General features: G+C 45.9%; 2 protein-coding genes across 8 annotated transcripts; both read right to left on the bottom strand.

Annotated features, from left to right (window-relative positions):
* Positions 1-7,119: 7,119 nt before the first annotated feature.
* Positions 7,120-36,752, bottom strand: GMEB2 (glucocorticoid modulatory element binding protein 2). Of its 7 annotated transcripts, XM_066626072.1 has the most exons (11): positions 36,102-36,315; positions 28,608-28,721; positions 26,524-26,717; positions 22,815-22,912; positions 20,524-20,651; positions 19,045-19,148; positions 18,645-18,802; positions 18,284-18,355; positions 13,546-13,683; positions 10,815-10,937; positions 7,120-9,024 (listed from the first exon to the last, which is right to left on the bottom strand). In XM_066626072.1, the coding sequence occupies exons 3-11, from the start codon at positions 26,652-26,654 to the stop codon at positions 8,381-8,383; spliced, it is 1,596 nt and encodes a 531-aa protein (XP_066482169.1). In that variant the 5' UTR covers positions 26,655-26,717; positions 28,608-28,721; positions 36,102-36,315; the 3' UTR covers positions 7,120-8,380. The 7 variants fall into 7 exon arrangements, with proteins under 7 accessions (XP_066482169.1, XP_066482172.1, XP_066482167.1 ...); XM_066626075.1 differs by lacking the exons at positions 28,608-28,721; positions 36,102-36,315 and adding an exon at positions 36,513-36,752 and having other exon boundaries at positions 22,815-22,909; XM_066626070.1 differs by lacking the exons at positions 28,608-28,721; positions 36,102-36,315 and adding an exon at positions 36,513-36,751.
* A 14,167-nt stretch (positions 36,753-50,919) lies between these two features.
* Positions 50,920-57,465, bottom strand: STMN3 (stathmin 3). The gene is made up of 4 exons (XM_066624330.1): positions 57,372-57,465; positions 56,102-56,277; positions 54,690-54,881; positions 50,920-50,979 (listed from the first exon to the last, which is right to left on the bottom strand). Exons 1-4 carry the CDS (start codon positions 57,451-57,453, stop codon positions 50,920-50,922), a joined length of 510 nt encoding a protein of 169 aa, XP_066480427.1. The 5' UTR covers positions 57,454-57,465.
* Between the last annotated feature and the right edge of the window lie 1,143 nt (positions 57,466-58,608).

Raw genomic sequence — 58,608 nt, 5'->3', positions numbered from 1 at the left:
CCGGCTCCAGCATATGGTGTTATGCTTCTAGAATCCCTCCCAGAACCACCATTACATGCTTCTGTTGTAGCTTCGTATTCTGCTAAAGATCGTATTCTTTCCCGTGTTCTTAACTGGGTTTGGAGGGGGTGGCCAGGAGGCCATATAGATGCAGAGTTTAAAGTATATGTTACTCGCCAGACTGAGCTTTCAGCCCATAAGGGTTGTCTTCTTTGGGGGAGTCGAGTGGTTATCCCCCCAAAATTAAGAAATCGAGTTCTGGAGGCTTTACATGAAAATCACCCGGATATTGTGTGAATGAAGGCATTGGCAAGGAGTTATGTTTGGTGGCCGGGAATAGATGCTGCCATAGAAGAATGGGTAAATCGTTGTAGAATATGCCAGGAGTCCCGGCCAGAAGCCCCGAGAGCACCAGTGCAGCAGTGGGAGACCACTCGCACTCCTTGGTCCCGGGTACATATAGATTTTGCAGGGCTATTTCAAGGCCATAATTTCTTTTTATTAGTTGATTCATATACTAAGTGGCTGGAAGTTATACCAGTCACAGTTATGACTTCTCGGGCAGTTGTTAGGGCCCTTCGTAGGATTTTTGCTACCCATGGACTACCAGACACAATTGTATAAGATAATGCTACACAGTTCATGTCTGCAGAGTTTAAAGAGTTTATAGGCAGGTATTTGATTCGCCATGTGACATCAGCCCCTTTCCATCCATCCACGAATGGCCAGGTAGAGAGGATGGTGAGGAATCTCTGTCTCATATTATCCAGGGTGATTGGGATCATTGGCTGGCAGCATTTCTTTTTAGCCAGCGAGTGACCCCTTGTACTACTACAGGTCGTAGTCCAGCTGAACTTTTAATGGGATGGCGTTTGACAACCCGTTTGGACAGATTGCATCCTGATAGAATGACTGATAAGCTGCCAACTGCGGAGACACAAGAGCCAGTACACAGCTTTAGTCCTGATGATTCAGTTTATATCAGGAATTTTGCAAATGGCCCGGCATGGATTCCAGCGACTGTTTCTCATGCTACGGGTCCAGTTTCATATGAGGTGGCCATCCCAGAGGGGAGGATTTATCGTCGTCATCTGGATCAGATGCGTCGTCGAGTGTCTGATTCAGTGCCAGTGACATTGTCCCCTGTCCCCAGGGATCAACAACAAGATGTGCCCAGTGCAGGTGCCAGTCAGGACGTTACATCTCAGGAATTGGAGCCTTCTCCAGTTCCACCTGGACCCACTGATGTTAGGGCACCTTCTGAGAGTCCTCCTACAGTGATGTTATCGGCTCCAGAGAATACTCAAGAGCAGACAAGGGAGACTGAGGCTTCAGTCCCAGTGTTGCGTCGCTCTGGACGAGAGCATACATGACCTAGATATTTGGAGGACTACGTGTGTTGATTCTAAACAACCCTTGGGGGGGATGGGTGTTATGTATGTGAGTATTATCACCTGTGGGAAAAGCAACAGGTTATATGTGATTGGCTGTCCAATCAAGAGGGATGTAGGCTTGTTGGAATTGTATATATATCTGGGGTATTTGTGTATGTGTGTGTGTGATTTTAACTCATGTGGAGTAGGAATAAACTATGATGGAACTTTTATTCAAGTCTACTGATGTGTGAGACCCACTATATAACATTATTATATTATTATATAATGCCTCGCCACGGTCCGTTAACCTCATTGGGTGCATGGGGTTTAGGGTGAAAACCGACAAGCGGATCGACAACTCTGCACCATGCAACAGAAAACAGAAAACTACTGCCCTAAAGCTGGGCACCTGGAACGTTAGGACAATGACACCTGGCTTCTCTGATGACCTGCAAGAAATAGACGATGCACGCAAAACAGCTGTCATCGACATGGAGCTGAGCAGACTGCAGATGGACATTGTCGCCCTTCAAGAGACTAGGCTGCCAGATTCCGGATCTGTCAAGGAGAGAAATTTCTCATTTTTCTGGCAGGGAAAACCACCAAACGAAACCAGGGAACATGGCGTTGGCTTTGCGGTCAGAAATACCCTGCTGAAATCTATCATCCCACCTGCTGTGGGAAGTGAAAGGTTGCCAATACAAATACAATATATTATTATTATTATTATTATTATTATTATTAAACACTGATGGATTGTCAGCCAGCTGCCCTCTCTCCCATTAAAGAGACTGTTGTTAAATGACTGTTTTCCTTTAAGTTAAAGGGTCCCTTTAAAAATCTGTGGATAATTAGGTTATACCTGTACATCAAATCTGGCCAACAGGCTTCACTTTGGCCTGGCCTTGTCCAGAGTTTCAAACTCACATGGAGAGTCACTCTACCACTATGGGTGTCGGGTGCTAGTTGGCAACACCAGAGCACCAGTGAGACAATTCATACCTTGGGGCTTTAAACGCAGGAATGGGGGTGGTGGAAGTTGAGCACATGGCTGAAGTTGACACAGTTGATATAATATACATCTTGCCACCAGTCAATTCCCTCTGTGCTCTGGGTCCTCTTAATTTAATTATTCATGAAGTTCCCCAGTTTTTTTAATAAAGGTTCACAACTCAGTGTGGAAAATGACCATTTCAAATTTGAACAGCCATCCCTAGAAATTGAGCAATTGAGTGATGGGAGCAGAATTCCTGGTCCCTGCCTACACACATTGGTCCAGCTCTCATCACAATCTCTCTGTGTCTGAGCTTCACATTTTGGGGGGAGGGATGGTCACAGAAGCCAGAGGGTCACCATCATAGCGAACAAGGCTGGAGAAAAGTTTTGGCCTTTCCTCCACCCTGGGGTGCTATTTTCCTCTAGGCTGGGAGTTCTAGCATTCAAACACTTGCTGAGTAAGAGGGAGAGTTCATGATTTATGGTTTATGATTTGAAGCAGAACCTACAACCTTAAGTTAGGAAAATACCTAGCTTAACAGAAGCTATTAATTTTAGAGGTGCAGTTAGCTTTGCAAAGTTCATTATTTAGATTACTGAGAGAAGCTAAAAGTATAGATAAAGGATAGGGAATAGAAGGACAATACTAGATAAAACTAGGTGCTTCCCAATTAGACTCAAAAGCAAACAAGGTATAGAAGGACAGTAAAAGTTCAAGCCTTAGTAGGCATGCTTCATTAGTAAATGAATCACACACACACACACACACACACACACCCTGCATAGCTAATTAGGTCTTTTGCATGAACATGGGATGTATGTGTAGGGTGGAGGAAGATATCAAGGAGCTATATGTTGTAGTTGGTTGGAAAGGATAGTAACTCAGCCAAGAGGAGCATTCCTTTTCCAGCAGGAAAATTAGGGAGAAGCTGCTGCCTGAGTTTTACTTTCCTCTTATCTAAATAATCCAGCAGGCCCAGGACCTCCCAGCAGCCTGCTTACCTGGGGATGCACCAGCCTCTGCTCCTCCTACTCCCTGGATTGGAAGAGGGGGCAGAGCAGAAAAGGACATGTGGACCAGAAGTGTAGCCAAAGGGCATCAACACTGTCACTTCCTATGGCGAGTGGTGTGTTGCAGAGTCTGCAGTACTTAACACACCTCCCCTTCTGGCTGCACTACTGGTGTGGAGGGGAGGACTTTTGCTCTGTTCCCCTCCAGTCCAGGGAGCAGTAGGCACAGTGGTAGAGAGTGGGCTGATAGAAGTGGGGGCTGCCCTAGGCATCTGCTCCCTGAAGCAACCACCTCAGCTGGCCTCATTTGTGAGCAGGCCTTTCACTTCAGGCCTGCAGCACTTTCAATGTTTCCAGCCCCTTCCTTTCTGTGGTATAATTCTTTTTCCAACACTTGAGGCAGCCAGAGAGGGGACCATTTGAAGTCTGTAGCCAGTCATGCTGTGAGTTTCCATCACTAAAACAAATCCACAACCCCCACCGAGCCCTCAGGTTCACACATCACTAGAGCCAGTAACAAACTGCAGAGAATTTAAATCCAGTTGCTGTTCAGGAACAGGATATGATTTAGCACCTGTACAATGTGGAATAACAACAGAGAAGAGCTCCACCTCCATCCCCCCTCTCACACCCCACTGGGGAATCATATGCACTCCCCCCTTCACAAAATCTGGGATTAAGCAGGCTGGTGATTAGCCATTTGACTGGGGCAAGCCATACTTTCCTCCAGAACAGGTGTGTCCAAACATTTTGGCAGGAGGGCCACATCATCTGTCTGACACTGTGTCGGGGGCCAGGGAAAAAAAGAATTAATTTACATTTCAAATTTGAATAAATTTACATAAATGAATATATTAGAGATGGAACTTATATGAAAGAATGAAGGTCTTGCAGTAGCTCAAAGCCTATAAAAGGCCTTGCAGAAAGCAAGGCTGGCCTTTCCTTCACTGCCACTGCTGCATCAGACATGAAACAGCAAGCAGTGGAGGGAGCCCTTGTCCCATAGCTCAGGTGAGAGGTTGAACAGTCGTCCTCACACTGAGAGCAGTTGCGTTGGGCCATCATGGGCTCCAGCAAGTCTCTGGAGGGCCAGAGGCTCATTGGAGACTGGGGGCTACCCGCGGGCCGGATTGGGAGCCCCCGAGGGCTGCAAGTGGCCCCTGGGACGGGGTTTGAGCACCCCTGCTCCAGAAGATCAAGTGAATCAGGGCCATTGCAGAAACAGAGCTGTTTCCAAAGTTGCTGGTTTTCTCAACAGCTGCCCTGTAAAATCTTCCCACAGAAGGCTGAAAGGCTGCTGGTCCGCATGGTCAGTGGTCTCAAGCCACTGCTGGACTGCTCCAGACAGCCAGTGAGGGAAGGGCATACTGTACTAGAATACTTTCCCATATGAAGATAACTTCCTTGCATTTTTAAAAAAATTCCTGGCATGTCAGAGAGACAGCCAGATTGCAGCCCTTCTCTAAGATTTGCTATGTTCTTACAGAGGGAACTTCTGATCCGGGGTAACATCATTTGAACATGGGAAATCCTCCAACTGTCTGAACTGGTTCAGCCAAAGAATGTCTGTATTCGTTCTCTCTCTTACTTCTGCTCTTCAAAGGTTTTCAGAGCAGTGGTGCGACGACACATTTTGAGGCACAGGAGTTTCTCAGGACACCTCCCACAGCCGTACACCCATTGCCCCATCCGATAAGACTATGTATACAACAACAAAAATCAATGTACATTTCTTCATTAAGGTAGTTTTTTCTCCTGTCACTTATTTCTACTTTGAAATTACTTATCCTTCATTTTAAAATACAGCCAATTTCAGCCCAATTCTTGGAGTGGGTTGCAAAATTGACTGATTACAAGCTAGGTAAATAAATATTTTCTTTTGTCCATTCCTGCCAGGCAATTTTAGCAGCTATCCCCTGGTTCTGGTGTTGTAGGAAAGGGAAAAAAAACTCCCTATACACCCTGTACTTTTCTAGTTTCCAGGATCAAGTGACCAGAAAGTGCTAAAGGCTTCTTTCTAGTGCCCCCCAGTGGCTGCAAGAGGGAAGGAAGTTCTTTTATCTCTTGCCTGCTTTTACCAATGACCAGGCGGACATTACCAACAGTCATTTTATGACACCCATTTGCAACTCCACACAGCAGAACCTGCACTACCAAGCTTTGAAGATTTGGGCACATTGTGGTGGAAAGTCTTGTGCTGCTCACACTCATTCAGTGGGGATTGAGCAGGAGGGCATCTGGCAGGATTTTGCCCTTGGCTTCCAGATTCAAGCACTGTGGTCCTGTCAATGTATATGCCTATTATCCAGCCACTTGAGTCTCACAAGGTCATTCAGATAAATAAGGTTTAGCTGAATTTCAAACACTGGTAAACTGCCAGACTGAAACAAGGAGAAACTTTGGTTTTTAAACACTTGTTTCAAGTCACTTACTTGGAGGGACCGTGTGCTGACTTTACTGCTGAAGAAAAAAAAAAACAAATGCACTTTGATGAGCAATCATTCTTCTCAATGGGAATGTGAGGAAATTTATTTGTATTTAATACCTTACAATTTATTTTCCCACATGGAGGGGGGACTGGTAGAAAGAGGAATTCATCAAACCATTCTGTCCCACCCAGGTAAGGTTACCAGATACAAACAGGGACAGAGTGCCTATACCTTTAACAACTGTAAAGAACAGTGGCCTCCAAACTGGAGTCCTGTGCAACAGGACTGTCATGTACCATTCCAGAGAGCCATCCTTTCCTGCCACTGATCTCTCCCAAACTGGCTTCAGCCTGCTGCACCTGCCCAGTAATCCAGGCACAGTGGCTGCTGGGGCAACAGAACCTGGAAGCAGTGGGCCGAAGCTCAGTTTGTGGGAGATCAGTGGTGGGGAAGGACTGCTCCCCACAGAACATTAACCACCATTCACAGGGGAAGGGAAAAGGCAGGCTGCCGGATCTGACCAATGGGACAGGGTCTGGAGAGCCCTGGTATAGAAGAGCAAATTTTGACAGGTGCAGCTCACTATGGAAGGGTTTAAAAAGCTGCACCTGCCAAAATTCCTTCTATACAGTGGTTAAAGGTAGAGGCATTCGCTCCCTGTTTCTATCTGGTAATCCTACACTCACTCAGTGAATGTGAGGCCTTTTACCAAAATCTTGGAGAATAAGCAGACAGTAATCAGATTTGAAAAAGAAAATGGGAGCATGTGAAACTCAATCAGGAAATAAGTGCTGTCACCGTGGAGCCGCTTTTTCTTAAAATGAGAAGTTTCCTATGGAAGCACTGACCAAAGGAGAGGCAGAGTCAAAGAAAAAAGGGGGAAACATTTACAAAGAATCCACAGAAAGCCCAGGTGGGGACCGGCACCACTTTCTGAAAACTTGATTGCCAGTTCATAGGAATTCCTCTGAAATTTTGAGCTGCAAGAATGATGCAAACCAGATCTCTGCAGGTGCAGGTAATCACACAGATGGCAGATTTCACGTAACACAGATTCTGACGGAATGTATGATTGTGGACATTCTAACAAGGCTTTGGGCAGGACATCCATGCTAAATACAGATGAACTCTCTGCTTGAAACAATGATGAAATTTGTAAGAACCTAATTTATAAATAAAATTACTGACTTCATTTTCTAAAACAAAAACAAAAGTACTGACAGCCTGATCTCAAACCCATTTACTTGGGCTCCAGTGAAACCAACTGGAAATGCCTGAAGTAAAAGTCAATAAAGCCACAGACCATGTTTCCAGAGTGTATTTAATGGATTATTCAAGACATTTTCTTCTTCTTTTTATTGACAAACTTGCACTGCAAGAATCCAACACCCTGCAACTCATGAGAGTGTAAGATGTAACCCTCTCACAATCACCTCTTTTGTTTCTTAACTCATTGGTATTAAGTGCATTAAGCCAAGCTGGAACAATTCAAAGAAAGCTCTGGAGGACCTTTGTATTCATTCTTCCTTCGTACATTCAAACTTTTTCCAAACATGATACAGCAGCCTGAAGTGCTGGTGCACAGGGGGTGAGGCCCACTGGCTATGGCAGGTGCCAGTGCAGACCAAGGCAAAAAGCAGCCCACTACTGGCACAGAAGCTGCTTCAGGCATCCAGCAGAATTAGAGCCTCTGTGACACCAGCCTCACAAAAGGAAAGAAGGGATAGATGTGAACATGTGTTTTCTAGAAGGCACAGAAAGAGGCCCTTAATCCTCAAGGGTTATGGGCTCTTCTATGCCAATAGGTTTCTATGGTCCTGCAAGCAAACCACCCTTCTGAATGCTTCAGGATCCTGAGGCACAAGTTATAAGTTCATCTCATCAAGGAGATGCCAATGTTAGCAGCATCAATAGATCACCTCTTCCCACCACAGCTTTTAGAAACAAGTGACAAAGTCCCTCTTACAAGCACTACCTACAGGAGGCTGTTTCTTGCCTCCCATGTTGCTTTGCCACTCATGAGTGCTCTGCAAAACTAATTCTTTCCAAAACCTGCATGGGCACTCAGCACAAGCCTCAGTATATCTGCCCTTTGACACAGCAAGAAGGCAGCCAATCCCAAACATGGCAGAGCTCATACACACAGTAACCTGAATCATGCCTGACCCAGGAAACTCCCTTCTGATCACCTGTGCTGTAATTTCTAGAACACCTCACTGTTGTCCACCTCACTGTTTGGTTTCCTTGTTCTTTCTGTTACTTCCTTCTCAGGAGCCTGTCTGGACTGCCCTAACCCTTCTACATACCCTTTGATCCAGCTCAACATGCCAGGGATGGTACAGTGTTAACAAGTTGAGGATGGAAAGACTGTAGCTTTTAATGGTTCCTATAGAATAGTGATTTTTTTCCCCTCCTGTGGTGTTAACCCTTCTTTTTCTCTCTCTGTAATTCCAATTTCACTATTAACCCATTAGCCAATCTGTCTCCCTTTCCTCCCACTTCTCCTCAGTGCAGAGGGATGGCTGTGCAAGCCCACTGGCCCACTGGCTGTGGGTCCCAGTCTGTGTTTCATTTCTGCTCAGGCTCCTCTGCCACTGTAGCCACCTCAATGGTGGTATGTTCTTCTTCTGCTGTAGTACCCTCCACCACACTGGATGGCACAGTCACAATTGTGCTCCCACCGGGAGCCATCTGTGTCACATTCTGGATGGTCGTTCCCAGTCCTGGGAGGGTGAGCAGCTGGAAAGGGCTGACGACTTTCACCACAGTGCTGCCATCCTGTATGGCTGCCGTGCTCAGGACGGTGAGGTTGGAGGCATCTGGGTGGATCTCAACAGCGTTGGGAAAAGTGGAACCTGCAGACGCCAGGACAGTGTAGCCACCCAGAAGGGGAGAGGCTGGAGAGCTGGCAGAAGTAGCCTGTGTTGTGCTCTTGCCCAGAGCAGATGCCGGGAGAGCAGATATGACCTTGCTGATGGGCAGGTTGGCAAGCTGAGTGACGGGCACTCCTGGAGCCAGGGTGATCTGTGCCGACTGAGTCAGGAGTTGTGAGGTGATGGCAGGAGGCCCCGATGTGGCTCGAGTCAGCCTCGGGCGTTTCAGAGATGGAATGGAGACCGGTGTCAAGGTCATGAGCACATTGTTGAGATGCTGGGATTTGTGCTTCAGCTCTTTTGCTCTCTTCCTGTGTTCATCACACTGCTGTTCCAGAGCTGGGGGGGGGGGGGTGAAAGAGAAACAGCAGTGGATAATCAGAGAAACAACTGAATACAATCAGCCAGGAATGGAGGTTGGCCTCCTCCACTTAAATTGCACTGCAGCTGACTACGAACAAATTCAGTTTGTGCCGCTATTCTTGAGCTATTAACTGATCAGCTGGAAAGGATCCAGCCCAATAAAACGATCAAACAGTCTATCTCAACCTGTGGGTTGGGACCCCAATAGGGTCACAGTCTCATTTGGGGGGTTGCAGCAACCTTTCAAAGCCTGTGCAAGAAAGGACTTGGATGTAATCCAAGAATGGTCCTGCCTTATCAAAAGGGAGTTCTTGGTATAATCCTCTACAGCCTCTTCTTGCTCTCTTGCCCCACAACTCCTAAGGCAGCCCTGCTCAGGCTGCTACCTTGTTGGGTTGTTATGAAGGGTTGTTGTGAAGATGCAAGAGGTAGGGAAAACGGGGCGGGCAAGGTGTGCGTGACAGATGGGAAAATGGGTGGGCTTGGGTCGCAGGAGGGGGAGGTATCAGCAGTGGGTCTCAGCAGTGGGTCAAATAAATACTGTATCAGCAGTGGGTCAAATAAATACTGTATTTATTTATTGGGGTCATGGCACGAAAAAGGTTGAAGACCACTGGCTATCTGAAGGGGACTGACATTCAGGGATCCACCTCCTTGGCTGTGGATAAAAAAGTCCCCTCCCTTGCGCTCAGATAAATGAGCTTGCCCTGATCCAAGCAGACAGGGCACTGAAAATGTCCCCTGCAAGTTCCAAGACATAGGCACTATAGTGGGGGCACCAGAACAAACCAGGCATGGGATAGAGATGCCACAGGGGAAGATACAGGAAGAGAACAAGCAGCCATTGGACAAGATCGATTCATCTCTGCCCAGGACCTTTGCACCCCCAGCTTCACCACTTGGAGCTGTCCAAAGGACTTGTCCACAGACAACTCTGCCCCATCTCTCTTGTTGCCCCTTATTCCCAGAAGTGCCTGTCAGAATGACACCACGATGCCCTCTTTCTTGCTTCCTTCAAATTCCACCCCCAAACCAACTTTTCTAGGCATTCTGGCACTATCCTGCTGCTTCCACGTGTTAACTGCAACCAAGATCACGCATGTGCAACTGAAATGCACATTCTTTCCTCCATTTCTGTTTCCTGCATCAAATTTTAGACTGTACCATGAACACTGATGGCGCAATGAACATGGGGCTCATGTTTGTGAAGGAGAACAGCTTCTGTCATAAGAAAGTATGAATATACAACTAAGGCCCAAATCCTAACCAACTTTCCAGCACTGGCATAGCTGTGCCAATGGGAGGTATGCTGCATCCTGCAGTTGGGTGGCACTCACGGAGGCCTCCTCCAAATAAGGGAATGTTTGTTCCCTTCCCTCGGAGCTGCATTGCCCTTATGTCAGAGCTGGAAAGTGGGTTAGGATTGCGCCCTAATGGTATTGAGGGAAATGCCCATAGAGGGTCTTTTTCTCTTTCAGTTCATCCCCAATTCCTCCAAGCGTCCTGGTGCATGAGCATAACTCAAGGGAATACACTGCACCCTCACCTCCTCCCATGCAGTGGGAACAGGCACAAAATCATGGTTTATGCACAGGTTAACTATCTGCAGTGTGTCATGATGCTGGTATACATGCAAGCTTCATAATGGATCACACTGTTGCCACGCACATCCCATGGTTCTGGGAAAGGAACACTCAGTGCGGAAAGACTCTCCTGTGGAGATAGTGAACAAATGATCAGCCGCATAAGAGACTGAGGGGCAGCACCTGCTAAATCTCGTGTATACTGCTCTCTGGAACGATCCATCTGGCACTTATGGCTTGCCAAGACTTTCTTCACCAGGTCCAGCATGCCAAAGTTCTGAACAGTGTTGTTGAGAAAAACAGCATCTAGAAAAAAAAGAAAAAGCCAAAATTCTAATTTCAGGTATTGGAGAGAAACAAACCATTATTTTGTAAACAACAAACAAAAAACTTCCATTCAGCTCACTGCTGATATAGGGGAAAGGAAAGGAAAGGTAAACCATAATGTTGGAATGCTAAGTTTATTGTGGTTTCACTCCTAATTAACCCCTACTCATCTCCTTGCATCTCCCAATGACGGAAAGATTAACAGCTCAGTCCTACTGAGGACTGGGCTGTTGTGCAGAGTCTTTTGTGAAAACAGAAGCAAATTCTGCTGTCACAAAAAAGCAGCTGACAGAGTACACAGTACTCCGTCAGTGGCCATTTTGGTACCGCTGGCTGCCTGAGGTGGCAGGTTCACACCGCCGCCAACTAAGTAAAAAAAAGGGGGGGTTTGGATGTACCCATCTATGATGGTAGCTGGAGATGCTGCAAAACCTGCATTCTCACCACCGCTGAATACAGGTAGGTCCAAAACCCGTTTTTTACTTAGGCAGTGGCATGAACCCAGGAGTGACGTCACCACCCCACTTTACGGACACAGTGAGAACCTAGGTGTTCCCTTACCTTTAAGTAAAGATCAGGAACCACTGATCTAAAGGAGAGAGAGAGAGGGAGGGAGAGAGAGAGAGAACACACTGAAGAACCTATGAGAAGACAGCAAAGTTGGCAGGGAAGGAACGAAACAGGGCGGGGAGGGAGGTATAATGGGGGCAGGAAGGCTGCAGGATGGGGTTGATCTGGCGGCAATGGCAGGTGCTGGATCCTACTCCTCTTTTCTACAGCTTCCCTGCCTCCTTTCTCTCCTTGAACTTGTGCCAGTGGTTTTGCGGGCGCAGGCCCGAAGAGACACATTTCAGAGTGGGAGGGTCACAGAGGTGTAAGGGGATTTAAATCCTCTTTCACTTCTGAAGCCTCCTGGTCTGTCATCTGCTGCTGCTGGATACAGCATGCTGGGCAGGAGGTCTGGTCTAGAGGGTAGAGCCTCCGTCTGCCTGAAGATAACATCCACAAAGGTCGCCAGTTCGAGGCCACTGGCACCGTGCGACCTTGGAGCAGCTGACAAGCTGAAGCCGAGCAATTCCATCTGCTCTGAGCGGGGGAGGATGGAGGCCAGAATGTGAAACCAGATCAGAATGAAACACCTTGAATGTAGTCGTTCTTGAAAGAAAGAACCTTCTTTGAAATTGTAAAAATCCCTATTTAATAGGGATTTAATAAAGCCTGCCTATGTAAACCACCTTGAATAAAGTCTTGAATAAAGACCAAGAAAGGCGGTATATAAATACCTATTATTATTATTATTATTATTATTTTGGGCATGGCTGCACCTGGGAGGGGGTGTCTGCTCATGTCCTCCCCAGGTTACCTCTTCCACTCCTCTCTCCTTTCCCTCTGCAGCTGTCCTCACATGTCAACATTTAGACAGTAAGCTCTTTGAGGGGGAAACAAAACTTTTTAAATTTTGTAAATTGCTGTGTGCACCAATGGAGCTGCATAAAGAACAGACATTTCTAGTGATGCTTTTGCCACAGTTTCTGTTTCTACCACAGTCAGCAGTGTGCTTGTAACAGAGAGGAGTTGCAGAGGCGTACCTAGAGGGGGGACAAGTGGGGTAAATGCACTGCTGCGACGCGCCCCCTGGCAATGCACCCCCCATACGCCAAGAACCACACCAAAAGTGGCTGCCAGCGTTCTCAGCACAGTTCTGTGTTGCTCTGAGGGCCGCCCCTCCTCTTGTGAAAGGGGAAGAGAGAGAGACCCTCAGACATGGCTGGGAACCGCGCACTGCCCTGAGGTCCACCCCTCCCGTTGCATTAAAGGGGAGGAGAGCAGAGGCTGTGCTCAGCTGTGGAACCTGGCCGCAGCTGAGCGCCGCCCCCGCTCTTCTCCCCTTTAACACAAGGGGAGGTGGCACACTTCAGGGTGGCAAGAAGTGACATACACCTCCTCCAATTTCAGAGGAGACGTGCGCCATTTCTCAGGCTCCAAAGAGTCTTCTGCACTCCTTCTGAGGGGCACAAAAGGCTGCCTGATTGGGGTGCTTTGGGGTTGCTCAGAAGCGGTGCCTAGAAGGCAAGTGCTGCCTGCTTCCTGGAAGAGGCACCCAGGACAGCCCCAAAGCACTCCAATCAGGTAGCCTTTCATGCCCTTCAGAGGGGGCGCAGAAGTCTCCTCAGAGCCTGGGCTGCCTCCTCCCTTTTTTCAAAAGGGGAACAGAGGAAGCAGCCCATAGAAGTAATTGCAGTGATGACGATGTCACCGCAATTACTTCTGGATCAGGGGCGGGGGGGGGCAGAAAAGGGGATGCGGGGGGAAGGGGGTTGCCTCACATTCTGAACTCTGTGTTCATATTATTCACAGACACTGTAAACAGAATACTCATTTGTCAGATTCCTAACATATGATTAAAAGTCAGAAAGTGCACACTAAACTCACTTTTATCTGGTTTCCCAATACCACTAACACTGACTTTGCTACCCTCTTAGAAGAAGCATTAGCAATGCAAGCAAAATCTAACAAGTGCTTGGTTTCTTAAAAAGGTATTCATCTACTTGCTGAAAGGAGAGTCGCTGCACCAGCCAATATTTACCGCTGAGCTGTAAAGGAGGATCCTGAACCCTCTGCTGTAGGCCCCTCATGGTCTCCATGAGTTCCAGCTGAAATTCCTGAATTACTTCTTCCAACAGGCCTGCTTCCTTTAGACCTCGCCAGAACAGAAATGTATCATCTACAGGAAAATGAGAAAGAACCCTGAAGAACCTATGAGAACACAGGGGAAACAAATTTGGTTGTCTGCCAGCTAAATCCCATGTACCCATTTCAAGCACAGAGGTATATATTTGCCAAAGGGCAGCCTTACAATTATACTATATTACAGAGTAGGCAAAAGGGAGACTGGGATTGACTGATATGCCTGTGGGAGATCTGCAGATCAACAAGGCTTTCCCATTCCCAGCTACTTACAGCAGCAGCACTTTGTATAATTAGATAGTTAAAAGACAACACTTGCAGAAAAACCAGGAATGGAATTTTAGGTGAGAGCCCTATGAATTCAGTTCTGACTCTGCAAACAAATCTGTGGCTCATAATTCTAGGTCTCCCTTTCTAAGCTACCATTATGCACCTGGCTCCAGGTAGTCAACCTTGGAGTTCTAGCAAAATCCAAAGCAGATGCTGGAAGCCTGATGTCTGCACATTCCCACAGAAATCAGGTTACTCTCACTTCAGACGGAATGTGGGGGTGGGGGGAGGAGGAATCATAGCCCTGAATGCTCTCGCATAAAAAAATACTTAATGTGTAGAAAATTAGCAGGTCAGACAGATGGTTCAGTAAGAATTCTTTATACTTGGGCCTAGCCCAAGCTCTTTAGGCTCCTGGGGTAGCACCTTAACACAACATGCTCCCCCAGGCACCCATGCTCACCTTGATTTCTCTCTCTCCTTCTCCCAACTATGGTGGTGGGGATGGGAAGTCTGCTCCCTCCCCACACCACCTTTTTGGTGCTGGCAACACTGGCTCCACCACCACTGCCAGCAACTGTGCACTCTTCTCTAGGCTGGCCACTCTTCTCCTGCTTTGTCATTCAAAATGACCAGAGCAAATGAGGACTGGAAAAAAGGAAGCAGGAGAAGGAATAGGGGTGGGCACACTAGCCAGAGCAGCCACTCCACCACTGGTAGCTTGTACCCCCTGACTTGGGTGTGCTGAAACGTGACCGGTCAAGCGTCAGTGCTAGAAGTGCATGGAATACAAGCCAGACTTATTTCCTTTTTGTCTACAACTGATGGCAGAAATATATTAAGCCAAGCCAAATTCAAAAAGGGCCATTTTCTTCCTGTGTTTCATTTCTCCTGCTCTCTCCCCTTGTTTGGAGAAGACTCTAGACACCACTTCGTACAGTACCTTGCTTAGCAGTCTAAACTGTAGTGTGTGGCACAAATGTCAGAACATCCTGCTGCTACAGACAAACAAGGCCATTAAGGTCAGCGAAGAAACAATAGGCCCAAATCTCCAGGGTCTTCCAGCATCTCAGCAGATTAAGAAAAGCAACCTTGGCCACAGACCTCTGTATTCCTGTTACTTACAGAGGACTCACTGGCAGTGCAACTGGCTGCTCCTCCAGAGTCTATATTCTAAGTCTCACCAGTTAGGGTGGGAGCTTGAGGATTTGCCCCCAGACTCCCTTGACTACTGTTCCTCTTAACTGATCCATCCAGGTCTCTGGAGACCTTTTAATTTTATTTTGGATTTGATCCTCCTTCAGAGGACGCAGAATATAAGTTAAGTATACAGTGTGGTAGGAAGCAAGTTCTTCTGTTGAGAACAGTGAATTGATTACAGACTGGTTAGCAAGCTCATACCAGTGTCTGAATCTGCCTTCTTTGTTTCCGAGGACCAAAACACAATTGCACCTCCACACTTTGGCTTGAGCTCCTGCTTTCTCTGTACCTGGTCACAGAATTCCTCTATTTCTCATTCTAAAGTCATTATTGTCCTAAAAACTTGTTTGTCCCCTAAGTAAACACTCATCTTTACAGGAAGTTAAATGCCTCTCTGTGTGTGTCTCCACTCTCCCCCTCCTACTCTTAAGGAGCTAAACAACATTTAAAAAATTTACATCTATTCATATTACTTCTCCAGGAACTGGCACTGGTTAGCTCTACCACCATTTTGACAGATAATTTTATCATTAATGTAACTACAGTGGACCCTCAGTATCCAAGGGGGATCCATTCCAGGACCCCCGCAGATACTAATTCCCACTGATAATGAAATCTGCAGAAAGGCCTCACAGGACCTCCAGGATGAGACTGACACATCCAGGAGGTGTTCTGAGGCACAGGGAGGCCATGTGTCACCTCCCCAGGACTCAGAAGGCCTCCTGGAGGTGTCCAAAAGGCACTTCCAGTTTGGCCAAAAGCACCTCCTGGACGCAAGCTCCTAATCTACAGGTGCTGAACCCATGGATAAGGAGAACTGACCGTACTTGAATTACTGCTCACCTAATTATTCTTGTTCTTGATTCCTTCTTCCTCCAACTGTAAGCTGATCCCTCCCCTCCAGCAAACCGTTCAATGTTTGCATCTATATCTGACGCTTTCATCTTTCCCAAATGCCAATCTCCTTAGGAGGGGTGCCAGAACTCAACAGTCAATGGTCCTAGGACATGCATGTTTTGGTATCTGTGTAAGGGAACTTACATGTACTACCAAGCACATGTGGTGACACCAATCCTCCCCCACTTCTTTTTTCTTGGCTGGCTGGCGTGACAGCACACCACTGGGCAACAGCAGCAATTTTGGCTAGCAGGGGGAGCTCAGCTATTGCTTCAGCGGGGGCATGTTCACTCTGACATGTTTGTTTTCCTGACACTAGAAGTGCTTTTCAATGGGTTGTATTCCAAGAAAATTGTTGTGACTAAGTGTTACTGAAATCAATGAAACAAGCTGGTAGTGACTAACTTAAGCCATTTCTGCCCAACATTGTATATATGCAACAGGGATCACATGTGTACACACCTGTGGGCTGGGCAGAAATGCGTTAAACCCCATTAGTTGCAATGGGATGTTGGAATCCTAACTTAGGACACAGCCTAACATGAGAAGCTATGCAATCACACTGTTGCTCACCCAGTGCCTAAAGTTTAAGCTTCCTCCTTCAGAAAGAAATGCTGGACTTACTGCGATAGGGTTTTTCTCTCACAGTGGAAGATGGCATCCTTGAACCGGCTGCTCCTCCCACTCACCCCAAAGAGACAGACAATATAAATGAAGAACTCTTGGCCTTTAGAGTTTACCCGAGAGGGACTCAGCCAGGTGATGACCTTAAGGATGTGGCCAATCTCATGCCAGAGGCCTGCAAAAAAATTGACCAGTGGACAACATCTATGTAGGCAGCCTATACAGACAATGGTGAGAAGTTGTGGCTGCACTGACTGAAATAAGAACTGGCCCACAGGCACAACCTATATGACAGTCATGAGGCTGCACTAACTAGATCAAATCCAACTTGATGGACTTGCAAGATTCTTGAAGAGAACCAAATAAAACTAGGAAAACCCTTAGCCACTGAGAAAAAAAATCCAGAGTGAAAAAGTCCTGAATCTGTAAGACCTGGTCCCATAGAAATCTTGATGCACTTGCAGAACTCCTGGGAGTATGGGGAATGTGGCCATGAATCCAAAGACGCTAAATAATTTCTTTGCTGGAGCCTCTGATACTGACCAGAGGGCTTCCTTCCATTCATTTGAGAAGACCTGTTCATACATTTCTTTTAGAAGCAAAGATGTGAAGTACATATCTGAACACTAATACACGGCCAGGCTTTCACCAGTGCTGCTTCTGTCGAGAAGTCACGTCGCAAAGCAGCTCCTAGCTGCTGAGATACAAAATTATGCCTCAACAGAAGCAGCGCTGTTGAAAGTGTGACCCATGTGATAACTGGTCCATATCTTGAAAATATGATCAAGATTAACATATTTTTATTCTATTGTTTGTAGCTAATGAGTTCTTGGGGGGGGGAAGTGCTGATTTCTAGTCATTACCTACTTAATGATGTTACTTCCTGCTTAATGACATCACTTCTGGTCCTCAGCAGGCAACATGAATGCTATTTGGTCTACTGTACAAGTTTGACATCTATGATCTAAACATTCTCCCAGGAAATTGCTTCAAAGCAGAGAAATCCTCACTGAAATCCTCATGGTTAAACAATCAGGTTCTGAGGTATTGTGAAGGTGACAGACACCGTCAAAATTACAGACAAAGCAGCCCTGTTCCCTTGAGGAAGACAAGAATGGAACTGGGGGCTTGGCTTGCTCCCACAGGCGGGGAAGAATTGAGAATGAAGCATTCTTCATTTACACAACCACATCAGTGTGGGATGAGTGGGAGAAGCAACCTGTTCACAGATGCCATCGTCCACTGATAAAGTTTGACATGATTAGCTCGAAAACAGTCACCAAGCCAATGTGCTCCAAAAGGTGTAGAAAAGGGAAAGAGGGCGACTTTTTTTTTTTAAACAAGCCAAAGTTGGTTTATACAAGTTTTCAACCTCTAACATCTAAAAATTTGGACCAATACACACGTGGTTTTTGCTATTCGTCATCTAGAACACCAAAGGCAAGAGCAGTAGTTGTCAATAGCACTTTATGCAGATTATCTGAATCACAGGTAAAACACTGTGCAAGGAATTGTCAGTGCCAAGCAGCTACTAACATACAGACATCTTCCTCATAAGCCTTTCAGGCTTAAGAAGCCAATATGGAACAGAACACAAGACACAGACTATGCTGTGGGGCCAAGGCCAAAACCTCCATGAACTTTACCTCCAATACTGGTAGTCCAATCAGTGGAGTCATCGCACGTTTCTATGGTTATCGTGGCAGGGGAGCCATTTACTGTGATTAAAACAAAAACACACATACATGCTCATAAACCAAACAAAAAATGCTATGTATTTTTTGCTGGCCTCATCACAAAACCAGGTCAAGATATGGTCTTACAAAATATTCAGTTATATTACTGCTTCTACATATCTGTCATTATCAACTCCTCACATAAGCTAGAGGAACGTCCTCCTCCCAATACAGTATTTATAAACTAGCACTGTTCATAATACTTTGCAGTGATAATTGCTAAAGAACTTAGACTTTGACTCCTGAAAATTGCACAAAACAAACCACATACCATCTGCAGATGCAGGAGTGAGAGGGAGGTATTCTGTTGATGTCTGGCTGGTTAGAGATACTCTGGCTCCAGTCAGGTCAATTTTTGTACTTCGGCAGGTATTGGAACAGACTTTCGTGTGCTCGTAGAAATCCAGTTCACCTGAATCCATGATCTTCCTGAAATATATGATACAAATACGAATGCAGTAATAATATGAATGTTAAACCCTGAATTTCCTGACATCGATGTGCTCATATTTTGTTCATACCACATGAATGGCAATCCTGATGGGTACCTCATTTAAAATAAGTGGTAGGCTGCGTCTCAGTAAATCCTGCCTCAAGGCAGGGGGCGCAACACACAAGCCTCAAGACCCATTCTAACTGAATTTCGTTCAGATACTGCCCCCCAAGCTAACCTTAGCATGATTCCATTCATTCGGATTGCCCTCTTCCAGTCCTTCAAGGTGGACTTGCCAGCCAAATGGACAAATTCCTTGGGACTTATCAAGTGGTTGTCATACTGCAGAGAAAAGAGATAGGATGTGGCATGAAAAGGCAAAATGACTGCACTATCAGCCAGCAGCAGAACGGAACTCCCAGTCTAACTCAGGTATAAAAAAAAAAGACTGTCCACTACCTGTCTCTTGGCCTCTGCTACTTCTCATAGAATACAACAGGCCTTGGGAAAGAATCTCGTGCTTAGTCCACATCTCACCGTTATCAGGTGGGGGGTGGACAGGTAAAGAGGTCCAGAAATGCATTCCTGCTCACACTGTAAAAACAGAGCTTGCGTGGTGTGATGGAGCAGGGAAGAGAGCACTCCCTCCAATCTTTCCTCCACCTGAAACCCTATATGCAACTCCTCACTATAGCATCTTAGCTGATATGAAGCAAAATGGGCTGGAGGCACAAAACCCCTCCATTCTATCCCTGGTTTTGTGATATCTCTGGCACTGTCATGACTGAAGAGAAAGCTTGCAGGTTCTGGAGATCATTAGTTCAATGACCCCCACCCTCAGCTCACAGTCCTGACAGTAAAATATAGGGGACAGGGTCAAAATTGAAGTTCGAAACAATGCACCTCCTGACACACTTCCTCCCATCTCAACAGCTAGGAAACTGACAGCCCTAGCACTTCAGTGGACTGAGTGCTGGACTGGATCAATGTGTTGCCAAATCCAGATTGGGGTTTAGTCTTAGTTGCTCATCTGTTTATGGGGAAAAACAGTGATTAACTTCACAAGTATGTTGAATTATTGAAGACTGAACAATGTATAAAAAAATTACAGTCAAATGTGAGAAAAACTCATATTTTTTCCTCTTGGGATTCTTTCTGTGTTTTACTGTGATCCTCTTGAATTGTTTTTAGATTAATTTGTACTGAATTTTTTGAAACATAAGAGTTCTATTGCTTTTAGCATCACCAGCCACGTGTGTATAAAATTTTCCTTTCCCCTCTAAAATCCCTTCCTTTTTGTCTCATGTTTGAGATAGAATGTAAGGAGGGTATTTGGTGGGCAACTGAGTTTATAGCGAAGGTAAACAATAGCTGTTTGGAACTGATATGTCCTGTCTGCTGATGATCCAGCAAGACAGCTGAAACTGTGTTTTTTGTTGCAATAAATGCTGAAAATCTTAGGAATGCATAAGGTACCAGATCCTGTACAAGATGCATGAAAATGCAACAGTGCAGTGGCTGAAGATAAACAACCTTTTTGTAGGACGTTTTATTTTCTTACAGAGCTCCTATAGTGGAACTGTGATTGTTGTTGCTGTTTTCATTATTTAAAATTATATTTATTAAAAATGTATCCAGCACTCACTTCTTTAGAAGAAAGCAAAGCAACCAGAAACCTCAAGTAATATAACAAACAATAATTCTGCAGTCATCTCACCTGGACGCATTTCACATTGATGCCAGGACAAACAAACTTCCTCCATATTAGGTTGGCTTTGCTGTCTCCGCAGGTGATGGGATAAACAATCTCAGCTTCCACACAGTCTTCTCCTTCAGCCATCTTCACTTCAGGGAGAGGGATCAGAAGGGAAAACATTTTTTTAAAGTTAGAACCATGGATGTTTTATTTTCAAAGTGACGACAGTTTGGAATACAGTTTTAAAAGCTTTTAAAGGAAAAGAAAAATCTGGAAATAGTATTACCAGCCAGTCTTTAATTATGAGTACCCAGCTAACTCAATCAGAAATTCATTACACTCACACTGTAAATTTCACTAAGTGATGGAGTCAACAAAGGGAAGGCAATCCAATGACAACAGAAGAAACTGACTTTCAAACAGAAGGAATCGTTTTCTAAGAAACCCTACCACATAAAAAGCCTGAATTAAAGGCATACATGTTTGCTCAAAGGTATCTCACTTTTCTACATTGAAAAGCGATTTCAAGTAAAAAAGGAAGCAACCTTTTCCTTATCTATTTTATGGCTCGGCATGCAGAGGAATCAATATTATGTCTAGATGCTGAAAGCCATCAGCCCTGCTGGTGAACCCATCATCACACTTGGTTTGCTTCTCTCCCTCTGTCTGCTTCCTCCTCCCATATTGCTACCCACTCTACAACCAGCATGTCCTCTCCAATCTCTAGTAGCACACATTAGCCCAACTACATCTTTTGAAATGTCTTGTTGCAGCTATACCCAGAAGATAGCCCATGTGCCTTTGCAACAGATGGTAACATAAGAAAATAGCTGGCAAAGAAAGGAAAAGCTTTGTATTTTGCTCCAAGAGAAATATTTTGGTAAACACAGGAATTATGTGTTCTTAATCCTGTTCTAAAATGTTTCTGTTAACTCCCAACAAAAGGAGCATACACACAAACCTGCCTGTCAACTAAGATCTTCTTCAGAGGCCTTTTTCCTCCAAGTACCCCTGCCCTGAGAGCAAGGCTTTTCAAACTCGGGTGTCGCGACACCCCAGCCTGAAGAGCCCTGGCCTCTGCCCCTTAAGGCGCAGCGAGGAGGCAGTGGCACAATCCCCAGGATTGCATTGCTAAGTGGGCTACAAGGCCTTGGCTGGACTTACCAGAGCCTCCTGCAGCCTCCCGAGGGTGTGGGGAGCCCTGCGTGACCCTCCGCAGGGCTCCCCAGGTCTTCAAAAGTGGAAGCGCAGTGATTGCACTCCACTTTCGGTTTTGCGGAGGCAGGGCGCAATCACTCTGCTTTCACTTTTGAAGACCTAGGGAGCCCCGCAGACACTTGCGCAAGGCTTCCGCATCCCCGGGACGCTGCAGGTGGCTCTGGTAAGTCCAGCCAAGCCCCTGCAGCCCCCTTAGCCTCCCTTCCACCCCTGCAAGGACTTACTGCAGGGCTCAAACTCCCTTGGAGTTTGAAAACCTCTGTCCTAGAGGCTTCTGAACCATTTATGGATGGAATTCATATTTTTCTTTCATCTCAGAGCAGTAAATGTGTGGCCAATGGAAAACCTGATTTTGTGCATCAGGTCAAGAACAGTCTATACCAGAGGTTCCCAAACAGGGCAGCACCACAACCCACCTTATCCTCTGTAGTGGGCCACAATGTCCCTGGTGCTGCTGAAGGCCTCTCTTGGTCTGGTGACCCACTCTACAGGAAGACTCCGCAAGCCACTTCCTGATTTTGGAAGCAAACCAGAAGTGGCTTCCAATAACCAGAAGTAACTTACGGAGGTTTCTGAGGAAGGAGGGCCCAGACTGTGGTCGGGCTCATGACCCATGCTGTGGGACATGCTGGTCTATTCTGAGAGAGCAACAACACAGTGAGCATGATCTTCCTGGAACATCTACTGAGCAGACCACAACAGTTAAAACCCTCCATTCATTTCAGCATGGCATGCTCAGAACACACTTCCCAGGGACCATGTTATTGGCTACATACTACCACTACTACTACTGTCTGCAGAATTTCAAGCTACCTCCTCATCCACCCACCCCCCCCCACCACATTTTTGTCCTTTTATATCTTGGGTTACTGAAGCCTTTCCTCTCTCAGCAAATGAATATTCTACCTTTGGTGCAAGGTAGAACCAAACCATAAAGGAACCAAACCATAAAGCAAGACCACTTCAGGAGTTGGTAGCAGGGTTTTCAGCTTTTCAGTGCAGTGATATCTGTTCCTAAACTCTGGCGGTGTTACTTGCTGATACAACCAACTACAATACAAAAGAGAAAAGTTTCTGTCATGCAGGACACCTACCTAAAAGGGCTTCCTTCAAATGTGTAGAGGCAGTAAAAGCAGCAGCAGCTGCAGCAGCAGCATTTTCTGTCTCCAGGGTGTCTTCATTTAGGTCGCTGCTAGTAAAAAAGATGGACATGAAAAGTAAAAATAATAAAAAGCAAGGAAACTGTTCATTTTATAAATCCGGCTCTAGACAGAGAATCAGTTTGCAGCCCTTTCAACTACAATACAGAGAAAAACAAGGGTTTCCCCCTCTAAGCAGGAAGACATCCCCCAATACCAAAAGCCAAGATGTACTTAGTTTAGAATGCAAACCACTCAGTACCACTTATGGCTATGGTCCAAACAAGGGTCAGAGAGGTGGCTGTCTTCAAATTTGTATCACTGCTGCTGAATTCAGAAATTAATTTACAGTTAACTGACAGTTTGATCAGTTAACAAACAGATCAAACGGCAAGCTACCAACCCTTGTGGCTTTGTATACGTGAAGTGTTTTTGCTAAACTTTTAGACTTCAGAGGGATCTGGGATCTGAAGGGCAAGTGGAGCTTCTTCAATTAGCACACTCCAGATTCTCTCTGCATGACACCCAATCATTACCTTATCCCCAATGTTGCCCAAACCACCTGAGTGGGGAAAATATCCATTATGCAACTAAAAATGTCATGAGAATAAAACCAAGGGAATTAATTGGGCTCAATCCCTTGACTATACAGTAAAACTTCCCAGGGAGTTTATAAGAAGCAAAGCAGTTTCCTTGATTAACTGTCTTCACACAGAATGAGAAACTCCAAAGCAAAACTAAAATAAATATATTCTTGAGGAGTAAGTTACAAAAATGCCTTTATTGGGCAGTGGCCAAGATATCCAAAAGAACAACGATGGGGGGAAAACTGGGCTTGGCATAGAAGCTGGCCAGGGATGTTCTCCACAGATCATTTTTGCCCTTAAATCATACAGTCCTACATTTCACACCTGACAGGCAACAAGTTGCCACACCTCCCAAACTGCCCATGCTCTGCAACTATTTGATTTTAAGGGCTTCCATGGACTCTGTGACTCTCTGTTAATCCAGGACAAAGGTCTTCCAAAGGCAGCCTCCCTTCTGCATGGGTTCTATAGCTTTGGGTAGTAGTGGCAGGAACTGCTTTTTCCCAATTCTTTCCCACTTTAAAGGGTAATTGGGGGAGCAGGAAGGTGGATGCAAGTTGCTCATCAGTAGGTACTTCACCTGTCTTGCCCTCTGTCTACCCTTCCATTCCTGCTGCCTGGCCATTTATGGCATTCATTCATGCTTTAAGAATATATATTTACAGTACTTGTGACTAGTTGTGCCAGAACGTAATGAGGATGGGCATTCTAGAGGCATCCCATTAAAAGCAACAGACAACTTTCATATTTGGATATGAATCCAAATAATGGTAGTAGTTCCAGATTCAGCAAGGGATATATGTACAGATATCGTAAACTGGATGGATGGAGATTTATCTTCTTTTTAATATCATTCAAAATACAGGTCCAGCCTTGTTATTGTTGTTTGCAACCTTCAGTCTCGAAAGACTCTGGTATCGCGCTCTGAATGGTGGTTCTGGAACAGCGTCTAGTGTGGCTGAAAAGGCCGATTCGGGAGTGACAATCCCTTCCACACTGGGAGCAAGTGCAGTCTGTCCCTGGTCTGTCTCCCTGGCTATGGGCCTTCCTTCTTTGCCTCTTTGCCTCAGACTGTTGGCCAAGTGTCTCTTCAAACTGGGAAAGGCCATGTTGCACAGCCTGCCCCCAAGCGGGCCGCTCAGAGGCCAGGGTTTCCCACCTGTTGAGGTCCACTCCTAAGGCCTTCAGATCCCTCTTGCAGATGTCCTTGTATCGCAGCTGTGGTCTACCTGTAGGACGCTTTCCTTGCACGAGTCCTCCATAGAGGAGATCCTTTGGGATCCGCCCATCATCCATTCTCAAAACATGACCGAGCCAATGCAGGTGTCTGTTTCAGCAATGAATACATGCTAGGGATTCCAGCACGTTCCAGGACTGTGTTGTTTGGAACTTTGTTATACAAGGCTTTGTTTGGAAGCCTTGTTATACAATGATTTTTTATACACAGATTTGACTCAACACAAATGGCCCCTGCAAATGAGAAGGAATGTGCTGATTCCCGGAGAAGGGGAAAAATGCATCCCTTTAAAATCAGTTTAAAAAACTGAACAGTCCTGTATTTTGAATGATATAAAGAAGATACTTCTCCATCCAGTTTATGATATCTGTGCATATATCCCTTGCTGACCTGTAGCCTCCTTAATGAGAGAGAGAGAGGGCAGCTGGCTGACAATCCATCAATCCTTCTCTCTCCAGGCGACCCCTCCCTTCCCCCTGAGCACGTGAAAGAAAGGTGATCACTTCGCATTGGTGAAGAGAGGAACTGTGAAGTGCCTGCTTGGAGGAGGACTGATTGATGGATTGTCTTTTTAATGACTTAACATACATCACAAAGGTCAGCAATCTTGTTTTTAAATCACAGGAGCAAAGAAACTTTGTTTTTTAAATTGATTTGCTATAGTGCGTTTTTTTGCCATTTTGTGTTTTGAGTGCTTGGAATGCTTGGAACTGAATCCACGCGAATAATGAGGCTCAACCTGTATGATCTATATTTCATTTGAGAACATCTGAAATATTATGTAGGCATAATTAGCTCATTTAGGTGTCAAACCTGACGAACAATGTTTTCTCTTTTATCTGACAAAACTCCAGACTAGTTGCCAAGCACGCACGTCACGCTGGTTTTTGATCATTCACAAGTTATAAAGATGTGCATGAAAAGATATCCACACATATCCTTAAGCCATTTCTGCCCCATGTTGCATATACGCAACAGGGACCAAAGGTGTACACCTGTGGGCCAGGAAGAAATGGGTTTTAATGATGTCACAGAAAAACTAAATACAAAATGGAGGCTTGCAACTTTTCATGAGTCTTTTTAGGCCAAGGAAGAGGGTAAGTTCACCACACAAATGCAATGTGGAAAGAGCAAGCCTCCAGGACACCTAGGCAAATCTTCTTTATGCAAATACTTTGGCAAAAATAATTGCAATGCAGCTGTGGGATCCTAGCACAAGATCTCATTTTATAACTTCCATTATCGTGAATTGTAAAGTTTTACAGAACTGTAAATCCTGTTTCAAACCGAGCTTGGTTGTCTGGAGAAAGACAATTCTACATATTGTTGAGGTCCCAAATCAGACATGCCTTTTTTTCTCTCTTGGAGGTGGTGCAACACAGCAGTCTTCTGCTTGCTGAATTTCAGCTCCCAGGAATCTGGGGCTGGAAGACGCATGCTCCAGGTTTCGGTTCATATAACCATCCCCACCCCAGCTTGGTTCCAACACACACTTCTCCTGTTCTTGAAGTTTCCATGGCACATTGATAAATGCAGTATGTTGGAAATGGATAGCACTGACTTAATGTTCATGTTGGAGCAACCTTACATGAATCTAAACAGTATTCTTCCATAACTGTGGCTGAAGAAGTAGAGTAGGGTTGTTGAATTTCCCTTAATCAATTCAGTCTGCAATACATAAACTTGGTGTGCTTATTCAAACAGGGGCCAGAGCATATGGACTTAAAATACACTTCTGGGCCTTAAACTGGGTTCTTCTCTCATGAACAAGAGTGAAATGTGCTGCAGCAGCAGCATTTGCTATTCTTAAGTTACCTGGCCCTAGGCTAGATGTTCTTACCTGTGCTGGGATAGATTGGTAGTGACTAACACAGTTTTCACCTCCTCCATGCCACTGCCATCAACCACGTTGTCTGGAGTTGTTACCACCACCACCTCTTCCATGTGTACGCTCACGTCTGGAGTTGCCATTAGTAGAGCGGCAAGTCAGGCTAACAACAACAAGGTGCAAAACGCCTCTGCAGAACCTTTGTCCTGTTGCAAAACAAATACTGAAGTTACCATTCTGTCCAGTGGAGCATTTGGTTTCTTATCTCTGATCACAAGTGGAATCAAAAACTCCTTTTATGAGAAGTTCTCTTCCCTTGAGAAGAGGGCAGCAAACCAGTGTAGGGTTTTGTAAGTACCCCTAAATAAAAACAACAACAACAAAAGCTATGCAGTCAGACAGCCAGCAGCAGGGTGGAGGCTATCCAGTGTTTTGCATTGAGTGCAACATGTACGACTATATGCCTCTGGGGCATAAGTCATGGGTATGTCCTTGGTGCAAGGAGCTCCAGGGACTCAGGGAATGCATCCGCTCCCTTGAAGCCTTGGTTGACAACCTGGAGAAGCAGAGGCAGGCAGAGAAAGACCATGGGGAGACTTCCGGGACGATCAGGCTTCGTCCCACCTTCAGGCGTGCAGCTCCTCAGTTGCCTGTGTGGGAAGTCTTAGGGCTGGAGGACGTCATCCTGGAGACGTGGGCAAGTGTAGCCGAGAGGTCCTGGAGGCCAAATTTAGGCTATTAGGTAGGAAGCTGAAAGCCAGGACCTCAAAAGGTAGCATTCTCAGAAGTGCTACCTATTCCATGCGCAGGGCCAGCTAGGCAGGCTGAGATCAGGGGTCTCAATGCATGGATGAGACAGTGGTGTAGGGAGGAGGGGATTAGATTCATTAGGTATGACTAGGCACCTACTACATTATGTATGTAGGCACTAGGGAACATTTTGGGACATTTTGGGACAAGTGGGGCCTGTACAAGAGGGATGGGCTTCACCTGAACCAGAATGGAACCAGACTGCTGGCGCATAACATTAAAAAGGTGGCAGAGCAGCTTTTTAAACTGATCCCTGGGGGAAGGCTGGCAGGAACCGAGGGGCATCCGGTTCGGGACTCCTAATCCCTATAGGACGAGGAAGGGGAGGTTAGAGAATAACAAGGCAAAGGCAGAGTAGGAGAAGAAATTGGGAATGGTAGCATGATGGGATGTGATAGACAGTTTGACACAATAAGAGGATTCAGGGATAAAAGAGCTAATAAGCACCCCATCCTGGGGCATTCCATGTACAAATGCTTTTATGCAAAGTCTCCGAGCAAAGATGGGAGAACAGGAATGTCTGGTGACTAGGGAAAACATTGACATAGCGGGCATAACGGAAACCTGGTGGAATGTGGAGAACCAGTGGGATACCGCAATCCCGGGCTATAAACTCTACAGGAGGAAGGGATGTGTTGGAGGTGGGGTGGCCATTTATGTTAAGGAAGGGATAGAATCCAACAACGTACAGATTGAAGGTGGGTCCAACTTCACCGAAGAATCTCTGTGGGTTAAATTACCAGGCCTGAGGTACGATGTAATACTGGGGGCGTACTATCGTCCTCCAGACCAGAAACCAGAAGGGGACCTTGAAATGAGGAAACAGATCAGGGAAGTGTCAAGGAGGGACAGGGTTCTAATCATGGGGGACTTCAATTATCCTCATATTGACTGGGTCAATTTGTGTTCTGGTCACGAAAAGGAGACCGGATTCCTTGACATGCTAAATGACTGTGCCTTAGAGCAGCTAGTCATGGAGCCCACCAGAGGACAGGTGACTCTGGATTTAATATTGTGCGGTACTCAGGACCTGGTTAGAGACGTCAGTGTTAGTGAGCCGTTGGGAAACAGTGATCATGCTGTGATCCGTTTCGACATGCATGTCGGGGGAAGAATACCGGCCAAATCTCTCACAAAAACCCTTGACTTCCGACAAGCGGACTTCCCTCAAATGAGGAGGCTGGTTAGAAGGAGGTTGAAAGGGAGGGTAAAAAGAGTCCAGTCTCTCCAGAGTGCATGGAGGCTGCTTAAAACAACAGTAGCAGAGGCTCAGCGGAAGTATATACCTCAAAGGAAGAAGGTCTCCACTGAGTCCAGGAGAGTGCCCGCATGCCTAACCAGCCAAGTTAGAGAGGCTGTGAAGGGCAAGGAAGCTTCCTTCCGTAAATGGAAGTCTTGCCCTAATGAGGAGAATAAAAAGGAACATAAACTGTGGCAAAAGAAATGTAAGAGGGTGATACAGGAGGCCAAGCAAGACTGTGAGGAACGCATGGCCAGCAACATTAAGGAGAATAATAAAAGCTTCTTCAAATATGTTAGAAGCAGGAAACCTGCCAGAGCAGCAGTTGGCCCTCTAGATGGTGAGGAAGGGAAAGGGGAGATAAAAGGAGACTTAGAGATGGCAGAGAAAGACCTCTGGCAGATACCGCTGCCCAAAAGGCCCCTCCTGACCAAGGAATTAAGTCAGATAGAGGTTAAAAGAGAAGATGTTTCAGACCTCATTGAAAAGTTAAAGATCAATAAGTCACCGGGGCCTGATGGCATCCACCCAAGAGTTATTAAGGAATTGAAGAATGAAGTTGCTGAGCTCTTGACTAAAGTATGCAACCTGTCCCTCAAAACGGCCACGGTGCCAGAGGATTGGAGGATAGCAAACGTTACACCGATCTTTAAAAAGGGAAAGAAGGGGGACCCGGGAAACTATGCCAGTCAGCCTAACATCTATACCGGGTAAGATGGTGGAATGCCTCATTAAAGATAGAATCTCAACCCACACAGACAACAAATGTGTGGTCTGTGAGGGAGAATCAGCATGGCTTCTGTAAGAGTAAATCTTGCCTCATGAACGTTACAGAATTCTTTGGAAAGGCCAACAGGCATGTGGATGTGGGAGAACCCATGGACATTCTATATCTGGACTTTCAGAAGGCGTTCAACAAGGTCCCTCACCAAAGGCTGCTGAAAAAATTCCATAGTCAGGGAATTAGAGGGCAGGTCCTCTCATGGATTGAGACCTGGTTGAAGACCAGAAAACAGAGAGTGGGTGTCAATGAGCAATTTTCACAATGGAGACAGGTGAAAAGTGGTGTGCCCCAAGGATCTGTCCTGGGACCAGTGCTTTTCAAACTCTTCATAAATGACCTGAAGACAGGGGTGAGTAGTGAGGTGGCTAAGTTTGCAGACAACACCAAACTTTTCTGAGTGATGAAGGTCAAAAGTTATTATGAAGAGCTCCAAAAGGATCTCTCCAAACTGGCAGAATGGGCAGCAAAATGGCAGATGCGTTTCAATGTAAGTGTAAAGTCATGCACATTGGGGCAAAAAAATCAAAACTTCACATATAGGCTAATGGGTTCTGAGCAGTCTGTGACAGATCAGGAGAGAGATCTTGGGGTGGTGGTGGACAGGTCGATGAAAGTGTCGACCCAATGTGTGGCAGCAGTGAAGAAGGCCAATTCTATGCTTGGGGTCATTAGAAAAGGTATTGAGAACAAAACAGCAAATATTATAATGCCGTTGTACAAATCGATGGTAAGGCCACACCTGGAGTATTGTGTCCAGTTCTGGTCGCTGCATCTCAAAAAGGATATAGTGGAAATGGAAAAGGTGCAAAAGAGAGCGACAAAGATGATTGCTGGGCTGGGGTACCTTCCTTATGAGGAAAGGCTACGGCGTTTGGGCCTCTTCAGCCTAGAAAAGAGACGCCTGAGGGGGGACATGATTGAGACATACAAAATTATGCACGGGAACGATAAAGTGATGCTCTTTACACTCTCACTTAACTCCCGAACCAGGGGACATCCACTAAAATTGAGTGTTGGGAGAGTAAGGACAAAGGAAAATATTTATTTACTCAGCATGTGGTTGGTGTGTGGAACTCCTTGCCACAGGATGTGGTGATGGCATCTGGCCTGGATGCCTTTAAAAGGGGATTGGACAAGTTTCTGGGGGAAAAATCCATTACGGGTTACAAGCCATGATGCGTATGTGCAACCTCCTGATTTTAGGAACGGGCTATGTATCAGAATTCCAGATGCAAGGGAGGGCATCAGGATGGAGGTCTCTTGTTATCTGGTGTACTCCCTGGGGCATTTGGTGGGTCGCTGTGAGATACAGGAAGCTGGACCAGATGGGCCTATGGCCTGATCCAGTGGGGCTGTTCTTATGTAGAAGGTCCCTTAGTCATGACAATTGATTTCACAGCAAAGCCAAAGGAGAGGCCAAACCAACTCTCCCTCGGCCATCTCTGCTATCATAACACCAACTGCAACTGGCAGAGGGGCAACCAATGTCAGCTTTAACTTTCTCCACAGTTAATCCTACATCTGCTGCAATTTTGTAAGGCTTTGTTGTTAACCAATTTGCACAATGCTGATCTGCCTACCTGTCTTGAACACATCAATAGTAAGCTGGGCGTATAATTAACAAAATAACAAAGCAGCTAGCTGTAGATTTAACAGTTTGCTTAACCAGAATTTCCTGGTGCTGGCAAGAGCTCTCAGGAAACAGAGAAAAACAGTGTTCTGGCTTGCTGAGGGAAGAGGGGGGCAGAGATGATGTGCTGGCAGAGGAAAGGATGCGGAAAGGATGGGAGGAAGTAGGATCATGTGAGGCAGAGAAGTACGATGGGGAAGAAAAATACAAGAACATAAGAAGAGCCCACTGGATCAGGCCAAAGGCCCATCTAGTCCAGCTTCCTGTATCTCACAGTAGCCCACCAAATGCTTCAGGGAACACACTAGACAAGACACAACCATCAGATAAGAAAGATTTTATTTTAGAGACTAGTTTCGTGGTAAGAAGAGTGTATAAGTAAAAGTTTGAAGTGTTTTTTTTTTTATGATGGGATAGATAAGGTTAGAGGAAAAATATGAAATGTTAAAGTATTAACCAGTTGGGTTAAAGAATATGATAATTTTTGTATTGATTATTAATTTCGTTTGGATTAATGTTTGTTGTAATCGATGGCCACCACCCTCGTGTGTAACCTATGTAGTCCTAGCCCTAAGTCTATCCAATTTTCCTTACCTGTATCTGTAATAAATAAATAAAGCATTATATATAAAAAAAAAAAAAGACAAGACACAACCAGCATCCTGGTGCCTTCCCCTGCATCTGGCAATCAGAGGTAGCCTACCTCTACTTTGTATACCTACCATGATTTGTAACCCATGATGAACTTTTCCTCCAGAAATTTGTCCAATCCCCTCTTAAAGGCATCTAGGCAAGATGCCATCACTACTTCCTGTGGCAAGAAGTTCCACAGACTAATTACTCACTGGACAAGAAAAAAGGTAAAGAACTGTGAGTAAAGTGAACCTGAAAAAGTAACACAGAAAATATAAATACTATTAATAAAATAATAATAAACTGACATACAACTATATTTATTTAGAAAGAGTCCCCCCCTAAACCTTTGTGAAAATGAAGATTGCCAAACTAAAGCTGGGGACCATTACATTCTGAAATTGTTGCTCCTCACACTTAAATTGCATCTAAGAAATCATGAGATACGGATTTAAAAGACTTCATCCTGCTCATTTTGCTTGCTCTGATATTCCCACACTGCTCCTGCTCAGCTGGGCTACCTCCTGCGCATCAGAAATGACAGCAGCTCCCTGCATGCGACATAGTACATTCAGAACTCTAGACTGAAGTGCATCACTGAGAAACACAGCTGCACAAAAGGCAGGATGGAAGTTAATCAACAGAATATATCTCTAAAAAAGAATATTCAAGTAGTACTAAAAATATATTCAGTTCCTGAAGGGCAACGTTAAATATTTAAGACCAAGACCACCCTATATGAATGCCTTTTGGGAGACAAGGCAGTAAGTAATTATTTATTTACTTAATTACTTACTTTATTTATAAATAAATAAATTTAAACTGAACATTCAAAGCAATTTCATACTGAAGTTGAGTCTCGCAAGGCCACTAGAGCCTACTATGACTGGCAGGGGCTATCCCACTAATCAGAAGTCCTTTAGCTGGCGATGCCAGGGACAGAACCCAAGAGTCTATATGCTATGACTCCTGTTAACAGCCAGCACTGCAGGAGTACAAGCAACCTGGGAGTTTTCCATGTGCTTGCATACACAACAGCATTTGTATCCCTATGTGCCTAATTACACAAAGGGTCCACATACTTGTACAACAAACAAGGAGATATAACTGGCTTCCTCATCAATTGCTTTCAAAAACATTTTTATTGCACGTAACATTTTATTGATTCATTCTATTCTACTTGTTGAACTATGGATTGTTTTTAGAGGCTGCTGAATTTTAAAAACAACAAACTGCTGAATTTTAGTGAATTTTCTGGGTAACTGCCTTACAGCACAACCCTAGTCACGGTTTCTCAAAAACAAGTCCCACTTTGTTCAGTGGTGTTTAATCACACACCCATACAGGATTGCAGCCTAAGTCTGCTATAAACATGAAAGGCAAGACAGACATTATCAAAATAAGCTACAGTGGAAGAAGCTAAAGATATTTTAAGTTGGTTAAGACAGATGAGGTTCCTGCTTCTGATATCAAAACAGCGAGACTGCTCACCTCAGGTACTGAACACTATAAGCAAGATTAGAGGGCATGAAATACCATGCTAAATGGGAGCATTTCATGACAGGGAAGAATTTATTTAACATGTAAAATTGCTGTAGATTCACCACATTGCGTTCCATGGGAACAGAAAAGCTAGTAGTATGCTTAAAGTTTAAGTTGAGCAAGGCGTGAGAATTTCACAAGGAATGCAGAGGCAGAACACTCAGGCAAGGAGTATTTGTGTGTTCCTCACCCTTCTCATACCTAAAATGCAGGGTGGGCGATATTCCATATCCCACAATGGAACCTAAAAATGAGTTACTCTGTTGCTTGATCAGGGATCTCTTTTAGCACTCAAGTACATTTATGCAATAAATTTCATTTGCAGCTTGCCTATGCAGGGCTGAGGTAACTTGAGCCTTCAGTCATTTCTAGAAGGGCAGATGCTTGCCATATGCTTCACTGGCTATCTCCTGGCAAACTCTCTAATTTAGTTTGAAAGTGAGACACATGTCTCTGAATGACCACACAGGGACAGGCAAGCTCAGATGAGCAATATTCACAGAGGGGAGTCTGCGATACAGCTTCTATCCCTCATGCAGTATCAGGAAGGCTACAGATACACCTAAGAGAAGGAAATGAGAACTACTACATGCAATCCTGTGGCTTGAATTCAGTACACCTAGCCTAGTTCATAGGTTTTTACTTTTACTTAGCTAGCACCAAACGCATTTCCTATGAGGAATTTTCTTCTTTACAAATTGCACACTCCTATACATGTTTACTCAGAAATAAATATCACTTATTTCAATGGATTTTGCTCCTAAAAATACATAAGATTGCAATCCTATGCATGCATACCTGAAAGTAAGCCAACAATGCTGTGAGGTTTTCTTCAGAACAAAATATTTGCAGGCCTGCACTGCAAGGATGCTTAGGATTTCATCACACCCTACAAAAATCTTTGTTATCCAAAGAGAATCAATCCCATATGCTACAACAGCACTGCACCTTTAAGTGGAGGTGGAATTTTAACTCAAGAAGGTAGGCCTTTTGAGTTATTTGAGTCAAGGAGCTGCAGTTTGTGTACATGCAGACTATAGGGATGAACAGCAAGAGCAAAATATACAACAACAAAAATCTGAAGCATTCTGGAGCCCTTTGAGGACAGGGAACCATTTATTGCTTAATTCTGTGATGAAGGATCACACAAGTTTCTGACTTCTACTACACCCAGAATTATTTATCGTTAAATTCTACATCATTTGCTATATAAACCACTTTGTAAATGACTGTTCGCTGAAAAATGGTATATCAATATTTTTAATAATGATACAGTACGAGGTTAAATACCAAGACTCCCAAGCTAAAAACTAGATAAGCAGTCTACTGAGGGTCTACCCCAAATTTTGCTTCTGTCTTTAAGAGAGCTAAATGCTATATCACCAAGTTCATGTTTTGGTGGCATTTTCATTAGTCCTAGTAAAGTTTTTCCCCCCTCCTAACTGTGGTGTCTTTGTTCCTACCAAATATCATCTGTTCTCTTTATATGTGAATTCACTACCTGCAGATTTGCTTATCTTTGAGGGGCAAAACTGCCACCGACCTCTCATTATCTGCAACTCTGTCCTCCTTATCCACTAATACTGTGCTGGTGCCGTATCAGGCAGACATTGGTATACTGGCCCATGGAGAATGGTTGGACATATTTGTGTCTGCTTCCAGACTTGCTCCACCATCTTGGGCACCATCTCAGGGACTCCAGTTGAACCTTTACAACTTCGGCAATGATGAGAGGTCTCTGGAAGGCTATGTGGGAACTTCTCCAGAGCTGGGGCAAGCCAAGGGGCCAAGAGACAGGGGGAACTGCGGAACTCTGAGACGTCGTTGTTGGGCCAGCAACCTTCATAAGAACATAAGAAGAGCCCCGCTGGATCAGGCCAAAGGCCCATCTAGTTCAGCTTCCTGTATCTCACAGTGGCCCACCAAATGCTTCAGGGAACACACAAGACAACAGACACAACCTGACTCCTAGTGCTCCCCCTCCATCTGGCAATCAAAGGCAGCCTACCTCTAAAACCAGGAGCTGCTGCTTGCACATACCTATCATGGCTTGTAACCCATGATGAACTTTTCCTCCAGGAATTTGTCCAATCCTCCTTTAAAGGCATCTAGGCAAGATGCCATCCCTACTTCCTGTGGCAAGAAGTTCCACAGACTCATTACATGCTGGGCAAAAAATATTTTGTTTTGTCTGTCCTAACTCTCCCAATACTAGTACAGGTGGAAGAGGATAAGTGAAGAAATCCCCTCCCCACTGCTGAACTCTGAAGCCTCATTGTTGGGCTATGAGTTGAGGTATAGCCAGCATGGAGGAGGAAGCATCTATGGGATGTTGGAAACATAGATGAGACCTCACTATCACCCAGACCCATAAAATTCAAAATTAAGATTCAGGTTCATAATGTTTATGATGAAGAGTGCCCTGGAACCAGTGGCGTAGCTAGAGGGGGTGCAAAGCCCTAAGTCTTGCAGGGAGTCTCACCGTGGCATACAAGCGGCTCTCCCTTCAGAGTCATTCCAGGCAGTGGATGCAAAATGGAGGCATAAGCCTCTTCACTGGGTCTTCTATGGCATACACCTCCATTTTGCTCCCACCACCCAGAATGGCTCCAAAGGGGGGGGCCGCTTGCACACCATGGTGAGGCTCCCTGCAAGGCTTAGGGCCAAATCCTATCCAATTTTCCAGCGCTGGTGCAGCCATGCCAATGAGGCAGGCATTGCGTGCGTGCGTGTGTTTTAAAGAAGGTTTTGTGCGCATGAGAAACGCAGCTTCCTGGCACATTAACTTTCACCATCCAGAGCGAGAGTCCAAACCTAGAGTTGCCTCCTCAGAAGTAAGCGCCACTGTAGTCAATGAGGCTTCCTCCCAGGTAAGTGTGGACCAGCCCTAAGAGTCCCATCCTAGGCATGCCTCCTCAGAAGCAAGTCCCAGTCTACTGAATGGGGCTTACTCCCGGGTAAGTGTGGACAGGCGGGCAGCCTGAGAGCTCCACCCTGTGTGGGTCTCCTCAGAAGGAAGCGCAGTGCAGTCGTTGGGCCCCCCCAGGCGAGCGCGGCAGCCTCGGAGCCCGTCCTGCGCAGGCACCGGGGCCCCCTCAGGCAGTGCGGGCGGGGCGGCTCCCTCGCCGAGACGCGCCTGCCGAGCCCTCCGCAGCGCCCCAGGGGCGAGGCCGCCTGCCCTGAAGCGAGGCGCGGGCGCTGCGCAGGCGCCGCTCCGGCCGCCCGCCTCCTCGGCCCCGCGTGGCCGCCGCTGCGTGCGGGGGGGCGGGCTGGCCGCGCAACGTCCTGACGCTCCGCAGGGACCGCCGGCCGCAGAGCGCGCGCTCGTGCGCGGAGCCCCGCCGCAGCCCCGGCCGTCTTACCTCAGCGGCTGCCGCCCGACGCCCGGCCTCACGTTCCGGCGGCGGAGGGAAGAGGGGAGCGAGCGCCTGCCTGCCTGCCTGCGCCTCGCGGTCCTGCCCTGCCTGTGAGGGAAGCCTGGGCTGCGGTGCGCGCCGCCTCGTCCGCGCCACACTGCGCGTGCGCGCTCCTCCCTGGCCGCCGCTGGGACGGTGGGCGAGACTTATCTCGCGCCGCCGCCGATACTCAGGCCGCTTACAGCTTCGGCAGGCCGCCGTGAAATTAGTCCCGCGTGGAGCCTACGGCGCATGCGCGCGCTGCAGAGGCTCGTCGGAATGTGCAGCTTGGGCCTGCCGTGCGCATGCGCGTAGCCCGGGCAGCCCGCGAGCACGCGCCTCCCTCTGCCAGCTGCACGGGAAGACCGGCTCGCGCTGCCCCTGGAGCGCTCGCCCTGCTGCGTCGGGTCTGCTGGCTGCTGCTCCGAGGAAAAAGCGTCTCCGTTTCGTCCTGCTCGCCCCAAAGGATGCGGGAGGGAGACCCCAAGGCCGTCCACCTCCCTGGGGAGCTGGCAACTGAAAAAGGCACCCACAGTTTCTTGCCTCGAGCTGCTGAGCAGTGCTGTAGCTAGAGGGGGTGCAACGCACTAGTGCAGCGCGCAAGGGGCTCCTTCTCACACAGGGCGCAGAGCACGAAGCAGGTAGCTAGAGGGGGTGCAATGCACTAGTGCAGCGCGCAAGGGACTCCTTCCCACACAGGGCGAAGAGCATGAAGCAGGTAGCTAGAGGGGGTGCAGTGCACTAGTGCAGCGCACAAGGGGCCCCTTCCCGCACAGGGTGCAGAGCACGAAGCAGGTAGCTAGAGGGGGTGCAATGCACTAGTGCAGCGCGCAAAGGGCTCCTTCCCACACAGGGCGCAAAGCAGGTAGCTAGAGGGGGTGCAACGCACCAGTGCAGCACGCAAGGGGCTCCTCCCACACAGGGCGCAAAGCACAAAGCAGGCAGCTAGAGGGGGTGCAACACACCAGTGCAGCACGCAAGGGGCTCCTTCCCACACAGGGTGCAAAGCACGAAGCGTTGCCTGTGGATTTCTTCATCTACAGGTCCCCAACCATGGTATGGGCCAGTCTGGAGCCTCCAGAGCCCCAATCTTGCCCATGGGGTGCCCCCTGTCTCCAATGAGCCTCTGACCCTCTAGAGACCTGCTGGAGCCTGTGCCGGCCGCACACAACTGCTCTCAGTGTGAGCATCACTATTCAGCCTCTTACCTGAGCTGTGGGACAAGGGCTCCCTCCACTGCTTGCTGTTTTACATCTGTGGATGCAGCACTGGCAACAAAGGAAAGGCTGCCTTGCAAGACTGTCATTCATTCATATAAGTTCCATCTCTAATAAACTCATTTATGTAAATTTATTATTCAAATCAAATTTGAAATTTAAATTAATTTTTTTCCCCGGCCCCCGACAGTGTCAGAGAGATGATGTGGCCCTTCTGCCAAAATGTTTGGACACCCCTGCTCCAGACTGACAACCAGGGTGCCAGGGGTGGTGTAGTGGTTTGGGAGGTGGACTTAGACCTGGATGATCCAGGTTCAAATCCCCCCTCAGCCACAAAGCTTCCTGGGTGACCTTGGGCCAGTCACTTTCTCTCAGCCTCACCTACCTCACAGGGTTGTTGTGAGGACAAGAAAGAGGGGAGGAGCAACTGTGTAAACCCCCCTGAGCTCTTTGGAGGAAGGGCGGTATAAAAATGTGAAAAATAAATAAAAAAAATAAAACCTCAGCTCTGGTCAGGTGTGTGTGTTTGTGGGGGAGAGAAAACCACAGGTTTCAAATACATACCTGCAGTTTTCCTTATCTGTAGGGGTTCCGGGAATGGAACCCCTGTGGATAATGAGGGCCGCCTGTATTACACATTAAATTTATTTTTGTGTGTGGGAGTGGGAGGTTGCATATGGTCCACAACAGTGGTTCTCACACAAAATTACCACCAAGACTCACTTGTTAGAATGGAAATCTGTCAGGACCCACCAGAAGTGATGTCATGACCAGAAATGACATCATCAAGCAGGAACATTTTGAACCATCCTAGACTGCAATCCTACCCACACTTACCCAGGAGTAAGTCCCACTATCATTGTTAAAAGACTATACATAGTAGCTTGTAAAAAGTACACAACTGTAACATTTCCCCATATGCAGTCATATACCATGGGAAAATCAAGTCTAACATTAAAAATAAAATATTGAAATGAATGGGGACCCACCTGAAACCACCTAGTGGATCCTGACCCACAGTTTGAAAAACACTGGTCCACAACAATTCCAATTTTGGCTTCAGTGGTCCGCAGCCTCCTAAAGGTTGGGAACCACTGCTTTAGGTGAATTACTAAAGGGGAGAGTTTAATAAGGTAGTTCATACAAAGTAAAAACCATAAAGACCAAGCTCTTAGTTTTTCATTATGTATCAAAGAAAAAAATGAGTGTTTAAATTACACTGAAATTTTTTATAAGTCTTATGCCTGCACTTTAGATATATCATTCTCAAAGTCTAATACAGACTTCTGTAAATTAAATTTTGATAATCTGATGAAAAAATCAAAGGAGAATTAAACAACTAGTCTTATTTGTATCCTTTTTAGGGGAAAGTATAATCTGTTCAAATGTGTTATTTTGCTCAAGCATTTCATTTGTTATCTTAATGAAATCCTGACAACAACCTGTAAGGTAAGTTTATATTATCCCCCATATTGCAACTAGGAAGCTGAGAGTGGCTTGCCTAAGGCCTCTTTCTGAGTTTGTAGCAACAGTGAGATTCACAGTACAATCCTAACCTGGGATTCCACCAGTGCAATGGCCACTGTGCCAGCCAAGAATGTCACAAATGTGCCGTAAAGAACATTCGCAACTACTCTAGAGCAAGAAGAGCTGGTGGAAAGGCCTGTGGATCTTCGGCCACCAGCGAAGCGGAGTACTCCATCGGGCAATGCAGGGCAGTGTCTCTGAGAGGAATTTTATTAGGGGGTACAAAGTTTCTTTTGGGCTCCTTTGCAAAGGGGGAAATGTGAAACAGCAGGAGAGGGTTGTGATGGGCAAGCAGAATGGGGGCAGGGAGGGGCAAAACAGGGTGGGGGGAGAGGAGACAGCTGGAAAAGTCATTGGAACCCAGGTCTACCCACCCATGTGGCATCAGTAGTGTCCCCAGCATCCCCAGTTGTGGCTGTGTCCCCAGCATCCTGTGCAGGCAACAAGTCTGAGTAGATTGGAAAATGTCAGATCCCAGGACATTTCTGGGCCACCTCCTTTGGCTCCTAGGCCCCCTTTTTGATCTTGGGCCTGGGTACAATTTACTCCCTTTACCCCCCTCTCCTAGGCCCTGATGCAGGGACTTGGGGAGGGAGCGTAATGGGGCAGGAGGAGGGCAGAATGGGGGGGGGGGGTGGGACAAACCCAGGAGGGGAGCAGGGTCCATGGAGAAGGCTTCCACCATATCCCAACAACCTTCCTGGACCTGGCAGCTTTACATGGAGCTGTTTGGGTTTGCACCAGCAATTTAGCTGGCACAGATCCAAGTAGCCCCATTGGGTAGGCTGGACCTTTACATGGGGCAAGGGGGAAAATATCCCCTTATCCTCCTAATTGGTGCTGGATACAGAACAGGTTACTCAGCCCAGCTGCCCCAGCACAGGTTAGAATTGGGCTGTCAGTTTTGGAAAGTCCTGATTTGCAGTTCCGGTTCAGTTACTGCACTACCTTAGTTCTCATATTAAATACGTTTAATGAGACTGTATTTTGTTTATAGATCAGTTTTGGGGGGATTACTGTGTTTCGCCAGGGATTGCATCTCTGTTTTGCTGAATATTTAGTGTAAATCTATGATAATCTAATCTAGTTTTCAAGGAATCCTAGGAAAAGAGTCTGAAAGACAGTTGCTAGTTGATGGACTCGTGAACACAGACAAAGAGCCATGGTTTCAGACCAAGTTTATTTTGTTTTGTTTTCCTCATTAGTCACTTCTTTTGCACAACAACAACCTCAAATTGACAATGAAATGCAGGTGTAGACTTAAAGGAGTCAGATGAGGCTCTTAAACAAGTGTGGAAAGTCCATTCATGACACCATTCTAGTTTCTTCCCTTTCTGTCTATTTGGAAAGGACAAAGAGAGCACATGCTGCATCCGAAGACGTGAACCCTGTGCAAGGCCAAGGACATTCAGACAGGCAGCATCAGGAGAGAACAGGAGGGCAGTCACGGGGGAACAGAAACACGATTTGGGTTTGGAGGTGCAGTTTTTTTTCTTTCACAAGGAGACCAGTGTTAGGGTAAGAATACATCTGTTACATGGTGCCTTAATACAACAATCCTTACATATCCATGTCCTTATGAAGGAAAAAGTATCCTCATTGTATGTTTGAAGGAACTATGGGAAGACTTGCATCCCAGTCCTGACCAAGTTTGCTTCAAAAGGAATTCCCTTTTAGGGGACTTGTTTCTAAGGATTGTAGCCTTAACAACTTTTGCAGGCTGTGGTGAGGGTTGACCCACATCTCTTCCAATAAGAACTTCAGTATTTCTTCAAATCTCACTAGCAGCCAGGGATCACTACTTTCTCTTTCCACTGCAAACTGTAGTACATGTATGGGTTGTAGAAGCCCACATGCTCACCACTGCCTGTGTTCAGTGTTGCTTAAGACCTGCCTGACCACAAAGATAATATCAGTGGTCTAATATTAAATATTAAATAGCAGTAGCACCATAAATAGCCATTTCTTCCCTCTTTCTGTGTGATACAATGACAGGTATTTACTTGAAAGCGTGCAGAAGGCATGCAGACCTGTTCTCACACTGAGTAGGAAATCTGATGACAGCTGAATAGGTTTAGGGAGTGAAGGCAGTTGTGTCAAAAAACCAAGACAATACCCAGAACTAATGGAATGCAATTAAAGGAGCAGCAGGAAACTTCCCATATAGTATGAGTGCAGTTTTCAGGCAATTGTCACGTTGCATTGAAAAGGTGCTTTTGGGGAAACTGTCCCCTCACATCATTTGCAGTGCACATAGCAACAAAACGGTGCTTGAAATAAGAATTTCCAAAACATATATGGACAAAAGACCATTGGATCATAAAACCCTCCGTCTCAGAGCCGTGATGTTTGAAAGTAAGGTAGATTAGTTGCTCTGTTAAAAAGTGGAATATATACCTACATTAAGACACTGTAATCTTGCCTTTTGCTTTTGTAACAAAAGGAATACTTCATGCTTGGAACATGAGACAGAGTATTTGTGCAACTACAAGTGCATCTTGTACTGAGCAGACTCCCAACTTGCATGTAGACATATGGCAAAGTAAGCATTGGGAATGCGCTGAACCACTCTTGGGTTGTTTATAATTGTTTATGCCCCTCCTCTATACTTGAAATAAACTTTGCATATACTGTACAGAGCTACTTCTAAAAAAAAAAAAATAAACTGCAGACCTTGGGAGCTACTTCACCATGCGTGGCTCACTCTCCTCCCTCACACCCCATTTGTTTTGCTTTCCATCCAGGCTGATGAAGAATTATGGGAAACTCAAAAGGTAGTTGCTCACGATTTTCCTAACAAAGGTATTGCTAGATTGCGGCTTGTGGTTGGTATGCCATAATTTGGTTCATAATTTCAGGAAAACAGGTAACAGGGCAGGAGGTCTGGTCTAGAGGGTAGAGCCTCCGTTAGCCCGAAGATAACATCAGAAGGTCGCCAGTTCGAGAACACCGGTAGCTCCCTGAACGGCTGAGAATGGCGAGACCTTGAAGCAGCTGACAAGCTGAGCTGAGTAATTCCATCTGCTCTGAGCGAAGAAGTGTCTTGGCTGCCCTCCATGTGGGAGCTGCTGTCAGCCTGTGTGGGAGGCACTGGAGGCCAGAAGTGAGATCAGACCCGGAAGATCCATCTGAAATGTTGTTGGTTCTTGAAAGAGAGAACTGTTTATGATTGTAAAAATCCCCTTGAGGGATTTAGAAACGCCTGCCTATGTAAACCGCCTTGAATAAAGTCAGAGGAGTAATCTGATGACCAGAAAGGCGGTATATAAATACTGAGTTGTTATTATTATTAATTATTATTATTATTAACAGCTAAGAGCACATTAAGCCTTGGGAGTGTTTCGAGGGCAGACTGCATGAAGCTTTTCCAATTATGGCATAATTAGAAATGACATACCAGGGAATACTACTTGCAAACAGCAATAGTTGGGAGTTGCTGCCAAGAGACATGATGTGAACCCATGAAAGGCAAATAGTCCCAGGTCTAGCACAAGCCATTACACCTTGAGGCCTTCTAGGAAGCAAATGGGAGTGAATTTGATTGTGAATTTGTGCATCACAGACAAGACTTTGAAGGATGGTGTTTGCCCATTCCCCAGATGTGTTTGCACAAGGAGTAGGATGCCCTTGTAAGTACACACTGTAATTCAAGTTATATCCAATGCTGTTTTTTTTTTTTAAATTCTTTGATACATCTATTGATACTGGATAAACTCATTTCCCTGGCCTGCCTGAAACACCCAGCTGTGCAGCTTCTGATCCATTTGGTATAGCTTCCTTAATGTGGCATATTGTAGCCGTAATTATGACTGATCCCAACTTACACCTGATCGTATGCCTGGTTTCTCTACCTGATACATCAGCATACCCGAGCAAATCCCTCCTTAGATACACATCTTAAAGCACTGACAGAGTTGTGGTGAAGGAAAATCTTCAAGCCTAAATGAGCACCATAGGCAGAAATCACTGATTGCCCTAGAACTGGTTCTCACATACATGTTTCTCATCACATGACTGATGAACTCAGCAGGGTGACTTGAAGACTGAAACTCAACAGGGTGACTTGTACATAAGAATGAGTCATCTTGGGATTAATACCACAGACCTTCCATGCCATCTCAAGCACAATGCTTTCCAGTGGAGCCAGTTCAGCTGCCAGACATTGTGTACTATGTGAACCAGCTCTACATCTTCCATTAAGTTACATATATTAGTGCCCCCATACAGCAAATCTGAGCTTACACACCAAATGAAGACTCTCCATCACTTGCCATGTAGATTTTGAACAGAACATAGAAGAGAGCTAGGGCGAAGCAACCACATCAGGCTTGGTGTTTATAGTGTCAGGAAGTGAAAGGAGGCCACACAGGTACTATTTTTGCTCACTGAATAACTTCCCAAAAGCTCACCTCTGCTCAGCCTACTGTAATTAACAGAGGGCCAAATTCTATCCCTCTTTCCAGTGCAGTAAGGGCACAAGGTCAGGGCACACCCTGTTGGCACAGTTGCATCAGCACTGGAAAGTTGGTTAGAATGAGGCCCAGACTGTATTATGTAGTCCTCAAGGCTGTGGTAGAGTACTACTAAACTAGACCCAGATTTTCCAGAATGTCATGCTCCATGTGTGTATGAAGTATTCAAAAAGAACCCCTTCCTCTCATAGTGATTTTTCCCCCCATCTCATACTCCACCCCACTATCTCTCAGTTTCCCTGCTCCTCTCCAACCCACAAATCCCGCCTCCTCCACTTCCTCCTCTTCTGCCTTGTGGTGCTTCCTTAAACCTCTGGATTTTTTTAAATACACACACCACCTCAGCTGCTCCTGCAGGCAACAAGGCTGACTTCACATTGATAGTGGTCTGGTTATCTGATTATATTCCGTTACATGAAGCATGTCATTAGGGATGACGTTGTGGGACCCAATCTGTACTGGACCCCGCCCTGGCGCGGAAAGTTTCAATTGGCATTAACAGTCTCTTCCCTCCCAGGGCACAGCACAGCTGTTGAGGAGCCAATCTGGTTTGGAACTATGGAGGGGGTAAACACTAAAGCCTCCTCCTCCTCCCATGCCATGGCCCCAATCTGGTCAGGCTTCTCATGGCTGCTATTTGAAAGAAAACAACAACAAGAAATGAGCACACTGGACCAAGCTACACATTTAACAATGTGTACTTTGGCCCCCATTGAGGTGGGTGAACCTGAGCAGTAATAATAATAATAACAACTCGGTATTTATATACCGCCTTTCTGGTCATTGGATTGCTCTTCTGACTTTATTCAAGGCAGTTTACATAGGCAGGCATTTCTAAATCCCCCAAGGGGATTTTTACAATCATAGAGGTTCTCTCTTTCAAGAACCAGTACTGCTTCACATCACTTCACTCCTCCATACAAAAACAGTGTCAAAACCAGCATTCCATGGAGAGGTGTTCTAGCACCATCTTTTGCCTGACATGCTAGTTCTCTATGTGGAGGGGCTCTATTGTGCAAGCTTTCTCAAGTGGTACAGACCATTCAGTTTGCCACCTTAGGGAAGACCAGGCTTCGATTTTTCAGCTGTAACCCATGCCTGGCTAGCTCTGAATCTGAGTGAATGCTTTGGAGTTCCTGTTCATGAGTATGGCATTTCTGGGTTATCATCACCATTACAGTCAATATCAGTCATCATAACCATAGTACTAAAAACAGTATTTACAATAAGTCAGAAAAATTACACACTAAGCAAACACCCAGCACCACAGCAAGTAAGAGACGTCATTAACAGCTTGCAGTCACATTCACAGAACCCGTCCAAGGACGTCAGCACTGACAACTGCAATCACTTCTTACACACAAACTCTTTTTTTCCTTAAAATTTATTTAATTCTATTTAAACATTTTTAAATGTGTCATCACTATAGTATGGATGAAATGATTCCGCATTTTACACAGGTGCTTATCTAGGACTGCTGCTATTTGGCGACTGATTGATTAGCTAGGACATTCAGGCCCAACCCTTCTTTCCTGATCTCAAGCATTCTTTGTCACAAGCATGGCGGACACCTCTAAGCTCTCTCTTCCTTCTGGTCTTCTAACACACTCCTATCGGCACAGTAGCCCCTTTCTTTGGATACAAAGCTTTCCTTTAATGCAGTGGTTTTCAGCCAGTGTGTTGTGAAAGGTCAGCAGTTGTGCTGTGGGAGTTTGGAGCACATTGGTTGAAAACTGCTGGAAATCTCTTCTGGGTTCTGTGGTGCTGTTTCTAGGGCAACTGTCCATAGTAATGCATCGCCTGTCCCTTTTCCTTTGCCAGTGGAGAAAGAGGGACAATTTGTTACTACAGACAGATGTCCTAGAAACAGAGCCACAGAACCCAGAAGAGTCTCCCAGAAGCCAGAAGTGACATCACAAGAAGTGAAGAGTACGGAGAAGACCATAGAGGTCAGTGTGCCACGAGAAAAAAAAATGCTGAAAATCACTGCTGCAATGCCATGGTTCTCCACACAGAGGGCAGTATGTGTGCTGGGGAAGGTGTGACCCCACCGACTTCCAGCCAATTTTTGTCTGTGCCTTGACTGGGTCAGGAGGTTGAGCATTCTCCTGCCTCTACCCAACTGAGTGGCTGGGAGCCTCTCCACTTGTCATAGCATCTCATGGTTTGTGGAGCTTGGAGCCTACCCAGTTGCTTTAATGATTTTCTTGGGCTTCTTTCTTAAGCATTGCACTCCCTCTCTGCCCAGAACCCCTGGACTGTCACTTTTTCTGAAACAAATCCATATATTTTCTGTTTAATCTAGAACTCATTGTAGTCATTGTTTAGAACCACTGCTCTGATATGGCTGTCAGGATTCTCTCTGCTTCAGCCCCCTGACCCAAATGATAGCTGCTTTGGCAGGAAAGCCTGTCTGCTCGGTTTTTGAACTCCAACAAGCAACAATTCACATAAGAACTCTTGCCACCAAAATTGTCAGTGACCAGAGAACCCAGAGGAGAATCTGGGGGTGGGGGTCATAAAAAGTGACACGTTACTGCCAAGATTAGTGCTTCCCACATGACACCATGGGTCATCAAAACCCTTGCCCTAGTGTGTGAAAAGGCACTACTGGAATCTGACCAGAAACCAGGAAAACTGGGATCACTGTAGATTCAGGAAAAGTTATAAAGGAACAACCACAATCAGGGACAAATGCTAGACCAATATGGAGTAACACCTACTCAAAATTAAGGCTGCAGTTCTAAACACAAAAGAGAGTAAGCCCTGTGGAATACAGTGGGGCTTACTTCTGGGAAAAATAAAAAACATGCATAGTATTGCACTGTAAATCTCTTTGCCACAGTTGGGGCAGGGTGTTATCTGAGTGCACCTGTAAGTGCCACAATTCAGGATGTGCCCCCGGTGCCAACCTAGCAGATTTCCAAGCTTAAGTGCACCAGTTGTCAGAATAGGCTGAATGTAGTTTGATGAAGGCTGAAATCTCAGTTCAGACATAGGATTGTAGGCCAGCTGTTGCCCCTCAGCCTTATTTCTCCATGTTCAAGATTGAAATAATGACAAGGTTATAGTGAAGGTTCATATTAAAAATAACATTTCAAAGCTCTAGATACTAAGAGTGCTCTCTGAGGCTGCAATCCTATACAAACTTTCCAGAGAGTATTTTAAGAGAGAAATAGCAATGACCAGGAAGACAGCCTTGTTAGATAGGCAGGATCATTCTGCACTAGGTAGCACAAGAGCAATTTGAATGACCTGGGAGGTAACTATGAGATTTAACTTATCCACTGGTAGGGAGCAAGTCTTCACATGAAGTCTTGGAAAACATGCTGAGTAAGGTTATATTACCAAGAAACTAACAGCCCAACCCTACTGGGCTGCCCTGTTGGCAGAACAGCCATTCCAAGAGTGCTAACTGCCTTACAGAAGTTGTAAACAGCACTCTGACCGCGCACAGAGGCACCCGCTGCTGGAGTGCTGGCAGGAAGGCCAGAGCCTTCCTGGTGTGCACCAGTGGATCCCAGAGGACCTGCAGAGGCAGGTAAGGTGACAGGGGAGGCGGGGTTGCGGAAAGCAGAACAGGGCGGGGGAAGAGTGGATTGGGTCTGAGAAGGGGTGGATTCAGTGGCCGCTGAATCCTAGCCCCTTTTCCAGATCCAGCTTCTGAGACATGAAGGATTCTTAGATATCAACTCATCTCAGTAACACATTCATAGGTTTGAGAGGGTTGTAAGAAAGAGACATTGCTAAACATTAAACATCCCTCCATTTGGGATCCCAGTCCATTTCTGCTGTGTGAATTAAGCTGGCAGTGGTCATACTGGATTAAAATCCCCTTTTACATTAACTAGCACACCTTGACTTATTTGTGCTAACTACTGGGATTCTACATAGTTCAGATACTATCCGGACATATACCAAGACCATACAATGCCAGAAATATACTCGTACCAAGGGGAACTCTCCAGAAAGCCACCTCTGGTACTGAAGGCAAGGTCTCATCCTCCTGAGAACCCCTGGCAAAACTACACAGTAGGATTTGCATACTTTACCTACCAAATGGTGTTCTAGGAGAAACACAAAGAACAGTTACAAGACGTTGTTCAGTCTAATCTGGATCCTTGATCTGATGCAGAGTTGAGAATGCCACTTAATCAGATTCAATCCCACATCTTTGCCAGCCCCCTTTCCCCCTATAGAGTGCTGGCAAAAAAGGGCCCAATTCTACAAATTGCTGTTGGGTCCACCTTCTCTTTGGTGAAACCCCACTCTGCAGGAACACAGACACCCAACTCTGCAGCAGAGACTCTGCTGAGTTTTAAAAAATAAACTAGACCTTGCACTTCCCTTACAAACACAAAGGCTGCAACCTATGCACAGTAACGACAGAGTAAGCCACACTGAATCCAGTGGAACTTATGTCTGAGTAAACATCCATAGGATCAGACTGCACAAAAAATAACTGTTTTTCAACAAGAGTACAGTCAGCCTGCAGTTTTATGCCCTTTTATGATAAATCTGCAGGCCCTTCACATCAGGCCTGGTTTGTGCAGGAACCAGTGTTCATACCAACCAGGGACTATGATGTAAGGCAGCCCGAATGATCACTGGTAATTTCTGCAGCACAACTGAGTGTCAAAGTCCTTTCCAACAGATATTTACTCTCAGAGCAACCCAGTGAGGTAGTTAAGCTGAGAGACAAAGACCTGTGTAGGTCACCCATTGAGCTGTGTGGCAGTAGGGGAAGTTGATTGTACATCTCTCACACCCAGCCTAACTCAGTGGTGTAACTAGAGGGGCTGCAAAGCACTAAAGTTTGCAGGGAGCCTCACTGCAGCATGCAAGTGGACCCTCCCCCTCCCCTTCCAAGGCATTCCAGGACAGGGGACCAAAACAGAGGTGAATGCAAGATGGATGGAGCGTATGGGCAGTCAAGGCAAATGCCTTCATTTTGCTCCCCCACCTGGAATGGCTCTGAAGGTGAGGGGGCCACTTGCACGCTGTGGTGAGGATCCCTGCAAAACTTAGTGCTTTGCACCCCCTCTAGCTATGCCACTGATCTAACGCTATCTTGTCCTGTCTAATGACTGATGCAGGCATGACTTTTTAAACTCCAGTTTGCTGTGTTTTTTTAAGTATCCAAACTTAGCTGTTAAAACACATGCACAGCACGTGGGAGCAGCGCACACACATATTCAACTGGCCAAATTTCCCTGAAATAAACACAGAAGCAGGAGTTTGATTCTTTCCTGATTGCTGCGCTGGTGTGGTGGTGGTGGCTGAACTCGGCTATTTAAATGTGCGCGTGCTATTTTGAAACGGTTGGTTAAAACGGTTTAATGCTTAACCTCCAGAAAGTTTTTCTTTCACCAGGCATTTGGGGGCTGAAGGAATATTTGCTATGCATGTATTTGGCCATTCAGTCTTGGGTTTATTTAGCACCTGAGCTGGGAAAGGAAAGGATAAATAGGCTCTAACATAGACTTGTCAACCATGCCAGGTTAGATCTAAACTTTGCTACCAGCTCTACAGAAAGGGGATACCTTTCCCTTTCCTTACTATAGATTGCAAGGGAGAGGGAAGGCACTGCTGCCCTAGGAGTCTACAACAATCAGCATACTCCATTGCTTTTGCACTTGTATCTCTGCAATTCATGGACATGCGGTTGGTGGGCAGGTAGGGGAGCCATAGCCTCCCCATTGGAGTCCTTCGAAAAGCACCATTGCCATGGGAGGTGTGCAAGCACACACAACCCATGCACAAAGCAGCAGCCCTTTTCGTAGGACTCCAGTGAGGAGGCTCTGCTTCCCCTGCCTCCCCATCCACCACATGTCCCTGCTGCAATTTCACAATTCACAGAGGTGTATGTGTGCAGCCATGCTGCAGCCTCCCACTTTGAAGCTGCATCTATTAGTTAAGGTGTGTTCTTTGTGTTCTTTCCTGCAGTGCCCTGCCTAAAAAATCAGAATGTTGTGATCGTTACTCCAGATTTGTCTCCTGTTATGCTGCTGACCAGGTGCTTCTCTGATTGGGAGAGGTGCAGTTTACTACCCCTGGTGACAACATTTAACTAAAGGTGTGCAAGTTGCTATGTAGCCATGCACTTCTTTGTGTGAAGTGAATTACTGACATGACAGGCAGATATTTCCATTTCACTTCCATAGAAACCGGTTTAGGGCACAAGCCTAACCAGGTCTACTCAGAAGTAAATCCTATTTTGTTCAATGGGGCTTACTCTCAGGTAAGTGTGGTTAGGATTGCAGTCTGAGTCATGTGGCACCCCTGCTTACAAAGGTGTTTTGTAGGCCGCAAGAGAAGCCTTCTGAAAACAAAGCATAATTCTGTCTGTGACTAACGACTACAGCAATTCACATTTGCTGGGTGATCTTTTGTGTATTCTCCAGGCTCTGGACTACAACCTGAGTTCACTGTCATCTACAGATCAGACAAGAGCAAGCAGAAACTAAGCACAAAGAAGCTCTTCCTCAGCAAATCGTCAGCCATCTAGTCCTTACTGTAAGTTGTGAGAAAGCAATAAGAGTCTTTTCACAAACTACACAGTGGCAAGCATCAATTTGCCCCTGAAATTATAGTCGGCAAAGAATCACTACAATCCTGGCACCCTAAGTGCATATGATACATTATTTTGCAAACATACATCTGTCCCCATTTCAGGTGTACAACTGAAAAATGTGATGTGTGAACCTGGCCCTGTCACCCTTCTTGACCAAAAAGACTCCTCCTCTCTTTCTTATCTGGCTTAAATCAAGAGCAGTGAATGGTTCCTAGAGAATAGCCCTCATACCTACGACATTGCTAAATGCATTCAACATATCACCTTAATTCTTCTGCATTTGGTAATGATGTTTCTTTTGTTTCCTGAACAAGAAAAGCCCAAAGAGAAGCTGGTTTATGGATTCTATATTTCATGTGTGTGAACTAATTGCTAATCTGCTGAGAGGTCCAGATAAACCCCTATAAGTTAAGGATACAGAGAGAAGAGGGATGTGTGGCTGGGTATACCAGAGGGGGTGGGGGAGAGACAGGGAAATGGCAATGGAGAAATCATACATTGCCTTGGCTAGGCAAAAAAAAAAAGTGTTGGGATTTGTTTGTTAGTTATTGGGAAGCAGGTGCTAACTGTGTAGAAAAAACGCTTTATCCAGAAATCTCCTCCCGTTGCTCCTTGTTTCTGCGCACCTCCGCTGCATGCAATTCCTGAAAGAGAGAATAGGGACTGATAACACTACACATCGTAGACAGAGAGGCAACTGGCTGCCCAGGGTGTGCTCTCTGGTCTCCAAGGGCTTTTCGTCTACCTGCAATCACAGGTCCTGATCCCAAGGTCCCTCCTCCCTTTTACTGGGCATCTCAGCTGCTGCTTCTGAAAGCATGAGGTTCAGAAAAATGCTATCTGTCTTCATGGATTTCAAGCAAATGCCAGGTGAGTCTGTCGTAAGGAGACCAGTAAGAGAGTTTTATGGCACCTCACTGGCTAACAGATTAGTCACATCAAAGCTAAAGTCTGTAACAGGGACGTGCGGTGGGTGGGGAGGGAGGTGAGGCAGAGTCACCCCACCAGAGTCCTTTGAAAAGCACCACCGCCGTGTGATGCATGCAAGCCCTCACGACATACACAGAACGGCATTAAGCAACATACCAGCAATGATAGTTCTTCAAGTGGACATCTGTGCCGGCACACGTAGCGAAGTTCTGCATGTGTGCCAGGCTAACCTCAGAAGTTTCCAGAGCTTTGTTGAATGTTTTGATCCTGCTCTCAAGGGCGGAAACCTTGTGCACTGGAAGTTCCTCAAGCATGGGAAGAAAGCCCAGTCTGTCAGTTCCTCTGATATTTCCCCCTAAATTAAACCAGTATTTGAAGCTAGACCTGCAGAGGAGGTAATCATGTGGGTCATATGTCTGCAGAGAGGACTACTAGAACAACTGCAGTCATCCATGAGCAAGCTGTCCTCCTTTTTTGTGACCTCTGTGCAGTCTCCATAGAGTGGAGACTACGTAGTTAGCTTCTCTCTGATCTGGAGGTGGCTGCAGGTTGGTCACATGGTGATGTTCTGCAAATAGCTCACTCAAATGAGGCATGTGTCCTGATCCTCACACGCAGACCGCAGTGCTTAATAAAGGCTTAATAAAGGTCAATAGCCTTCAACATGTTGCTGCTGTGCTGAGCTCCAGAAGCAGAACACCTCTAAAGCTCACAGCAGAGGATGAAACTGCTCTGGTCAAACGCCATCTCAAAGCGCCATCTCAACACCACTTTATCCAGGAAGAAGTCTGATGAGCACACAGTTCACTGGTCCCGTGTGCCAAAGTAACAGCTGTACTGTGTTACTAAAACAAAACAGTCTTGAAAGTGAGAAGATGCAACTGCACTATGCCCAAAGGTTCAAATAGCAGCCCTACAACTTGGGACACAACCAAGACCATACTTCATGATGGTACTGAAGACCTGATAGGCAGATACAGTGGTACCTCGCATAACGAATGCCTCGCGCACCGAAAAACTCGCAGAACGAAAGTGTTTTGTGAAGTTTGGTAACTCGCACAACGAATTTTTATGACCCGTGCCTCGCAAGACGAATTTTGTTTTGTTTTGGTTTGTTTTAAGGGGGGGATCTTCATGCCAGTTTATGATCCCATTCACCCTAGGGAGCGGGGGATCTTCATGTCAGTTTATGATCCCGTCCACCCTAGGGAGCGGGGGATCTTCATGTCAGTTTATGATTCCATTCACCCTAGGGAGCGGGGGATCTTCATGTCAGTTTATGCTCACATTCACCCTAGGGAGCGGGGGATCTTCATGCCAGTTTATGATCATATTCACCCTAGTAAGGGCAGGATCTTCATGTCAGTTTATGATCCCATTCACCCTAGGGAGCGGGGGATCTTCATGTCGGTTTATGCTCACATTCACCCTAGGGAGCGGGGGATCTTCATGTCGGTTTATGCTCACATTCACCCTAGGGAGCGGGGGATCTTCATGTCGGTTTATGCTCACATTCACCCTAGGGAGCGGGGGATCTTCATGTCGGTTTATGCTCACATTCACCCTAGGGAGCGGGGGATCTTCATGTCATAAGAACATAAGAACAGCCCCACTGGATCAGGCCATAGGCCCATCTAGTCCAGCTTCCTGTATCTCACAGCGGCCCACCAAATGCCCCAGGGAGCACACCAGATAACAAGAGACCTCATCCTGGTGCTCTCCCCTACATCTGGCATTCTGACTTAACCCATTCCTAAAATCAGGAGGTTGCGCATACACATCATGGCTTGTACCCCATAATGGATTTTTCCTCCAGAAACTCGTCCAATCCCCTTTTAAAGGCGTCTAGGCTAGACGCCAGCACCACATCCTGTGGCAAGGAGTTCCACAGACCGACCACGCGCTGAGTAAAGAAATATTTTCTTTTGTCTGTCCTAACCCGCCCAACACTCAATTTTAGTGGATGTCCCCTGGTTCTGGTATTATGTGAGAGTGTAAAGAGCATCTCCCTATCCACTCTGTCCATCCCCTGCATAATTTTGTATGTCTCAATCATGTCCCCCCTCAAGCGTCTCTTTTCTAGGCTGAAGAGGCCCAAACGCCGTAGCCTTTCCTCATAAGGAAGGTGCCCCAGCCCCGTAATCATCTTAGTCGCTCTCTTTTGCACCTTTTCCATTTCCAGTATGTCTTTTTTGAGATGCGGCGACCAGAACTGGACACAATACTCCAGGTGTGGCCTTACCATCGATTTGTAAGTTTATGATCCCATTCACCCTAGGGAGCGGGGGATCTTCATGCCAGTTTATGCTCACATTCACCCTAAGGAAAGGGTTGGAAGACAGCGAAGAAAGTGATGTCAGTGATTGTGAGCAAATGAGCTTCATAAATTCTGACTCTAGCGATGATGAGTTCTTGGGGTTTCCAGAAAACTAGAGTACTCAAACCTTTAAGTCTCTCCATTTGTTAATGACAGTGATAATGGTTCTTAATGCCACTGTTGACTGCTGTTCACTTTACATGGAGCGAAAAATATGGTATGTCTTTAAAGAGCACTTAATAAACACTTTGTAAACCAAATTTGACTTTGTTCTGACTTTTTTTGCCCATAGGAACGCATTAATTAAATTTCAATGCATTCCTATTGGAAAACGCGCATTGCAAAACGAAAAACTCGCATAACGAAAGGACTTGCGGAACGAATTAATTTCGTTATGCGAGGCACCACTGTACTGGTTAGTCGGACCTTTGAAAAATAGACTAAAGAGCCAAAAGAGGGATGCGTTGTCTACTACTGGGTGAAATGCTATGAGGCTGGCAAATGAATTTTCAGGGAAGTGTTAGATAAGCCCGTAAAAGATAGAGATAGAGCAATGAAGCCAGAATTGTTTTTAAATTTTTTCATATGAGCTAAAGATGAAATAATACATTGAAAAAGTGGCCTTTTTTCCCTTCTTTGATAACCAAGGAAAATAAAGGCAAAGGAGAAGCATTCCTCGTTAAGTTGCTCATGTGGCAGTCAAAAGGGAGCTGAGGGATTCATGCACCTTTGAAGCACTCACAATGTATAGGATTTCGCCACTCAAGTACAGGGACAGAATGCTCAGCAAAGCTCTGGAAATTTCTGATGGAAGTTGTGCTGTGATGAAGAATTTCTCAGCCCCATTCATACCCCAGGTGATGCTGGGGGTAGCTACAGGGGGTAGCACGGTAAGTACTGTGGGTGCTACAACATGCTGTGTAAGTGGTCCCCCTCCCACTTCCTGTCGGAGCCATTCTGGGCAACATTCTGGGCAACATTCTGGGTTGCTGCCCAGAATGGCTCCAATAGGAAGTGAGAGGGGCCGCTTACCTGGTGCTGCAGCACCTGCAATGCTTCTTGCGCCCCCATAGCGACACTACTAGGTGTGCATCTCTAAAGACTTACCTTCTCACGGAGTCGCTCCCTCAAGGCAGCTAGATGAGCCTCACGGATCTCCTTGCTCAGCTCCATCTTGTAGTTGAGCTTCTCCTCAGCCAGCCGGCTGAAGTTGTTGTTCTCTTCCAAGGCCTTGTGCAGCACCTCCCTCTCGTGCTCCCGTTTCTCTGCCAGCTGCTTCAAGACTTGGGCCTCCTGGCTCTGCAATGACACCCGTGGACCAGTTTAGATCCCTGTGTTTGTCTGTCACAGGAATGATCCATGCAACAACTTTCTGAAGGAGACTTGAGCTTCAGAAACTTATCATAATGCCTGGCCACACTACATCCTATTGTACTAGGTAACTGTTACACAGTATCCTCTCTTATTGTTTCACTGTAGCTTCTTGGTGAGCTCCCTTGCACTTGTGGTGCAATCCCTTTGCCTTAAATAATTTGCTTTTCCAAAGGCCTTAAAATACTGTGAAACAATTAGTGTGTAAATACCTGTAATGCCTCTTTGAACTGAATTGTCGAATTTGCACCTGCACATCAAGCTGGTGGGGTGAGACATTTCATCATCAATTTGGAAATAAAGTAGAGGGTGCTTGGAAGTCTGGGCTCTGTCTACTGAACACCATCATTTCCATCTAATGCTGTAGCATTACTGAGCTTTTCCTGCAGTTTCATCTTGCAGTTTACTTTTTCTTACCGAATGCAGGTTTAGTCATGACTAAAGTGAAAAGGGATGATAGTTTGAGTATCTAAGGCTCCCATCCTCTCCACACTTACCTGGGAGTAAGCCCCATTGACCATAATGGGACTTGCTTCCTAGTAGATATGCTTAGAATTGGGCTCTAATACTAGTAGCCACTGCTGGCTGGTTGGGGGTGTTCATTTACTGTCCATTTTACAGTGTTAAGACCACATCTAGTATCAATGGGCAAAGAGGCACCTTTCAAGTGGTGTTCTTTTATTTAGAAGGGGGACAGCAACAGCTGCTCTTCACCCCAGCATAGCGTCTTTTCCAATGGTTGTTGCTGGTGTCTTTTCTCCATCACTTTTTAGACTGTGAGCACTTTGGGGACAGGGAATCATTTTATTGATTTATATTACTATGTAAACCACATTGTGAACTACTTTTTGTTGAGAAGTGGTATATAAACATCATCAACATCATATGTCAGTGGCAAAGCACCAAGTCTAACTAACACGGAGTTGGACTGTTAATTTTTATACAATGGAACAGGTGATGGTGATGGTTCCCTTTCTCTGTTGTGCTGTGCCCAATGCTTTGGAAAACTTTGAGCAATAAGGTTGCAAGCATAAACCACTGTGAACATCTGATTTTAGCTTTAACAAATTGCTAATAATAATTCTCTTTGATTCAGTGAAAGGAGGAGCCAGACCAACTAGTTAGCAATTCCTTCAGAATTCCATTACCTTTCTCCTCTCCTCAGCAGCCTCCAGCCTCTTCTGCAGTTCTTCCAGGGACAGATCCCTCTTCTTGGGAGGAGAGGAAAGGACTGGGCTGTCCGGGGACAAGTCAGAAGGTGACTTCAGAATCACTTCAAAGCTCTGTCCAGAAGCCCTTTTGTCCAGCTGCTTGACCTCCATGTCTGGGCAAGAGGAACAGAGCACAAAAGCATTATGTGATGTATACCATAGTGTTAATCTTACAAAAATATGTTGCTGTACCTTTAATACTTTAATTAGTATCTTTAATACTGTGCAAAACCTGTTCTTCACAGATTGCTGCATGCAGGGGTAGATGCTGGTGCACTGCAAACTCCATTAGAACATAAGAAAAGTTTTCTGGATCAGGACAAAGGTCAATTTGGGGCAGCACCCTGTTTCCCATCGTGACCCACCAGCCGCCTTTGAGAAGCAAGAGAGAAAGGCAAACAGTATTTCTATCCAGCCACTGCTCTCTGCAACTGGTATCCAGAGGCAAACTGCCACTGAATCCTGAGCTAATGCATCACCATCATGGCTAATAACAGCCATTGCTGGGCCTGCTCTCCATGAACTTGTCCAGTCCTGCTTTTCAGGTCAGTCAAGCTCATGGTATCACCAAGTCTTCTGGCAACAAATTCGACAGACTAATTATGTGCTGTCTGAAGAAGCACTTCCTTCCTATCCAAAATCTCTTATCAATCAGTTTCATTGGTTGGCCCCTGATTCCAGGATAGTGGGACACCAAGAAAAATGTATTTCTGTCCACCCTTCTCATAACATGCATTACGTACATGTATCTCAATGATGTCTGAGGCAGCTACCAAAAAGAATATTAAAAATACAGTTGGATTAAGGCAGACCGATGGAAGGAGCCCCACTTTCCCTCTCCTTCTGCTATACTACAGAGTGATTGCCTCCAACTCCAACTGCTAATGGAGCCGGGGGGGGGGGCGGGAGTTTGGGTGGGACTGGCAATTGGTGGAAGCAGCCCTGTTCTCTCTCACCCCATCTCTGGCAGAATGGCTGGGTGCTGACATGCTTGTTGAGCCTTGCATTTGAGGCAATGCTGGCCATGTGTGATCTGTGATGGAGTATTCATCAGTCAACAAATGGTGAATATGGATTTATGATCCAGACGTATCTGCATGCAAGACTGCACTGAAAAATGTTGATATGCAGCTATATATTCCCAGCATTAGGTCACAGGCCTCATGAAGTTGGATTTCTGCAGGTAATGAGCATTTGTGTCACTTACCTCCATACTGGTAGATGGTATTTGGGTGTGGCTGGCTGTGGAAACAGGAACAAATCAATGAAAGCAGAGACAGCTCCTTCATTTTCTCTTTGTAGGCTGAAAAGAAAAGGGAAAATACAGTGGTGAGCAAAAATATTTGCTAGCACTGGAGTGTCATTTTCAAAAGGAGGCAGGTGAAACCTTCTCATATCTGGATTTCTTTCTAGAGTTTCTTCCAGATTTTCAAGATGCAGAAACCACTGTCTGGGAGCAAACACGCCCAGTAGGAGGGGCCTTCTGGTCCAGCATGTAGGCTGTGACAAGAGGCTGTGTGGGCTGCTACCTTTTGGCCTGGTGCCCAACCTCCTGGAGGATTGCCCAGATAACCAGGACATGGAGCCTATGGGTAGAGTGGGAGGACAGGTGGGGCAGAAGGAGGGGGTAGGTTCCCCAGCGGCAAGAGTGTCAAACCCATTTCATCCAGCTGGCCAAATAGTATTCATGGCGCCTGCTAGAGGCTGGAAGTTATATCATTAGGCAGGAAGTGAAATCATTAAGCAGATGATGACCATAAATAAGCACTTTGTTCTCACACAGAAACTCATGAGCTGCAAATGAAAGAAGAGAAAATGCACAAATCTTGTTCATAATTTCAAGATATGAGTGAGCCCAATTATCATGCTGGGAAAGCCCAATTTATAACAGAGGCCAGATAAATTTATTCTAAGGGCTGCATCTGGCCCACGGACCTTATGTTTGAACCCCAGCCTATTCCCACAAGCCACTCATCTTCTGTGTCTTGTGTGTAGTCAAATGGATGACATGGGTTGTGTTCTATTTTTCCTTCTTTAGTATGTCTGTAGGCATGAGTTGAGGACTGCTTAGACTAGCCCTCCCACCACGAGAGAAGAAGGTACACAGTCCAGCGAGTGGCTCTTATAGCCATGGTTCAGTCTACAGAGAGAAAAGGCTCCTCTCTGGCTGCAGCTAAAGTGCTTTCTAGCTTCTTTATCTTCTTTGTTGCCTTTCTATTCTCTGGTCTTTCTACTCTCCTCTTCCCATCCCGCTGCCACAAAATCCATAGTAATTGAGCCACTATCCATCCTGAGCAACTCTCTACTTATCTATTTCTCTACATTCTGCTCTCCCTCCTTCATTTGGGCCATTATGCTCCCCTTTCCTCTTCTCTCTTCTACATAGGAACTCCTGATGTTTGCATTTCATTTCAATTTTCCTTCCCAGTTATTGTACTGTTATC

The sequence above is a fragment of the Tiliqua scincoides genome, chromosome 4 (assembly GCF_035046505.1).
Source record: "Tiliqua scincoides isolate rTilSci1 chromosome 4, rTilSci1.hap2, whole genome shotgun sequence".
NCBI classification, from domain to species: domain Eukaryota; kingdom Metazoa; phylum Chordata; class Lepidosauria; order Squamata; family Scincidae; genus Tiliqua; species Tiliqua scincoides.
Note: the sequence above shows the minus strand (reverse complement) of the source record. Positions and strands in the feature narration are given on the sequence as shown.

Coding starts and splice junctions, on each gene's coding strand:
- STMN3 (XM_066624330.1), bottom strand. CDS start 57,453: ATGAAGGAGCTGTCTCTGCTTTCATTGATTTGTTCCTGTTTCCACAGC. Junction 54,882..56,101: donor CTGCTGAGGAGAGGAGAAAG/GTAATGGAATTC, acceptor GTGTCATTGCAG/AGCCAGGAGGCCCAAGTCTT. Junction 50,980..54,689: donor GGGAGCGACTCCGTGAGAAG/GTAAGTCTTTAG, acceptor TCTCTCTTTCAG/GAATTGCATGCAGCGGAGGT.
- GMEB2 (XM_066626070.1), bottom strand. CDS start 26,654: ATGGCAACTCCAGACGTGAGCGTACACATGGAAGAGGTGGTGGTGGTA. Junction 18,803..19,044: donor ATGAATGGAATCATGCTAAG/GTTAGCTTGGGG, acceptor CATATATTTCAG/GAAGATCATGGATTCAGGTG. Junction 10,938..13,545: donor TCCTCCTTTACAGCTCAGCG/GTAAATATTGGC, acceptor TTTTTTTTCTAG/ATGCTGTTTTTCTCAACAAC.